Source organism: Magallana gigas, chromosome 1 (assembly GCF_963853765.1).
Source record: "Magallana gigas chromosome 1, xbMagGiga1.1, whole genome shotgun sequence".
NCBI lineage: Eukaryota > Metazoa > Mollusca > Bivalvia > Ostreida > Ostreidae > Magallana > Magallana gigas.
In genome coordinates this window covers 11,662,038-11,722,985 of record NC_088853.1, presented here as the reverse complement: position 1 = coordinate 11,722,985, position 60,948 = coordinate 11,662,038, and the positions used below count along the sequence as shown (strand labels likewise).

Sequence of the window (60,948 nt, the reverse complement as noted above, 5' to 3'; positions counted from 1 at the left end):
TAACTACTAGTATTATTTATTACTAACTCAGGATACACATAGACACGATAAATATTTGAATTTAAATGGGTCATCCATTAAAATATAAACCTGTTATCGTGTAATGCTATGCTATCATGTATTGATTTTACAAAAGCCGTTTTCTTTCCAAGGAGCATTTTTATCTTTTCTACCTTTATAGAGTATTCAACCAAAATATTTCTACCTGGAGCGCCATTTAGATAAGAAATTTCTTTTCACATACTTTAAACAGTTGCATAAATACTGCACATCAAATCGATGTGTCAAAACAGAACAATAGACTGCCTTATATATTTATCATAGTAACGGTTTTATCCAAGGACACATTGACGTGCCAACTTTTATTACCAAAAACTTATATCAGTGTATATAGTTTTTAAATACGGATATTCTTACCTGTACACTGTTACTGTTGGTTCTGACATCTACATCTAAATTGTCGAGATTTGTCACAGTGCCTTAATGAGGATGAATTCGTGAAAAAGATGTTACATAGACCAAATGTCCGGGATATTTGTATTTTTGATATTCACCCAGGGTAAGAAATATGCTTTAACTCATTTCATTAGTTAAAAATAATAATGGTTAAAAACAAGGACTCCTTTTAAAAGAATGTCTGGCTGCAGCATCACTGGTCGGCTTTGTTAATGTGATGCGAAAGCGTAATTTGAATTCAATTTTAGGTTACATGCAATAAACATGATAAATAAGATATACAGCACCGCTTTGTTGGTTTTCGAAATAGCAAGGTATATATAAACTCTACTCTTAGTAAGCAAATTGCACTTCGAATTAATGCTTTTACATATGTAAAGTAAAACGTGACTTGAATCAGGAATGGATTCATCATGCATGTAACTGTGTGAATGTTTTACTCTCAAGGGGGGGGGGGGTGAAAGAGTAAACGGTGTTATCTTACCATGCTTTTTCATAATGGAGTTATATTTCTTTGCTTGTTAATTTTTATTCTACTACAGTTATTGCCGAGATCAAAGAGATGCCGCGGACATTATTCTCCAATATACCACGAACGTCATCAGTAAATTATCAGATCAGAAATACCTATTTGTCTCGCACTGATCTTGAAAGTATAACTTTTAACCGTAATTTTTTTTAAAACCATGTAAATTTCAAGTGTTAGTTCCAGTCAAAACAATGTGTATTGCCTCAAATGTTTATTTTTAAGAGATCAATGCGGCTGTTCCTAGGACCTCCCTACGACATTTTCACTGCGTGTTTTTACATAAAATATATCATGTGTAGTAGTAATAATCGTATTAAATTGCCCTTAAAATATTAGGAACATGGTTCAAAGATATTTTATAAATAAGTGAAGAGTATTAAAAACCAAAAAAAAAATTTCTGTCGTCTGCATGTGATTCCTTTGATCGTTACACATGTAAACATTACTAACAAAACTGTTGGGGTTACACGGAACAGCCGTCAAAATGACCTAGATCGTCTCTCTATAGGAGAAACGATTTGTAGAAATACTGGGCTGTTAGTAGAATAGAAATAAAGTTCTTGTTATCGTGAATGTTGCAGGATAACCTCCTCGGTCTCGAAATGTTGTTTGAAATATAAAAGCCTCGGCTTTTATATTTCAAAATAACATTTCTCTACCTCGGAGGTTATTCTGCAACATTCACGAAAACTCGTACTTTATTTCTCAAGAAATAAGTCATTGAATATAATTTATTTAAGAAGTTGTACGATCAAATTAGTTATGCAAGTATTGTTATCTTGTGAAATAAAAACAGGTTTTGAATTTTTTTCAATAGACTAATATATTTGGTAATGGTAATTAAAATTAGCTACCTAAAGAGACGTTTAAGCAGTATACGCGTAAACTAGTTTTGGTGTTAATGCAAGATATGGTTGCACGTTAAAGAAGAGAAAATATTTAAAAACAGGACCAGGAGAAGCGAGTAACACATTGCAGTTTTTAAAGCTGTTTTTGTTTTTCTTTAAATGCCCTTAGTGAGAGTTTTCTTTATGTCTGCCCCTGATGATAAAGGATGAAAGGTTGTTTTAAATAAAAAATGCATTCTGGATAGTAAACTTGATTTAATGCATTCATAAGACTTCTCGTCAATATTGTGTGTAGCTTTTGGTACTCGGGTTACTGTTAAGTCATATTGGCTACTTGATAATACAATTGTTTACATTCAATTACATGTAGTTGTATATCTTTTTTCACTTTTTTAATATTTGGAATTCCTCTGTACCCAAGAAAAGTTTTGTTTTAACTTCATACATTGTAGCATAACTGGCACAATTTTGTATATAAATTATTATTAAATTACATCAGTATGTTATTTAAGAAAAACCCCAGCAAAATCGTCTTTTATGGGAGCTTTAGTTTCATATCATCATATTTTTTTAGTGCAGTCCGTGATTATTCTTAGGTTGTTATAGGTTTCAATCAATCGACACGCGTGTAGATTTCATTCCTGTAAGTATGACAATACAATCAATATCCGTAAAAAATAGGAGTCATACTTCGTGTATGTAAACATTTATAAATATTTGGATATCCATTGTTCTTTTCCACTTTAACTTTAGCGCGCATCAGGGAATACTGCTTTTAAATTTGTAGTGAATTTGTTATCTTAAAGTTTATGGGGACAATTGCGAATACAGACAGAGCTTTTGCGATTTCAGAAATATAGTTGCAGGTCCTCCGTATGGGCGTACATTGGGAAAGAACGATGGATTTGCAAATATATAAATATATCGAAAAATGGCAAAGAAAAAATAGTATACTTATATAAATCTGGAACATTGGTTATAAAGTTCTGCACAGCTGTGAAAATGATACCATTAATTTTATAATCAAGGTTGTCATTACTTATAGTAAAGTATGCGAATCTATAATACTTAAAGTTTGTATTTGGAATAGTTCATTAAATAAGGTATTTCATGCATTCCAAAATAGTTTACAAACAAATATAAATGAAATATATCTTCTTTCTTCCCACGTATGCAATTTGGAGAATAAACAATATTTCTTCTGTTTCTTGAAAAATAATTTGGAAAAGAAATCTTAGGTGTCATCATTCCGTTTTCTTATTGGGGCCGTGTAACAAAATTTGAGCCATTTCCGAGAAAGTGCGTGCACAAAAATCGTTAGTAAAAGAATGCAGGAAAGGGAAGCTCTTAACAAGAAGGCGGGGAGTGCTGTAAAATTCATGATTACATGTATTTAACTTATCTTGTAACAATATCAGTCATAGGCATTGGATAGCTGCCTGCTTTTGCTTAATTGGCAAATTTGATTTGCTTATGGACTCTATGACCTTTACAATTTCGCTAAGTTAAACGTAAACTTTTTTAAAGAAAATATATATGAGCATGCACATAATACAACAAACAGACATTTTATTAAAAATATATATAAAGTATGTATTAACTTTTCGAGTGTGTCTGGATATGCAAAGCCCATCAGATTTGAAAATGTCCCTAAACTACTAAGTAGTAATTTTAACCATGTGTCCTCTACTCGATCTTCAACTGTCCAAATCCAACAAAAAAAAATTTCTCACCGAATGTACATAAACTTTCTTTTAATCACATATTCTTTTAGAATCGATAACAAAAAATAAAATTTAATTAATGAAAGAAAAAAATCGGCAATATGAGTAAAGTAAGTAAATTATTTATTATAGTGACATGTGCATATTATGTACAACTGTGCCGTATGATACAAATTTTATAACAACTATTTGTACATGAGTATTGGGCACCCGGCCCATTGGACCTATAAGTCATCTTTGTAATATTAACAATTATAGTTCATCACGCTTCATACAAGGTGTATCAATTATTAACTTATATTTGGGTTATGGTACATATTAAATCACAATGTTACATCAAAGTTTATATCCTGGAATGAATGAATTATCTATAAAGAGATTGTCTCCGAATTCGGAATGCTTTTACAACGAATTTTGATAATTGTCTAAATTTATGGCTATGCTAATGAGTATGCTGTTAATGAATCAGGCAACCGTTGAAAAGAGGTTAAACCGATAGTGTGACCCTTATTTTTAAGGCCTGAATGTTAATAAAACGTCAACTTGTTTCAAAATGGTTTGTTTGATCGTGTCCGCAACTCCCGCAAACATGGAACATTGTACAACTTAAGCTGCCATATATCGAACGTTTTTAAAACATATTTCAACTTTAACTTACTATACACCCTGCTTAATCATGCTCTCTCTTTCTTTCTCTCATAACAAATTATAATATTTAGTTAGACAAATGAATTATTACAGATTACAAAAACTTAAGATGTATGTGTTGAAATAATCATGTTGTGAATATCGCCTATATTATTTTGAAATGGGTAGTCCTCAGCAGCAAATTGTCAAAAATAGACACATGTGAATGTATTTACATTTCAAATCGTACGACTGTAATACGTTAAATTATATTTATTGATGGCAATTTTTTTCTTTATTTTACGTACTCTGATTTAAATCAATGGTTTAATGCATCGTTAACCAATATAATTGAAAATGAAAATGATTTATTAAAGAACCAATGAACATTCAAATGTGTGATAAGCATGAGAAGCATGTGTCCCAGTCTACAGCGAATCGGTTGTTCACTTGCGCGACATTTCCTTGGCCCGTGTTATGTAAATGTACTCTCAACATGGTGGGTTTGAAATGTTTACAGTTTGGTATTAGATAACGGTAAACCACTCGCAAGCCTATAGCTAGCTGCGACCTATTTCTGATTTTGCGATCGGATACGTATAATTAAAAATGACACTCAACGTGGTGGGTTTGAAATGTTTACAGTTTGATAACTGAATTTTATTTTCCAACAATAAAGCTATTCTTTGACATGGACAAGATCACAAAGAACGCCTTTTTTAATGACAGTCATTCTATCTACTGTTTTAATTACGAGACCAAAACAACATTCATTCGTAGGTAAAGATATAATCTTTTCTCATTTACTATTCTATGTTTTTGCAGCTACATAAATAAACCTATGTGTGCATAACAGCAAGGCGTAAATCTTGTGTATTGGATAACTGTAGGCCGCTCGCTAGTCCAGCCGCGACCATTTCCTCGGCCGCGGGCAAGGAATCGGATACTTATAATTGTTTACATACACAGCATGGAATCCAGCTAGATTTTAAATGCGACTAAAATGAATTGCATATAAGCAGTTCTTTTACCCATAACGTGTTTTACTAAAAATAATTAAGATCAATTCTATGTAAGAATCAAAATTCGGTGGCCACGCATAGGCACGGATTTTCTTCATACTTGACAATTTGATAGACTTTGGTGAGTAAAAAAGCCTAAGACCATTTGTTTGTTGCTATGTGGCCTCATTGCCATGGTAACCGAGGGTAAAAGTGGCATTTTAAAGATTATTTGAGAACATATTGTGAGTAATGTGCACAACTTGGGGTTTCCAGGTTAAAATATATTATAAAAAATAGTTGTCATTTTTTATAAGAAAGAAAAAAAATCATGGGGAAACGAATATTTTAAGCGCGTTTCCATGGTTACTAAACAGAAATTTTAAAATATGTTATCTTTATTTAATTTGAATAAAAAGTGTAAATCTTGGATTTTTTGGTAAACACTATCATTGTGCTGTCCTGGAGACAGTAGTCTAACCTTTATTATGTGTAAGGTAAAAAGCTAAAAGAATACTAAAAACAGTTACAGCAATGTGACACTAGAGTAGGAAAAAGATTATATATGACAGGAACAGTGTTCCATACTTTTTTAGAACAAATAGGGGTGGTCTGTAATAATTCAATTTTCCTAAAAAATATCTCGCTAAATTACTTATAGATAATAGTGAAATCACTTACAAAAATAGAAGATAGAATTTATGAGTAAAAATTTGAAATTCCTAAATTGCAATAATTAAAAGTTGACTTATCAACCACGTGTAGTACATGTGTATAAAAACATTGAACAGTTATTTTGCAGAAATTAGTCGCTATGCATACAAAAAGTTGAATCAGAAGATAGCCTTTATTCATATATAATCGTTTACACAAAGCATAAGACAAATAAACATTTAAATTACACTGTGGTAGGCCAAAGTTGCCTCATACTAAAAACTCGGATCAGCAAACATGGCTGACAAAAGTACCTAACAAGGGCAAATAACTCCAAACAAAATGAAAAGAAAGATAACTCTTAAAAAACAAAGGCAACACAATTATGATTGTGCAATTAAGAATTTAAATATAAAAATTGAGAACCGTTGCTATGGTAACAATCTTCAAAATAGGAAAAATTATAATATTTATAAGTATCTTTGAATGGATATTTTTCACTTATAATGAATAAATATATAAAATCAAATGGTGAGAAAAAATTTAATATGTCCTTAACTTTAATGACACTTGAACACAATCTGAAATTTTCAAAAAATTACTGCCGTTGCTATGGACTTTTCAAAAAGTAAGAATTTCTGTGTGATTTTTTACGCAACTTATTTTCCAAAGCAACAACACTTCTCTGTTGCATAACAAAGTTTTTTGTGGTATATAATGAAAATTTAAATATATTTTTACAAGTTCCAATTAAAACAATTGCAAAAAACTCTAAAATCGAGAATTAAGAATATCAAAATCATCTTCAATTTCTCAGTTTTTCCAATGTTTGGCCTTGTTGCCATAGCAACGGATTACTAGTATATCCTATATTAAAATATTATAGTACATTCCTGATAATGGCGCCGTTATTTTGAATAAAAATACATGTGTCCACGAACTTTTTGGACAACCCTCGTATATATCAAAACTAATTTAATAATTAATAATTCTGAGAATGATGGGGGCTAGATTTGACAAATATAATAAATATACAGTCCAAAATTGTAACCATGCCCTTTCAGCTTATTTAAACCCCTATTCATTTTTTTTTTGGTTATAAATAACCTTACTTTTAGTATATCATTTTATATGACCTCCCGTTCGGGAGAGAAGTGTAGAACTTGTTAGCTTTCAACTCCCGTAAGTTAACCTTAATTTAAAATGAATAACTAAGTCAGTATTTAACGTTTGACAACCATAATTTATTCAAGTAATTAATAATAAAACAAGTCATTCGACATCTCACAAATAAATCATTGAATAATGAACAGCTACTTGTACTTATGTTTAAAATATCTCTCCATGAATCTTTACAATTGTGCCTTCTTACTTTTTACAGGAATTCCAATCATGCTTCCATCAAAGCCATCTTGTTTTCTATAAAGTTAATGACTAAATTATTTATTCTATATAACTATTACACAATGAGCCTAGGTCACATCAGCCATCCCTAAAGTTAGTGTTCGGGTTTTTATAGTTTTGGTAAGCTTTCCTGAGACCTATTTAGCGTCTTGTTATAAGCGGACGATATGTTGTATATTCAACCTTTCTTGCCCCATGTAGGTTTTAAAACTTGTGCCGAATCTGAATGTAATTGTATTACAATAAAATATTTCATTAAACCCATATAGCACAACCCCGCGCCACTCCCGGAATGAACAAATCTGGAAAAGTACACACGGTGAAATTCAGAATGAAATATAACTTAATATTCATGTAAAATGAAACGATTTCTACCAAATAAGATAAGTACAGGTAGCTTTATATAATATTAGGCTAATATTAAAAGTGACATAAGCATGTTCAAAGACGAAACGTTATAGATGATTACAAACATTTGTGAGAGATCAATTCGTAACCTGACTCTAAAACATGTATTGTTACAATATATTCGTTGAATGCATGTAAACAAATCATATTAGATGTAACATATACACAGGACAATAGCAACAATGCTGAAAGAAGCTTAGTAAGCAGTCTTTCACAATATTTTTGTTTACATTGTTTGCTTTTTATAAGTTGGGCTATATGTATTTTTAAAGTAATTCAGATGTAACGGGTAGTCAATACCATTTGCTTATGATAAAAATCATTGCATTTTCACTTTTTCAACTAAACCTTAGTGTCAGCTGTAGGCGTTGATAAAACCAGGTATGTTACCTTTGGCATCCCAAAATTGAAATTCGATATTCATATCTAATATCTACAGTCACCCCAGTTTTTATTATAGTGTCAACTTAAACCAAGTTTTCGTAATTAGTCACGTAAATTAACAGCTCTATTCAACTCTTCTACAACGCTTAAATGTCCGTTTTTACGTGCAAGCATCACTGTCGATTCTGGTCCTTCTAAATTGATAATCGCCCCCTCTCTTATCAATTCCTTTACTATATTCAAGTGACCCTTTATGCATGCAGTTCCTAAGGGTGTTTTAGTGACATCTGTTTGATTAATATTAGCATTTGCTCTTATTAACTCTTCAACTATACCTAAATGTCCTTCAGAACATGCTGTTCTTAGTGGTGTATTCCATCTATAGTTTTTATTTACATCAGCGTTTGCGTTTATTAACAATTTTACTACACTCAAATGTCCGTATTTGCATGCAGCTGTTAATGGAACATATGATACATCGTGCAGATTAACATCAGCTCCAGATTCTAATAGCAGTTGAACTATGTTTTCATGTCCGTTATAACAAGCAGCTGTTAATGGTGTTTTCTTTTTATCTCGTTTATTGATATCAACAGTTGCCTTGACCAGTTTAGTTTCAGCTTCTAAATTGAGATTCGCCTCTGTTTTTGAAAACTCCCCTACTTCTTGTCGCAAGCATATCCCGGATTTTAATGCATCATAAGCATTTCCTTTACCGGCCTGAACTTTTATTTCAATCAGCATTTGAACAATTCTAAAATTGCCTCGATAGCATGCAGCAGTAAGTGGTGTTTGATTTCCATCACACAAATTCACATCAGCCCCTTTTTTAATCAAAATTGCAACTACACTCAAGTGTCCGTTTTCACAGGCCGCGGTTAAAGGTGTATGGGAGGCATCTTGCAGATCTATATCCGCCCTTGTTTCAACTAAAAGTTGAACTATTTCTGAAAACCCTTTAAAACAGGCCGCTGTTAATGGTGTTCTGTTTTTATCTCTTTTGTTTATATCAACTTTAGCATTTTTCAGTCTCATTTGGTATTTAAACTCTTGAAATGAATCTGAATTTATATTTTCATATTCTACATTTAGATTTTCTCCCTCTTTTGTAATCTCCTCTTTCGTACTTAAACCTTTCAAGCACCTTGCTGCCAAGAATTCATCGCTTTGAACAAAAACTGTTTCTGCTTTTATCAACATTTCAATAATGCTTGTATGACCCATATGGCATGCAACTGTAAGAGGTGTTTGATTTCCGTTGCATAAATTCGGATCCACCCCTTTTATTATCAAAAGTTTCACTAAAGCCGCGTTTCCGTTTTCACACGCAGCAGTTAGAGGTGTTTGATTCCTATAGCAAAGATTTACATCGGCTCCTTCTTTAATCAAAACTTTAGCTACATCCAAATGTCCGTTTTCACATGCAGCAGTTAGTGGTGTATGTGTGACGTCATTCAGGTTCACATTAGCATTAAATTTAATCAGTTCCTTTGCAATTTCGACATATCCTAATTTGCATGCAATAACCAGTGGTTTGAAATTCCAAATCACGTTCTGCTTTTCCCCTGAGATTTCTTGATGTGTCGAATTTTTTACAACATCTTTTTTTACATGTGACAGTATTATTCTAACAGTGTTTAAATTGCCACTGTAACAGCTTAAACAAAGCAGACGGAATTGTTCTTCTGTCACCGGTTTATTACATTTTCGAATGATTGTCCCGTAGTCTTTCAAAAAAGATGGACCAATTGTATAATAATCTGCACCTTTCTGATCACGTTTGCTAGCGCAAACCTGCGCATTGTTTGTTTTACGTCTATTATCTTCGAAATTTATAAAGAGATCATCGACATTCTTTTTCTCTTCCAAAATTCGATCGATAATATATTGTAAAATTTGATGGTGTCCATGGAAAATCACCCAGCTTATTGCTCTAACGCTGTCTTTGTAATGACGTTGTGTTGTTTTTTCACCTAACAGAAGTTTTTGAATGTCAAAAAAATCTTCTCCTTTTACACCAAATTTCGCCTGTTCACAACTTTGTTTTTTGAATGTTTCTTTAAGCTCTAAGAGAAATACAGAAAACAATTTTGCATACGGCATTTCCTTCAATACTCCAATAAAAGCCTGAAGCACAGTAGAGTGTTTTAAAGCTTCATTTCCAAAAACATTGTAGAACTCCCTATCTATAACGTCTCTGAATAGACGCTCAGCGAGCATTTGATAGAGGGACCCTTGCAATGGTATACACAAGTCTATTTTTTCTTTTTCGTCTCTTTGTCTTTTATCTTCACCTTCTCTTTTTCTTTGTTCTTGATCGTGTGGGTCTACTTTGATGTTATTAGCAATGTAATTACCAGACATGTGTTGCAAAAGCAGCTCTGGAAATTGTTGACCAAAATGATATGCTGTTATTTCAAACATAGAGGCGTGCAAAAAAGAAAATTCTCCATCACACTTCTTTGTGTAGGTTCCAATCATTTCCGACAATGCATCGATGAATTTAAAGCTTTCTGTGTTGCGGTTTACTCTACATGCACTGAAAATCTTGCATTTCATATCATTAAAATGTCTTGAAGATTCGTGTTCAAGAATATTTGATGACAATTTGTTTTGGTTAGCCATCAATAAAACTAATGAAGCATATTGAATTTTGTTTTCACTTTTTATGTTGCCTAACATCTTTAAAATACAAGGTATTGGTGCTCTAAAGAATTCAAGGCCATACACGCGGAACTTCTTTTGTGAAAATAGTTTGAACAGAAGTGGAAACATCTTACGATATAATGATGATTTCAGATGTTCTGAGACCAACATATTTTTATCTAATTGATAAACTGCAAGCAGATTTTGCTCATCTTGATCGTTCAGCACATTTTCCCCACTGTTCAACAATATTACATTTTTTTTTCTACTCAAAAAACTACCAGACAATGCTTCATTCCTGAACACTATCTCTCGGCATGTCATGATAATCTTAGTATCAGACATTAGAGGTTTCTTCAGTCTATCCTTATACATGCATAACCTCTTAAATGCATCCTTATCTATTCCGAAAATACCTAGGACATCATCAATAACAAACACTTGTGGGTTTTCAGGGTCACAGTATTTTTCAAGATATTTCAAGGATTTAATTGGTAAGATCTGATATCCTTCTCTTTGTAAAATTAGGGCAATGTGTCGGGCTGTAGCTGTCTTTCCTGACCCAGGAACACCAACAAATGTCACAAAAGAATGGTTTCTAACTTGTTCCAAAATCTCCGGAAAGCTATGTATTTCTATAAATACTTTGTCATCGTCCCTCCATTTGGAAGTATCTTTTTCAATCATTGCTGAAAATGTAAACAAAGGCTTGCTTGATAATGCATCAATATCAAAGTTTAATTACAACTCTAGCAATGATACGTTGTATTTCAATTACCAATTAGATGTCCTTTTATTCCGTCAAGTCGCAAAAAAGTAATCATTTTTTTTTTCATTTAAACATTAGATTTCTTAAGAAATATCCAATAGTATATTAAGTACCTTGTGATTTGGTTTTAATCTTTTTGTATATATGTTTTTATAATAATCTATGGTCAATTCAAAATTCTTTCAAAAAGATTTATCACTGTGGTTTTATCTTAATATGTTAAATCTTATCTATCTACTGTGAAAATTGACCCAAGGACCCGAAAAATGAGACTAAAGAACACCAGCACCCGGTATATTTATACAATATGGTGGATAAAACAAAGCCAGTCTGCAAAGACAGTTTTTTTAACATTTAAATACCACCTTATTTGAACGACATTGTGACGGTTTTGAACAAGTTTTAATCTGTTGTGTAATTGTCTTGATTTTTAAATACTTTGCTTGAATCCCTGGCAGGTTTATAGTTAAACTCTGTGTATAACAACCATGTTCTGGAACGTCAAACTATCAACTTGTTTTTCGGTTTTTAGCTCACCTAAGCCAGTCTGTCCGCCTGTCTGTAAACTTTTAACATTTTCAACACATTCTCCAGAACCACTGAGCTAATTTTAACCAAAATTGGAACAAATCACTCCATGACAAAAAAAACGAAAAAAACAAAACAATCAAAGTTGTGAAATTAAGGACAGCGCCCTATTACACGGCAAAATAATTAAATTTTTTGAACATTTTCATGGAAATTTCAAAAATCTTCATCTCTAGAACCATTTGGCCAAGAGGGGTACACTTTTTTTTTACGTAGGAGTGTATAGAGTAAATCTTTAAAATTCTTCTTCTCAGAACACAATAAGCCAGGGAAGCTGATACTTATGTGCAAGCATCCTCACTAGTGTAGATTCAAGTTTGCTCAAATCATGACGCGGGGGGGGGGGTAGGATTAAGTCACAGGAATACATTGAGTATATCTTTAAAACTAAAAAAAAAACATTTGCTTAGAAAAGCTGTAACTTTAGTGGAAGTAACTTCAGATAGTGTAGATTCAAATTCAATAAAATCAAAATAATGAGGAGTAGAGTGAGGTTACATTGGGGGTCCACTTTTTCAAAGGAAAACATTTTGATTACTGACAAAATATTAAAAATGTACATTGTAATCATATATGGTTTATACTTAGATGAAAGCATTTTGACATGTTGCTGATTCTTTAGAATTGTTTAGACTCTGGCCCCTAGGCGATAATTGGGCCTCTCAAGGGGTTCAGAGATTGATATAGGTTTATAACCCATATAAAAACAATTGTTTAGGATCTTTTTGTTTTAATTGCGATGCTGAACATGTGGCATGGCTATAAAATCATCCTGTTAGAAAAGGGAATTGATATATATATATATACGTGTACAACTTTATATTAAATAATATAAAATATTATTTATACAATATATAAATGAATGATAAAAACATTTTTATTGACCTAAACTACGTCAAATATGTATTTTGATATTAGTCTGAAGCTAACATAAATAAATAAGAATTCATTCTGTTAACTTTTGTCGATTTTGCTATATGATTCAAAAACCGCTAGACTTTTGAAATAATAATTGCATATCAATGGCAGTTTGATTTCATAAAATGAAAACCTAAATTGCAATGAAATACAAGTACATATCAATTGCATAATGATACGATTGAAAATAGAAAAATGGGTCAATTAACCACCTTACAAACATGATTGATGATCGCTCTAACATAAACACACACACACACACACACACACACACACACACACACACACACACACACACACATATATATATATATATATATATATATATATATATATATATATATATATATATATATATATATATATCAATTTACCTTGAACATTCAGGGGAACACATTTGTCCATCCTTTCTAAAAGTCAACAAACCAAAAATTAGAATATTTTCGAATATAACATTAATAATACGAGTTAACATGTGTATTTAGTTTCATATACTCTACAGCTACATTAAATTCATCGTTACATGTACCTGAAAACTCTCTCTGAAAGACTCTTAACTCATTTGTGAATTTTACTTCTTGTTCAGGATCCATGGAACATGTTTTGAGTTTCATTATTGCGTCCTGATAAACACAACCAGTCCCTAAGTATTGCTCCAACTCTTTCACGGTGTCGTAAATAAGTTGCCATTTTGTATTGAAATCTACATCTGAAAGTGATATTTTTGAGTTATGTCCGTGTTCATTTCTCACCAAACGTATCCTCTCAATGTTTGCTGAAACACTTCTATCTCCTGCATTCGGTTCATTTCCCCATTGATTTGTGTGTGGGCTGAATGAACAGATATTGCGTAATAAAGTGTAGAGTAAAGTAATGTCAAATTCTGTGTAGTTCCCGCCCTGAATAAGATTTTCCTGTTCGCTGGTGAATGGAGATTTTTTTCTCTTAAGATTACCAATGAAATTGTTGACGCGGTGCGACAAATCAGACGGATCTATTTTCTTCCTTAGCAAAGCGCACAAAACATCCCTGCAAGGTCCGAAAATAATTCTTTCTAAACGAGCACGGTTTGTTGTTTTCCGAGTGGATTCATAATCTACATCACTGGTTGTTTCAGACATCTTGATTTTGTTCAGTATATGCACCGCTGTTGAAGGAACAACAATGACAAATTATTTTAAATTTCTATATTGGTATTGATTATAGACAACTAAATTCTAATCAAAAGCATTTTTTTCACAGTGTACTCTTAAGCATAACTTGACCTAATAAAAAAGATGCAACTGTAAATACTTAACATAATTGAATCATGACTCCATGAATAATATTAAGGATAATTTAAAAAATGCTGTGATTGATCGAAAAACAACTTTAGTTGCATTGAAATCTTTGAATTTGGACCTCTATTAACATTGTATCTGTACATGTACTATCTTCTTTGTACGGAGACATTTGGGTTATCTTTAAATATTTACATTTTCAACTGTCTCTGTCTGTGATAACTTTACGAATCAATTTTGAATCCTAAAACCCAGTTCATTAATTATAAGTGACACGAAATGGTTGTGTCTTATAGCAGGGAAAAACCGAAAAACGGTATTGGCTGCACCGCGTAGTAATACATAGCATGTGCTGCATAAAAATTGCTAATTTACAAATAACATTTTTTTCCATGAAACTGAAATTTAATTACCTTAGATTTTACGGCGAGCCTGTGTTGACAGAAGTAAAGCTCATGTCATTAAACAAAAACACCAAGTCGCAGTGATATATAAACTCCACACTGCAGAGAGAGAGAGAGAGAGAGAGAGAGAGAGAGAGAGAGAGAGAGAGAGAGAGAGAGAGAGAGAGGGGGGGGGGCTCATTCTGAGGAGCGAACAATGAAAATAAAGTCTGAGTAAATCAGAGTCGTTTTAAGTTTCAGCAATACTTTTTTTTCGATGGCTATATTCAAATAAAACGTATTGGTTTTTCCTGTTTTATTTTTGTTTCTGCATGAATGAATTGGGTGTACTATAAAAACGACCTTTACACAGCCACTTCGTGTATTGTTCATAGAGGCGCAATATTTCTATAACTTGTCTCCGTGCAGACATGTGGACATTTAAATATTATCATGAGTCATCGTCTTTCGTATTCAACGCATCTGCAGATTAAAAAAAATCCCCGACACTCTTGTCCGACATGACGATTGATATATACACACCACAATGCGGGAACAATTTTAATCTGCATTTTCAAATTTTGAAGGATAAGATTTCCAATGCAACGTCTTTGATTTAGCTTGATATTTGAAAGAACATGACTTATACACTGTGTGTGTCCCATTGTTATCAGTAAATAACAAATTGAGACTCCCTGAATAGTTATCTTCCGTAAAGTTTTGAATTGATCTTACTTGAATCTTAACTATCGTAATTAGAAAGCAGAAACCTGTTCTTTTTTTTTCTCATATTATTTCTTCTGCTGCCTAATGTTTTAAAAGAAATATCCTTGTTTACAGCATTGTTACATTCCATTGTAATTTTTCTTAAACGGTTTCTTATTCTAATTTCTCTGCGCAGAGCTTAAAAACCATGCTTTGTCTTTCGGTCTTACAGATATTTCTCTGGGGCACTTTAAAGAAAGTGTAAACGGATTGGTCACATCATCGAAACCCAGATTCAAGGTGTTACTATTAGTATGTGTGATAAGTAATTTAGCTTATCGAGATTTGCACTTTAATAAAGCCGAACTTTATAGCTGCTTGGTCCGATTTTTTTGTAATTACAGTATAATTTTTTTTTTATACAAATCATTTATCTTAGACAGTTATGGACTTTCTCCTACTTACACCAGCAGAATCAGTCTCCTTACTAAGTTAGAAATATTGAAAGTAAATAAAAATAATTTATCTTTGGGCAAACCAAAATGCATCACGGGAATGTTTAGAAAAGGAAAACTCTTGGTTTTGTCCCCCGAATGATTGAGGTTATTCAACCCGCATGCTATGCATCGATTGTAAAGAAAGCAGACTTCAGAAATATTAGCGAACAAAACGTACACATGTTTATTTGAAATTTGTCTGATCATTTCGACCCTTATTTAAAGTGATGTCAAAATCGTAACACAACATTACCTGGCTCGTTGTCAGGGGTGAAATTTAACATGAAGCGAAATAACGAAGTACCTTTTAATGTCGTTTGTTTTGTTAACAATTTTTTTTACGTATTTTTCTTCATTGAAACTTGGCATAATTGACGGGTAAACCTACTGCAATGTCTATTATTATACATATACTAAGCATAGCCATCGTTTAAAAGCGTGCATAAAATTTGATATAAAATCGGACCAAGCAGCTTTAAGGTCTAAGCATAAATTAGATTTAAATTTATGTTTATTTCTAAACATTTTCTGTATAGTTCTTTTTCCATGATTAATTTTACGTATCAATCCTTTTTCTTGGTTATACCTAGTTAGTTCTAGAGAATTGAATTACTAAATGTAAGATCAATAAAAATATATACTCCTACCGCTGTATTAGCATTTTTTCCTCTTGGCAAATAGTAAATAGGGTTCTTCATTTTTTTTAAAAGTAATTATCCGGATGAAAAAGCTGGATTTGAAACCCCTCCCGTAAAAAACACCATTGATTCCCGCGTATTACACCCGCATTAGCATATCAAGGATAATATACTTTTCTTTTTTACAAATATCAATATAAACATTTAAACATCTATCTGTGCTTTATTTTTAATCATACCCCCATCACAAATAAAAAAATCTTCATTACCCTCCAATTGATCAATTCATAGCGTAGTTATAGTTTTGTTAGTATAATATTGGGTGCCCATCCCACCTCCACTTCGATCGAGAGAGAGAGAGAGAGAGAGAGAGAGAGAGAGAGAGAGAGAGAGAGGTCTCATTCTGAAGAAATAGAAAAAGAAAGCGAACTATGAAAATAAAGTCTGAGTAATCAGAGTCGGTTTAAATTTCAGCAATACTTTTTTTTCGATGGCTGTATTATTCAAATAAAACCTATTGGTTTTTCCTGTTTTATTTTTGTTTCTGTATGAATGAATTGGGTGTAGTATAAAAACGACCTTTACACAGCCACTTCGTGTATTGTTCATAGGGGCGCAGTATTTCTATAACTTGTCTCCGTGCATGCATATGGACATTTAAATCTTATTATGAGTCATCGTCTTTCGTATTCATTGCATCTGCAGATTAAAAAAAAACCCAACACTCTTGTACGACATGACGATTTTGTTCATAATGTTGAATATTCTAGACTCTTCGACATTATTGTTTAATGAAAAAAGGACCCCCGTTCCCAAACATACCTTCCAATTTTAACCTGCATGTTTTAAAATTAAATAGAAAGTTGTAAAAAGTAGGAGTTAGTTTTATTTTTCTAACAAACTTTTCTCGACACTCTGGAGTATGTTTCGCCATTGCTTTCATTAATTGGTTTCATTTCAAATTATTATTTCCGCAGCAGTGATGAGATTATTAAACTCGTTCAAATGTTGATTCACCTGTGTAGCGTTGTCGATAAATATCAAAAGATAGCTTACTGACTAATTACATGTTACAGCTATTTTTCATATTGTTGAAAAACAACACAATCAGAATAAACTTACCCTTTCAACAACCTCGGTTACCGTTTTCATTCTGTTAATGTTCTTTTTTCACATTCAATAACGTTTCATCACTAGAGTTCTCAGCGTGCGAGGATGTAATGTCCAATTAAACCCAACAAACAAATCAAATACAAGTCGTCCAATTGATCCATAGCCATAAACTATTTAGCGCATTGACCAGACATACAATCAGACTACAATAGTCACAAGTGTTAATAGATAAAGTAGAATACTTTATCAAACTCTGGGGAGAAAAAGTCTGATCAGCATGCAATAAAGTGCACACAAAAAATCACCGGTCAAATATAAGCGTGGTCTCTCCTCATGATCATTAGCTCAAAATTACTCATGACAGAAACAACACATCCGATTGGTTAAATTCCACAAATACGACACGAATTGAAACAAGATCATGCATGCTCGGTTAAATCAAATAACATTTGACTAATTGCTACGTAATGGATAAATAACGAGATAGTGTTGAATAGTTTAGAGAAAACATTCTCTCCGAGGGCCGAAGGCTCGAGGAGGGGATGTTTTCTCTTAACTATTCAACACTATCGAGTTATTTACCTTACTTAAAAAATCCCCCCACTGGACCTCAAAGAAGCAATGATCCATTCATATATCCAACTGTGCTGTAATACAGAAGCACCTAGCTCATTTATAAATCCAACAGTACTATACACAATAGTCTTACGAAACACACCTTTTATTTATGGACGAGTGAACGTGTGCTCATGTTAGAGAAAACCATTCCGCTGTACTGAGCAGACATAGATTTAGTTGATGAATTTTTTAACACAAAGTATAGAAGTCCATAGTTCCGGGAAAGGCACGGATACTGTTTGAATGATATTTTAGACTTCCAAGGAGAAAGGAAAAATCAGAATTTTGGCGTAAATTAACAGACGATGATGTGTGAAAAAATTTGGTAGGAGTCTTACGAAGTCATAGTGCGACAATATTCCTTTTATTGTTAAAACTAATGAAAAGGAGTTATGGTTCAAGGCTCAACGAGGAAGTCAAAAAGTGTTTATGGAAGTGATTTAATATGTGATCCCAAGTCTATTAAAATTAAGAAAAGGAAATACATGTATTTCTGCTGAAATTTCATTCGTGGTTTATCGGATGAACAAATATGGATGACTAGATTCTGTGTTATAAATTTCGATTTATGTTGAGATACACGTTTTCAACATTTTGTCATTTTTGTTTGTTTTATGCACTGTTGGATATTTGAATATCCAACTGATGGGCGGTTGGATATTAAAAATATCCAACTGCCCATCAGTTGGATATTTATTTATCCAACAACTGCTGATTGAATAGTAAAAATAAACGTTGACTAAATACAATGGGTGACGTCATAGAAGTTTTTTAAAACCGTCCCCTACACGTTTTTGCAGACAATAAGCACTGATTATTGCCTTGAATGACACTCTCTGATCTTTTATGTGCGAAGTGATCATTGTTAATCCAAAAGCCAATATTCTGCATAAAAATATATATTTGAGAGTATTCATTGTGCTTAATCGTTTTAACCGGTTACGGCTATGGATCAATGGGACGACTTGTATTTGAATTGTTGAGTGTGTTTAATTGGACATCACTTCCTCGCACGTTCAGAACTCAAAAAAATATTCATAACTAGAGCAAAGCTCGTTGCAGATCAACGACTGGGTCTTCCTCTACAAGTTTCTTTAGAAAGCAGAGTTCTTCAACCATTTAACATAAGTTACTAAAACACAAAAAGAAAAAATTAATTAATCTTGGTACGAGTTAACAAATCTGATTGATTCTTAGTACGAATTACAAAAACCTTTTCAGTTTCAAGAACAACTTAGCAAATACGAATCTGAATGTGTTTAAGTAGGACTAAACAATTTTTGAATTATTTTATGTACGAGTTTATTTGAGCTTCGAGGCCTTTTGCATTTTTTCATTTGGAAGAATGAAGAGACATCTACTAACATTCATCTACAATCAATAAAAATTTTAAGCTTCGATCTTTATTAGAAGATGCGTGAACCAAATGACCCTTCAAAATTTACAAAACTGAGAGGGACGCCATCATTTTAACATTTTATAATTGATAGAGACAATGCTGCTCTTTAAATCCAAAACATTTGGTGCATATCAGTCGAAAAGTTTCTAAGAAATAACGCTTCAAAAATATCAGAAAAAGAAAAAAAAAACATATAAACTAGAGTATAGCTCGTTGCCAAAGAACGAATAGGTCTTCCGTTAATGTCCAATGGAAAGCTGGAAGAACCTCTAAGAAGCAGAGTTCTTAAAGTAATACCATGACTAACTAAAAAAACATAAAAAAGGAAAAAAAATCGAATAATTCTTGGTACGAGTAACACAATCCGAAAAATTTTAGTATAAAATAACAAACATCTTGTTGATTTCAAGAATGACTTAGTAAGTAAAAATGTGTTTAAGTACGATTTAACGCTCCAAAAAGTAAAAAAAGTAATAATAAGAACTAAAGCAAAGCATGTTGCAGAGAAACGAATGGGTCTTCCGATACTGTCGAAAGTAAAGCTACAAGTTCCTCTAAAAAGCAGAGCTCTTAACCAATAAACATAAGTTACAAAAAAAGATCGAATTATTTTTGGTACGAGTTAACAAAATCCAAATAATTTTGAGTACGAATCAACAAAATTATTGCCGATTTCAAGAACGACTAACCAATAACAAATCAAAATGTGTTTAAGTCCTAAAAACTTCGTGCAAATCGGTTGAATAGTTTTTGAGAAATAACGCTCCAAAAAAGTCAGAAAAAAATAATAACTAGATCGTTCTCGTTGCAAGCAACGAGTGGGTCTTCCGTCCAATTTTAGAAGTTTAAGTTTAAGCAAAATATGACGTCATACTCATATCCCGTATTAATTGCTTGAAAAAAATGTCAATTTTTTACCCGCATGATAAGCTTTTTTCCCTTTGTATTGCCTACAATGCAAATGAAACATTATTGAAAATAATTTTATCACAATTTAATTTCTCGACAGTTAATCTTATCTTTTAAACTTTTATTTATCTTTTTAAAGCGGGTGGGTGTCCTTTTTATGTCTCATATTAATCAAAATTGATAACTTTGCAATTCAGTTATTCAATTGACTAGCTGGTCGACCCCGTGTAACTTTTCGCTGGGAATTTTTGTCCCAACATTGTGGAAGCGATAAGGATGATTATGCTTTACGGGATTTTTTATTCAGCTGAGCTCTATACTTGAACAATTTGTTGTATGTACTCAAAAAAATGCGTGTATATCTATACACAATCTTGAATTTTGCAACAAGTGTTATATATTTAATCTCGATTTCTTCAAAGCACAGCAGAGTAGTTCATGGCAATTCATGCGTATTGTATGTGTCCAAAATGCAAAGTCTTGTTTAAAATTATTATTAATAAGAAACTAAAAGAGATTGACTATTCTCTCGAAATTATAAAAAAAAATGCCAACACTTTTGACAAAACGTGGCTCTTCGTGTAACTATTTTGTATAGCGGAAGCTTTAACTTTTAAGCTTTTTGGTTTTTTGTTTACTTTGGAAGGTGTACTATTTATAGTATTATTGGCGATTTGCCTTGCCTACAGCCAGGACTCTGCTTTCAGCAGAGCCCGGCTAAAAAACATTATGTCAAAAATGGAATAGAAATACAACAATTATTATTACTTAACGGATGGTATACACACACGCACTGTGAATATCTCAATCGTAAATGAGTCATTCTCTAAAAATGTATTACCTGTTCTGTTATCGAACATCGCCTACATGTATTGATTTAAAACATGTCGTCCCATGCGTATTGGACACACATATCTTTTATATCTTATATGGGGCCATAATTTGATAAGAGAACTTTAAATAACTGCAACTCAAAAATAATGGTTCAGTATAGAACAATTATCTTCAAGCTGGTATATCTTGTATGTCTGTTGTAGTCACAACTTTATAAGAGAAAATAGCAACTTGTCTAGATAAAAAAAGGTGATAATAAATTTAAATTCGGGTATTCTTATCTTTACACTGTTCGTGTGTTGTTCTCAAATTCATATCATCGAGACACTTCAAACTATTTTTAATAGGTACATTACATTTTTGAACGTATCAGAGATTAATTGGTGACAATAATGTAACATCAACCAAATGTCGAGGATACTTGGACTCTTGTTATTAATACAAGGTAAGAACTGTGCTTTATATCATTTAATTAAGTTTAAGAAAACTTGATAAGTCTTGTCTTTTGATTGATCATTAAACTAGAAACATTTCTTTGTGTTACAGAGCTTGAAATTCTTCGCTATGTAAACATAGCGTTTGTTTACATTTTGAATGTTAAAGTAAAATCCAATTTTAGATCTAAAATGAATGTGTTAAACGTTAGAAACTGTTTAATTAACTTAAAATAAATAAAATGATAAATGTTTACTAACAGTTTGAATGCTTTATACATGTATTTTTTCTGGGATACTGTTTTTTATTCCATGTTATTTTCTCCTTTAAATGTAGAGAGAGAGAGAGAGAGAGAGAGAGAGAGAGAGAGAGAGAGAGAATATATATATAGAGAGAGAGTCAAAATAGTTTCCAGTATACATGTATGCAAAAATTGCATACAAATGTTTATGCTTGTACTATTTTGTCTGTTTAAATTGAAAATTTTCCTGACTATGAATGTAGATTTGTCTTTGCTGCATATATTACATGTAATGGATATATGATATTAATAAAACGCCTTCCCTGCCATGATATATCAAATAATGTTTTACAAAAAAAACGAACCCAAATAGTTACATTTTTAGCTCACCTGAGTTGAAAGCTCAATGTTAGCTTTTCTGATCAAAATTTGTCCGTTGTCTGTTGTCATAGCGTTGGTGTTGGCGTTGTTGTAAACTTTTCTTCTCCGGAACTACTGGGACGATTTCAACCAAACTTAACACAAAGCATCACTGGTTGAAGGGGATGCAAGTTTGTTTAAATAAAGGGTAACTCCCTCTTTGAAGAAGAGATAAACTACAGTAAACTGAAGAGATAAGAATTATAAAAAAATTGTTCGTATATTTCAAAAATCTTTTCAAAAAATATAAGGATAGAAAAGCAATTACTTGTATGGAAGCATCTTCAGCTAGTGTAGATTCAAGTTTGTTCAAGTCATGGCTTCCGGGAGAAGGGTGGGGCCGTAATTTGGGGATGGAATTTTACATTGGGATACATGGAGAAAATCTTTAAAAAATTTCTTCTTAAAAGCTATTAGGCCAAAAAGCTTAAACTTGTGTTGAAGCTTTCTCAGGTTGTGTAGACTCAAGTTTGTTCAAATCACAGTCGCCTGGGGTAGGGTGGAGCCACAATGGGGGGTGGGGGTCGAATATTAACATTTGAATAAATAGCGAAAATCTTTAAAAGTCTTCTTTTAAAAAAATATTCGTTTAAACTTAAACTTGTGTGGAAACATCCTCAGATAGTGTAGATTAAAGAATCTGGGGGAATAAGCCGAGGCAAAAAACCACAGGTTCATTAAAAAAAAATATTTTATTTCTAGCAAATTTCACTTTCGTTACATTTATCAAACATATGTGATCATATACATTCAGTGTTGCCATAACCCACAAAAAGTAATTTCACATTTAATTGATATTAAGACAACAAAATAGTTATATGCTAATTTGGCAACAAAATATATGATATAGAAATCGGATGTTCAAATAATATTTTTTAATAGAGTGGGTCATCGTTCCATTTTTTAAAGAACGAATATTGTTAAGACATATTAACGTATATCTTTTTCAATTTACCAAAAAATGGTACGAAAACCCACTCTATGGTAAAAAGTATTTTTTCTTCTTTTAATTTTTAAGATTGGTCTTTAAATGACTAAGTCCAGTCGTTTGCGTAAAACTGATAACAATAGAATCAGCTATATCATAGCATATAAACAAGCGAATTGGTGGTGTAGTGGTAAGCGAGGAGTTCTTTAAACAATTGTAACTGTAAAAGAGGGTGTTCGAATCGTAGGCTTTATGGTGTTTTTTTTTTGTTAATCTTTTTGTTTACATTGTTAGAATGTAATTTCTTTTTTTACTTAATAATATACATTGTTAAAATGTAATTTTCCTTTTTTTTTCTTAATAATAAAAATTTGCTTATTATAATTTGAAATTATTTGATATGCGTTTTCTACTACTTTTATAAAATATACAATGTTTGCTATTTTCTTTGAGATTGCACAATTTCGTATTGTAAACAAAAGGTTGTTGTGCATGCAAGAAACAATTTAATGGAAAGATAAAACGTTCCATCTTTTAATCTTTGAGAGTCTTGTTCACACAACAAGGACATACGCTGAACAAAAGCATGTAATTGTACACAAAATGCAGAACACAAGCTAAGTCAAATGTACAGTATGCGCCTAAAGAAAATTCAACGATTAACTAGGCATGTATTTCACTTCCAATTGTATTGGCAGGAAAATCACGTTACAAATGCGTTTTTTGTTGTGAAAGAAAAAGCATAGTAGTTCTACCAAAAGACATAAAGACCACGAGGACCAATGACCAACACAAAGTTTGACCAGTGACCTATACATGTCCCCTTGCTATACATTACTGGTTTGACTATCGCTGTTTTCCGTGTGGTATATATCAACCGGGAAGGGGGGGGGGGGGCTTAGCCCCCCCCCCCCCCCCCCAACTTTTTTGCAAATTTATACATAGCAAAGACCTTTTTTTTTTGCTTGTCAAGATTTTTTATAAGTCTACCCCCCCCCCCCTTTCAATTTGCTTCCGATGCCAGTGTATATTTTTTTTGAAAATACTTGTTTTGAATGCCTACAAAAGGAGTTAACTAAATTCTTTCTGTCTCCGAAACGGAAAAATCAACTCCCCCATACTCTTTGTCGACTCCCCTCCGTTAGGGGTTGTATACGATGTCTGAGGTAAATTAGTAAATTAAATATTGTTAGAAAGTTATCAAAATTATTGTATTTTAACTCTTTAAATGAGTATGTCATTGTCATTCTAAATTTGCCAGTTTAAAGTATATGTAAATACTACCAAATTTAAGCGCATTTACGCCTTTCAAATGTCGATTGCCCCTTTCTCGCATTTTTGGACATTTTCATTTGGACAATACTGCCCACCGTTTAAATGCCCAGCTAACTCGTACGTTAATTACTTCTACAAGACGTTTGAGAGGGTCATGGGCATTTGCAACGGCTTATTCCCCCAGATTCGTTTGTTTTAATAATGATCCTCGGGGTTAAAGCGGGACCAGAATTGGGGGACGAATTTTTACATAGGAATATATAACGAAAGTGTATGGAAGCATTCTCATATAGTGTAGAATCAGATTTCTTTAAATAAAGTCCCGGGGGTAGGGTGGGGCCACAATGAGGGGAGGGAGGTCGACATTTTTACAAAAACCATTTAACCAGATTTCCTGACCTTGTGAAAGCTTCCCCAGGCAGTGTATATTCAATTTTTGTTTCAAGTCATGATCCTGGGAGTAGGTGGGGGGGGGGGGGGCGTCAAATTTTTACGTAGAAAGGTACAGAGAATAATCCTCGTGAAAAGTATTCATTCCAAAAAGCAAAAACAGTAACTTTTGTGAAAGCACAGGTTGTGCAGATTAAAGTTTGATTAAACCATGATTCCCTAGAACAAGTGGGGCCACAAAGTGTGTGTGTGTGTGTGGGGGGGGGGTGTTATATAGGAATAATTTGCTAAACTTCTTACAGATAAACAACATAACGGGCTTGATCTTTACTATAAAAAATATGTGGATAAAAATCAGCAGATTATATAGATTTTTTAAGCAAGATCTACTGTACTTAATTGTCGAGATATTTTAATTTTGATACTGTAATACTGATTTGATCAGAGTTAAGAGTAATGTTGCTTAGGTGAACGATGTGGCCCCAACGCATCTTGTTTTTCGAATGTTACATTTAAGATATGGACACTATCCACAAATTGGCCAAAACATACCAAAAAGGTAACATCTGTTGAAGTTTATTGAAGAGTGATGGTCTGGCGTCAGTCTTAGGATAGGTGGCATCATCTCTTATACAGTGTAGTCTGTCCCAAGATATTTTGGCCGCATATTTTCTTAAACTATTCGATATTTCCTGTGATTTTTAACGAGGGGAAAATGATAATGATTATGTATGAATGAAGTTATCTTGGATATTTTCCCTTTCATCGATTTCAATTGCACTTCTTTCACAGGTATGTGTATTTTTATTAGCAACTGTCTAAATGTGCAGCCAAAATATCTTGGGCCAGACTATAGGAAACTATTCACTGCAAATTAACACAGAATAACGAGCATTGTAACAATGTTAACACTATACATTTTCATTAACTAAAATGACGTTGTCATTGATTTATTTTACGAACGGAATTCAATCTAAAAATGCGTTTGATAGCGAATTATAAAATTACAACAAATAAATATTTATACGCGGACAAATCGTATTGGGTTGCCTTTTTTTAATAAAATATTTTTTTTTATTATTTTGAAGAAAAAAATATGCACTGAAATATCAAAAATGTCTGTTATAACCATACAAAAACTTTGGAACGCCTCAACTGTTTATGATCTTCATGACATGATGACACTACAACTTAAAATGATGATACGTCAAAAAATACTTGATGATATTTTAGGAATACGTGATAATACTCTAACACGATATGCTGATACTTCTTCATTTCATGCTTATTCTTATTCATAATATGACAGTACTTTACCGTTCTGTAGTTCTAAAAAAAAGGAAGCGTCGCCTCTAGATCAGAATACACTGAACATTAGAACACGTAGCCTATTGGCGCTCCACATCAGCGAATGAATATCAGGGGGTACGAAAGGTCTCCCGGGGGGGGGGGGGGGGGGTTCGGTCGAAAAAATTGCATCTGAACCCAATTTTTGGCGCTTGGCCACAGTGGTTACAGTGGGCCGCTAAAAGTATTAATAGCATCTAGACAAAGACTTCTGTCATTCAGTTTAGATTGGATTTCTGTGAATTGATGGGCTCTTCCTGGAGTTATGGAATATAAGCGCTGATTTTTTTTTAACACTACAGTTTTTTAAAGGTCAGATTCAACAGTACACTACGCTATTGTAACAAATACATTGTCCTTTGCTTGAATTGAGCCGTGATTTTATAAGAAGCATGTGTGCTTTTCATATGCCTTATTACACCCAAAAATATCGTATGTTTCAATGCTATTTTTGATTCAGTAGAGATCACTAGTTATGAGTTGTACTGTGTACTTATTTGATGCCAGCAGTTTTTATATTTACATAAATGTTAGCAGATGCAGCAGATTCGCCAAATGAGTGAAACTAGGCAATATAGGCATTGCAAATGCTTCATATAGCCAAAATCGTTTTACTAACTCCCATTTTTAAAAACTCACTTTTTGTGGAAACATACATTTTTCGCTTCATCAAATTGGGGGAAAAGTTTTTACGAACTGACCTTTTTGACCTATTATAAGGTAAAAACATGAATGTATGGACATAAATATGTAGATCAAAAATCAAATATTTTAAGATACAGGGGCAACTGCCCCTCTTTCCCCTCCCTCTCTCCTCATATTTTTAAAATGTTTCTCTTGTCAAGATTTTAGGGGAAAGGTCTGCCCCCTCCTCCAATTAAAGATACACTTGCTTGTGCTGGCATCCACTTGATGATTTCATGTTCCCTGATGTCCTTAAAAGGGACAGAAAAGCATATTCTTTAATGGGATAGAAGCACCAAAACCAATAGTTGTTTAAAAAAAATTGCCATTTGAAGGCGCCCGCTTGCAGGATCAAATAGAATCAACAAATGACAAAACGATACCTGTAGAATTGAAATAAAATTCCAAGGCGCCTAAACAAGGATGAGCAATAAGCAGGGGATATGGGAGTCGTTTGGCATAGCGAGATCCAACAATGTAATGAAGGTGACCGGATCACATTCCTTCCTGATTCCAGTTTGACCTGAATTGCAGAAGCCCTAGTTTTGGCAACATAGATTTTTATATGTTATTTGTAAAAGGTTCGAAAATTTCCATTTTTTATACGATAAAGTATCATTTAATATATAATAAGAAGCAGCAGTATATAATGATGAAGCATCAGTACATAATGAAGAACTATCAGCATGAAATGTTGAAGTATCTGCCTGTAATGTTAAATTATTATCATATAATGTTAAAGTAGCAGCATATAATGTGAAATATTAGCATATAATTTTAAGGTAACAGCATAGATAAACAAAGTATCAGCATGTAATGTTAGATGTTTAAGGATCTTCATATAATGAAGACCATCCACATAAGGTAGTTGAAACAGTGCACAGAAAACAACAGTGAAAAGTAATCCACGTTCTGAAAAGTTAAGCATAATCCCCCATCCCCCACCCCCAGAAAAAGGAGAAAATCAATTATTTTTCGAACATTTTTGTAAAATCACCATCGTACATACTATACTCGATATTATCATTTATATGGTAATAAAGAGCAATACCCGTACATGTGATGTGTAAATTTAAATAGACAATTTCTTATCTTTTTATGTGTATAGACTTGTTATTTTAGACTGACTTTAAGACAGGACATATTGGTAATCCATTCTAATATATTAGGACGATAAATTAGTAAAATTAAGCGTATCATGTATACCAAGATAAAAAAGGCTTGGAAATTTGTTCTACTTGGACAAGGTAATGCTTTTCATTTAGTAGTCTCATTTTTTAGGTCAACGTTTGTTTTAAAAAATCATCTTTATGTACTTTCGCTTTCATTACACCTTTCTTCATGTATATAAGAAAATTTACATTTTAGAAATTTCTTTATTTTAATTAAGGGCAATCACAGTCATATCTTGTACATGTAATTATATTATTTGTAAATCGGGTTTGCTTGTGAAAGAAAACGTAACTATCTGTTTTCATTCATAAGGTTATATAGTTTTCTTTTGTAAATTATTTGTAGTGCTATATGTATTTCATAAATTAATAGGATATTTCTGCTTTTATATTTCATATTGCTGGTTTCTGACATCAAAAAAACATTTAACACAGTAAATTTCAATACCCTCCCCCCACCAAAAAAAAGTAAAAATAATAACAAGACGCTCGTTGCGAACAACAAGAGGTCTTCCGTTCGAAAACACCTTTAAAAGGCTATCGGGGCAGTTTTTTTTTTCATTTCTTAACACTCTCTACTTTCTCTGAAAATTTGAAAGTCCTATCTCAACATTTTCTTAAATCCCAGTAAGCCCCTCTAAGGATTTCAACAAACATATCTTCATACTAGGAAAAGGCGATGTTACTGTGATTTTTGATAAAATTCAAACAAAAATAATTAAAATCCATCATTTCAGAGACAATATTGTGAATTGAAGCACAATAAAAGGAAGGAAAAAGAGAGGATTGAGCTCATGCCACCTGGACAAAAGTCTACGTCTGTAATGTGGATCGAATTTTGAACAAAAATACATATTCTGCATTCATTAAAGCGTCTGCATCGTAACATATAATTTCTTATAACTAATATGTTAATTTTTGTAAACTGGCGGTCATAAGTATATAAAAATACATCTCCCTTACCAGCAAGGATACAAAATTAAGACCGCAGAACATGAACTGACAAGATTGGAAATATACAGCTAACATCACCAGTTACAGTCAAAACCTTTGAAATGGGCGGGAACAAACTGACGCGGACGTCTGAGAAAACACTGGATTGAAAATTCTGTTATAAAAAATGTGCGTAAATCAAATACATATAAAAAACCACTTGCCATGCAAAATAACATTATCATTGATTCTAAATTAAATAATAATCGATAAAATCAACTCCCATAAGTACTTTGATTTTTCTTTTTGTCTCAAGTTTATCTTTGCCGACTAACATTGGGTGATCAAAAACTCTGCTAAGTTGGAAAATAAAATAACATACATCTTACAAATGTAGCATGGTTAATTCTCCCCCCTTTTCCTGAGTCCACTCGATACCCCATTGTTATGTCTAAACGATCAGTTAATCAATCGGGTAATAAGAAAGGATGAATTTTGACCCCGATGCTTAATCACTAATCCCGCTTTTGGGCAAATATGTACATTTGTGTAGACCTTTGTACATAATTATAAACTTTATAAAACTCCTATTAAATGATTATAATCCCGATTCACCCTGCCGTAATATTTTTTTTTATCAAAAGTGAATAATCAGACTCTTTGTTTTAACAGTGTATCCCCACGATCGGTGTTTACATCTACATGTATATCTCAGACCCGCCGTTCTCTCTTTGTCACAATTGAGCATGTTATGATCGAGGTAAATTTAAAAAAAAAAAAACTAGCACTTTTTTTGTTATGCATAGCAAGAACGATTTTTTTTTCTTGAACTATAAAATGTTAAAAGCATAAAGAGAAACATTATTGATTAAATTGTACGCATACATATTAATATAACTAGTGAAAAACCTTCATTTTGCATTTGATGTCATTGTACTGTAATATATAAAATGTATTTTGTCTGCAGAAAATTCGAGACATAGAGGAGTGATTCTGGATTTAATATTCTTTGCAAAATCCTAAAATGCAAAATATAATGTATGTTTTGATTTATTAGATATGATATGCATACACTGCACATGAAACAAGAACCACTTTAATCTTGATTGAATTTTTTTGTTTACATGGTTCATACAGTTTGCGTCCAAATAGAAAAAAGCGATTTTTGATTTTGTCTCTGAAAGATTTACTTGTCGATTCCAGGAGTATTCAGTGGCAGTTTCTATCCATGATCGCCTGTCATTCTATTTGGCAAAAAATACCAAAAGGAAATGTCACAAAACGGCGGTTTAATGGAGCCCTAGATCTAGAGTTTTGTTTTATTTTGCTGAACGTACCCATTTGCTTAGTGTTCACTAATTTATTACCCTGAGGTCCACGCAGAAAATATATAAGCGAGGTTAAACCGGATGCTATGGGGAAAATTCAGCCTGCGCATGAGCTAGCCTGGTTCCTGTGCGTAGCTCAGGGAACCAGGGTAGCACAGGTTTATCTGAATCGGGATCGGGATTCCATGCCATATGCACATGAAAGTTCAAAGGCGCTGTGATTATAAAGTTGTCGGTAAACATTACAGAAACAAAGTATTCCTTTTAAAGAAATAATCGGCATGTGATATAAACTGTCAGTATTATGAAATAAGGTAATGTTATGCCGAAACTACAACATGCATCCTATAGCATAATTTGCAATGTTTTAATTGTTGTTTTCCGAATACACATGTAGCTTAACTTTATTTTTACAGAAGGCGAGGCTAGAGTACGATTGAAATTTTTTTCATTTAAGCATTTACGTATGATTGAATAATTATGTGAATGTATATAATATATGATTGACTAATTATGTCACTGTATAAAAGTTTAAATCTCAAGAAAAATGCATCAAAATATGAAATTGATTTACAAAAGCTGTCACTGCATAGTTAACAAAGTATGAAATTGATTTACACAAAGCTCTCACTGCATAGTCAACAAAGTAGTGCGAAGCTTAATGTGTGTGCACATAGTAGAATTTGCCGAATGCCTGATACTATACATGCAATCTTCATTAATATAGATCATAATTATTTTAGAAGTATGAACCCTTTAAATTCTGAGATTAGAAGTCAACTATACATATACGTATTACAACGTACAAATTTAGTGGTTAAAAGCGGGGGGTCTAGAGTCGGTGGAATCTGTGATGATTTTAAGGCTTTCACATTTTTGTTGGAAACACATGCAAATGGTCCACCTATTGGAGTCTTTTTTTAAAGGACAGCAACTTGTTTTTTTATATGTACGCGATGCCGTATCCCAAGCTGCGCTCGGATTATTTCCCCTAATACAAACACTTCTTGAAAGCTTACATTATTGAAACTTCCCAAATGTTTTAAAAGCCGTGTCGTAAATTCTTTGAAATATGTCCATAATTATACAATGTCCTACACACATAATTACAAACCAAATACATTGAATAAATTGCCAAAAAATCTTATGATCTCTTAACATGATATTTTAACACATTTTGTATTTACCAGGTGTGCTCCAAAAAGTTTTTGCGACACTATTTTTACAAATCTTGAAAAACAAGCATTCTGAGAGTATTGCATTAGCAATACACGTCCCCTACCGGTTTGTATTATTCTATGAAAGCTTCGAATCATACAACTATTTCAAAACTATTATAAACGAGATGGTATGCTTTCATCAGAGATTAAGAACAGTGGAAATTTAAACTACATAGTTGATCTAGAAATTAAATAAAAAATGGGTAAAATAATAATCTTAAGTTTATCTCCGGTATTTTTGCCAAGTCCAATAAGTATTTGCTAGTAGAAATTTGTGACATCAATGCACTGGTAAGCAGAATACCACTTTTTCCGTCTGCTGCACCCTGAATCAACAGACCAACCCGATAACGAACCCGATTGTAAAAATACAAAGATTAAATTTACAACACAATTCTTGACACTATTTTACGGAACCTAATTGTTTGATAGAAACAATAAAAAGGAATGATACATGTACAAGTAAATCACGATATTATTACTGACTACATACTTTCCTCGTTTATTCAATACACATCGAACCCGATAAGAAACCCGAACGGTGAAACCGGTAGGGGGCTAAAAAACGGAGTGCTTGAATATTGAATGGTTAAGCTAATTTAATTTTAAAGCAAAATGAACGGTATAACATTTAAAAAAAAGAATAAACCAACTGGTTGTTTTTTTTCTTTATGAAGATAATGATTCTATTATTGTTTCTTTTCCTTTTTTTTTCTAGTCGCCGCAATCATATTTCACAACAAAGAAGATATTGACAAGGGGTTCTGCCATCTTCAAAAAGTGAAAATACAAGTGCTTCTTGATTGTAGATTGAGTTACACCTCTGTTGTTACAATAGCTTTAGCGAAAAACGAAAGTGACACTTCAGGAAATTATATCTTACAATGTGTTTGGATCAATGGAAAATCAACGAATTGTTCAGGAGATAGTGACGAAACAGGATATTACAATGGTTCTACTGACAATCTGGACATTAAATTCATATTCAATGACAACAAACACGCTGGGCTTTATCTAAGGATCACGACACATTGTAATTCAGGCTCCATCGCATTGACACCTTGCCGTAAGTTTTTACTTATACTATGTTTAGATTTGGTTATAAAACATATACTTACCAACATTTAAAACAGAAATGAGCTTTTTCTGGTCAAAAATGAAAAAAAGGAATGTTTACATAGGTACTTTTGATATAAAGGACGCATTGTACAATTTTTTTTAAAATGAAATGGACCGTTTTTGAAGCTCAAAAATATATTGGAACTCCCTGGTCTCATATAGGTCTAATTTGTACATATGTTTTAAAAGATTTCAACGTTGTATTAGAATGATATTTCTTACAAAAGGATATTCTGAAGATGGCAAGATATGTTAAATATAAGGTTTAGAACATCTGCAGGTTTGTAGCTTCAATACTATAAACACTTAGATGGACTGCCGTGGACCTACAGTTCCGTATGTGTTAAAAAGTTCCAACGACGAAAAAAAGCACCACTTTAAGAATTACTTCATTATATTAAAGTGTGTTATACCTCATTACTTTGTAATTTATACTAATAAATTAAGGCATTGTGCAATTAAACTACATAATGCCTGCACCAGAGTACTTGCGTACACCTTTGGTATTTCAACACATGTTCGATGATGTCGGTAAGGTACAGGCACGTAGCATCGTTTTTGAAAGTGGGGGAGGGGGCCAGACTAATCCCAAAAATCTTGACAAGTCAAAAAAAAAAGAAAAAGAAAATTTAAACTTTAAACTTTTCCAAAATCTTCAAAATCCTAATCGGGGGGAGGGGGGGGGCGTACTATATAACTATAATTTCACTCCTCATTTCCTTATTTGCATATCAATTTTTTCCATACTCCAAAAAAAGTGGGGGGGGGGGGGGGGCAACTCCATGATAATTCAATTTTTTATATGTAAATTTAAAAAAAATTGTTGCTGCTAGAAAAACGGGGGGGGCATGGCCCCCCTGATGCTACGTGCCTGAGGTATAATTGTATTTTAACAATGAGTTATTATTGTAAAATTAATCAAAAACCTACTTTCATTTTCGATAAACACGCCCGAAATAGCAAAAATAAGATGTAAGGTGATGGACACGCTTTGGCGGATCCAAGTCAGGGATAGTCTCAATCAAAACATATACTTGCAATAAAATGATATTAAATGGTTCCGTATAGAGTGAATACACATTCTGTGAGCCTATTTAGAGAATATACAAAAGTTAAGATTTGACAAATGTTGAATAAATGAAATAGGTCGATTCGTTTCTTTAGTGGGCGATTTTAGTTTTAAGACTCATTCGCTTGCGAAGCATGATATCTGGTGAGAAAATGGGATAGAACTTTCTAGAACGGGGTAACCAAGAACACGGATTGACTAATTAACTACATGTGTAGGACGAGTTCATCATACATTGCAGGCAGATACCTTGGATCGGACTTCGATTATTACAAAAAGTTAATGAATAAAATGCGAATTTAGTATTAATGGAAAAAACTTTCCAGAACGGGGTGCCCAGAAACGGTTTATTAATTGGCATCATGGCGAAAGTTTAGGGCGAGTTAACCATCGTGCAGATACTTTGAATCTGACAACTTTGGTTTAAATAATGCATGCAAAATTGAAATGGATAATAGAACATAACCTAGCGTGTTTTAATTTTATAATTTTGTATACATGTACCACGACAGATTGGTTGTAAACCTTAGACATTAATTTGTAAACAATAATGATTAATGAACAGATCATTGTATTCTACGTCTATATGGACAAATGATGTATGCATAACATGGGGAAGTTTCATGGGAATGCCCCTTCCCCTCCAGATTGTTTTTTCAAAACAGTATTTTATCTGAAATAATAGAAATTATATTGAAAATTGACCTAAAGAACCAAATTAGATGTAGATGTAAATATTTATCCATTTCAGTTTAGATTGTTCATCCCTGCCCGCTCCTCGTAATATCCAACAATGCAGTTTATTTTTTATTTCAATTTTAAAGAATAAGATAAGGGAAAAATCAGACAAAGTATATACAAAATGAACAAAAAAAATTGTGCAACATATTAAGCAATGTGTAAAGTGTTGAGTCCCCTGATTGCGCGGGCTATTACCTAGTTTTTTTTTAAAAAGATCTAGTGTTTTATATATGAAACTGGAGGATAAAGGTATGGATAAAAAAATCGTTTCCTCTTGGTCTTAGGCAATCATTTATTGATATACTCAAAAAGGGTAGTTTGTATATACATGTAATTTACATGTATTAAAGCTGAACGCCGCTCGTAAATAGGCACCGTCACACAGGTATCTGGTATATGAACCCTTCGATTTCGTTTCACCCAATTGCACACCTGAAACTTGCTGCCGACGTGAAATATTCCTTTCGTAGTCTTTGGATTTTATGCATTTTATTTCTTACTCTATGTGCACATTTTGTTTGTAAATAATGCATTGGCCAATTTATTAGATGTTAGCATTCTCTTGGCTTGATAAAAGTGAGAAAAACTTGATAACTTCATCGCGACCAAGTAACACGGCGAGGCAAGATGTACGTTCACACAGGTAAGGCCTCTACAGCGAAGTGTTTTGACCTGTTTAGAGGTCTGCGCTTTATATAGGGGTTGTAGAGACAACAAAGGTAAAAGAGAAATACGGTGGACAGTGTCCATTTCCGAGCGGTGTTCAGCTTTAATATCAAGTCCTAACTTAATAATCAGATATGAAATACATAGTCATTCCGCTGGCAGCAAAACAAAAATGGCTATCCATCGAACATATTAATTACAATTTTACTTTTGTTCAAACTATACACTTTAATTGTTTTTCATAATATTCTGTTTTACTATTTTCAGGATTTACTACAAATGTGGACGTTTACAACAGCTCAACAATCAACGTTACTTGTCAGAATCCGACATTTGTCAATTCTACATATCCGATGATAATACAGACTTACGATGGAAACCATTATGGAAGCTGTTTACCACAGACGTGTTGGAATAGCACCTGCAAAAGTTAGATTGTTATCTAATAAATCTTTTAAAGTTTAACAGTGGGACCCAAACAATTTGTTAAATAGATACATTAAGAGTAGTTATGACGCAATAACGGACAATGGTATTAATATATTTAAAAATATAATCTTAAATGTTTTAAACAATAGGTTATATCATGTTCAAGCTGAGATAAAAAGTAAAAAAATTACTTGAATTTTATTTAAACATGTACTAAGTCTAAAATGGCCAAAACATGTACTTCTTTGGTTTTACTTTGCTGAATTGTGAACCTTTACAGATTTACCAGACGGCATACAATGTCTGTTGCCATATTATCCTGATGAAATGCTGCAATGTGGATTATATGGGGCTGTAGTCAATATAACAACACCGTCATCAGAAGATACCACAACAATTTCACCAGGAAATCCATCAACGCCAAAAAATACTGAAACAACTGAGTCTTTAGAAAGTTCATCGACTTCACAAAGTATTGCTGCAACGTCAGCTGAAAGTTCCACGTCGGAAAAAGACAAAACAACGCGATTGGCGTCACCAGAAAGGACAGATGGATTCACTGATATGACAACAAGCCAAACAAATGGTGCGATATTTCTTAAAATATAATATAGCGTAATGGTTTTATAGGCGTCTTCCTTTGTATTTTTTTTTATGTGTCCTTTACGTTAATTCGCAGTTTTAAAGGTCTCTTACATGATACCTTTCTACAAACGATATTCACATATTGCAAATGAAGAAGTGTTTTTGTTTGTTGAATGTATTACAATTAACCAGCAAAACTACATTTTAATGAACAAATTGATAATGAAAATTATCCATGATTATTTTCTTTATAAAATCAGGACGAATAAACATGTCATTCTGTCTTTGCCTCGTGAAAAAGTTACTACCTCGAGAGACACTAAACTTTTTTTCGTCCTCATAGCCAGTAACTATGTATATAGTATCACTATCTATAATGCATTCAATTATTAAACGGTTATTAGTACTGGGCCATAATTTTACTAGAGACATGGCCCATAGTTACATGTTCAAGATGAAGATGGAAAACTATTTTTTTTTCATTACAAGATAATCTGTCTTCTAAGATTTGGATGTTTTGTCTCTGATTTACAGTCCAGCAATCACAACTGTCAAGCAAATCTCCTGACTGGGTAAAACCTGTTATGATTAGTTTGGGTTCAATCCTGCCCGTCGTTTTAATCATTGCTTTCATCATTTGGTAAGTTTCGTTTAAAAAGTATAAATAATGTGTAATCATGTGATCTTTGAAATGCATAGATATATAAATTATCATTGTTTTCTTTTTTCTTTTATATGCAGTGGTTGAATGAGATTCAGAAATGGAAGTGCAGAAAATAATTTTAAAAATGCCGTAATGGGAGGAAAATGACGATTTTCAGTAACCCATAATTTTATTACTGAGCAACATTTAAACGACACGTTTATTCAAACATTTAGTTTTTAAATCATTAATATAATTTCCTTATGTTATAATGTGAACATATTACATCAAGATGTATTGCTTATCATTCTTTTTACTGTATATGGATGAATTCCCGAATTTATCATTTTGTGATTTCAGTTATATTAAGATGATAGTCTTAATAGTTTTTGTATTTATTGGCTTGTTTCCCGGAAACCTTAAACCGCCTCCGAGTGCGGTTTCGGGGGTTTTAAATCCTTTCAAGATGGCGGAAAGAGAGGTGTTCGAAAGAGTTATTGATACTCAAGTGTGGCACGTGTGTCCAAGACTGAACTCAGCTAAACATGTGGGTATCGTCCTAACATTAAACACATGTGTCTCAAAGGATCTATGATAGAACATAGTAATGACCAAAGTAAAAATGTGTAGAAGAGTGATTCCATTAAGACTAAAACTGAGAATTACCCTTTGCAATTTACAACAGGCAAAGGAAAAACTTTCGAGTGGTTAAAGAAAAAAAGGAATTCATTGAAAGATTTGCTCATAACATCTTATTTTAGTACACATTGTAATGCATGTAATAAGTTCGCCTTTCTATTTCATCTCTGGCCACTCAATCACAGCTCTTTGAAATGAACAAGATGTGTCTAGCTATTGAGCTAAGACAACGTAATCGGTGCGTACTAGTATTACACTTGAAACCAGTGTCATTGTTAACTTGTGTGGCGCAAAAAATGATGGTGACATTCTACCGAAAGTCCAAAGTTTTGTTAAAATGGCACGGAGTCTATAATTTCTTTCATATCAAGCACATCAATAAATTTTAAACGCCCGAATTTCCCTTGAGTTCACTAAATGATCTCTATTGATAAACGTGTAGAAAAATGAATATTAATAGCTTTCATAGCCGTATACCCTTTCCATAATATTTATATGGTGTTAAGAGTAATTTTTGCAATGGGTTCGCAGAATATCCTAATATATATATGGATATTTCCAGGAAAAAATATCTGCACTGTTTACTAGAGAATAAAGACTTTCATGCAAATGCAGATGAGTCAAAAAATAATCTTCCTTTAGATTCAAAGAAATAATCCAGTAGGTATGCGACTGCTATTACAGCCTTTTTTCTAAACTAGCTGTCCATGTAGTGCTAGACACTCAAACTATCCAACTGGATTCAAACAGAAATTAAACTATTATCAATTCATAAACCTAAACTCGAACTAGTTTTTGATCAATAAATTGCTTATCATACAGAATTATCTACAGTCACCCCTCAGACGATAATAGATAATGTAGGGCTTTTTTAAAACATGAACAAGGGAAAACGAAAAGAAAAATACCAATGTTCATATCTTGACACTGTTACCTTAATAACTGTGGTTCATTGACTCAATAGTGACTATTATTAATAAAGAATATAGATTTGTAAAAAAAAGTTATTTCCAAATGCTTAACGTCAAATATTCTTTATACTTGGAATTGTTTTATTCAAGCAAGGTAAATTTTAACTTTTTGTCTAATGATTTTAAATCAGTTTTATTCTGCTTGATTTTAAATCAGTTTTGTTCTACTTAAAAAAGATACCTGTACTATCTGATTCAATTTGAGATTTATTTGAAAAGTGAAAAGAAAATAAATGATCTTACATTTATTAGATCTGAGATATACTTTCTTTTCATAATATTTGATTGCATAGCAATAAGAACTTTGAGGGCGCCTGTAAAGTGCGAAACGAAATCGAAACGAAACGAAACCAATCGAAACGAAACCAAAATTCGAAACGAAACGAAACGGAATTTAAACAAAAGTAATGTCAATTTTGACTGCATAAAAGTGAAAATAAATTCATTGAAATAAATTTTTGAGCCATAAAATATAAGTACATGTATGTTTCAGATTACTGCTGAAAATGTTTGAGTCGATTATCCGAAATTTGCAAAAATTATATAATTATGAAAATAACGGATGTACATTCCTATACCTTTTAATGTTTCTAATTTGTTTCATTAGATAATATTCAGACATTTAGAGAGAGAGAAAGAGAGAGAGATGCCTTAAAACTTATCAGCGACATTATATAGCAAAATATATACGCAAGTTTAATTGGGAGAGAGAGATATGATGATGATATGATGATGATACTGAAGGGGACATTCTTTATTTAGGGTGTACAATATTTGGCGGAATATAATTTTTCAACAAGTTAGCATGGATTTGATTTAGCGCATTTCTGAATTTACCTGTTTATCTCTTATATATTTAACATTTGGCAATGTACTTGATTTTGTGGACGCCGTTTTCCGCCAAAAACGCAAAATAGAATACACAGCCAAAGGACTAAAGACAGTTTTTTAATATGTTTACAGAATAATCATCATTATATTGCAAGTTAGTTTTGTCAACTTACGACGTCCAAATTCATGCCATACATATTAAAACAATCTTATTATATGTTAGAAACTGGAAACCAACCAGTATATTCATACTCTAAATCACATTGTATTCGATCGTTTTATTTTTACAATATCTCAAATCGATAGAGAGAAAATTGTTGTTAGAATGCCCCCTTCAGTATCATCATCATCATCATCATATCTCTATCTCTCTCTTTTCTTTCTCTCTCTCCCAAACTTGCCTATATACTTTGCTATGTGATGTCGCTGATAAGTTTTAAGGCATCTCTCTCTCTCTCTCTCTCTCTCTCTCTATCTCTCTTTCTCTTAACGTTTGAATATCATTTAATGAAACAAATTAGAAACATTAAAAGATATAGGAATGTACATCAGTTATTTACATAATTATATAATTTTTGCAAATTTCGGATAATCGGCTCAAAAATTTACAGCGGCAATCTGAAACATACATGTAGTCATATTTTATGGTTCAAAAATTTATTTCAATGATTTTATTTTCATTTTTATGCAGTCAAAATTGATATTAGTTTTGTTTAAATTCCGTTTCGTTTCGTTTCGATTTTTGGTTTTGTTTCATTTGGTTTCGTTTCGTTTCGATTGGTTTCGTTTCGTTTCGATTGGTTTCGTTTCGTTTTGTTCGATTTCGTTTTGCACTTTACAGGAGTCCGAAATTTTATGCTACCCAAAGTTAGACCAAAACAAAAAAATCGAATCGAAAATTTATTTAAGAAATTTGATGTGAATAGATGATTTTGTTGGGGGGGGGGGTACCTCTCTTCCTCTCCGATTGGGAACAAGTCTGGCACACTATGAATTTTTTAAAGTGCGTTAAAATTTGAAAGAATTCAAAGTTCCATGTTTTGCGGGGGTTTTCCCAAAATGCGTTGATATGGTTGATATTACATAATTATATTCGGAAAAGTTATGTACATGTTCATATTGATATTGGTAAGAGAACAAAAATATGATAGATAATTGTTTTAATCAAGTTTAGCTCCATACTACAAGGACACTGGAACAAAAAATGCATTAAACTATCATGAGAAGCAATTTTGTAATAAAATGAATTGTCGATAAAAATCATATGGTGTAGCAATTTACATATGAACAAAAGCAGTTCAACAATTTGTTGAGATGGGTAGAAAAATAACGGTATCACTTTATTTCCACAAATTACGGTCTTATCTTTTCTTTAAATCTTCTTGTAAATTAGTCATTTAAGAGCTGAGAAAAAAGAATAATCAGTTTATATGACAAAACTGACTAATTACGAAATCTGTTAAGAAAGTAGTCCATTTCTGAATTATTTTTTTTTCAATGTGCGTTTACTGTTTTGGTGATCAAACAATGAAGTGCAGTAACAAAGCATTTTAATTTTGTTTCTAAAAGTGCGATAACTTACTAGGTTAATAAAGCACATTTATGAATGTTACCCAAGTTCGATACTTTTGTACCAGATTTAAACTGATAAACTCTCAAAGTGCTTATGTTTTAAAAATCCGTTGCCACAGTTCTCCGGCTAGAATATATTTTTGTGATTTGTAACTAGATTTCATACCGATGTGTTGACTCAAACACAGAATCTAACCAATGCTTATTTCCTAATATATACAGTAATAATGTATATCAATATTTTGTTTTCAGTTAAGTAGTTTATTCGTTTGTTATACAAAAACACAGCTTATTAAACTATTGTATATACCTGTCGGATTTTACATGAACTAATCAGGACTCCTGGTCCTAAAATTGGATCTAAAAAGTTTGCATTATTACAGATCATATATCAGTGCTTGTAATTACACCTAAAATGTTAAACCAATACTTTCATTGGGGCTCAATGTAGAATAAGTGAAGTTCAGAGTAGTTGTAAATTAGGAGTCCTTTATTTTAAAAGAATGTGATATTACATGTAATAAACGAACACCCTGAAATACATTTATAATGTATATATTGCGTTTGTAAATTATAATGAACTGTATTGATTGAAGTTTATACATCAATTTTATGGGTTGTTTTCTTTCACACAAATATCATTTCTTCTAATTTTGATACATATATATCAGTTCTTCTAATTTTTATATATTTACGAAGTAATTATCTAAAAGGAGTAGGGTAGTGTCACTTAATGGGGGCCCCCATAAATTATAGATTCGAACTAAATTAAATTCCAATAACATTACTTACCACCCTCTCCCTCAGAAAAGAAATTCAAGTGCGCTTTTTTTCTATAAAGTAATTATTTACCAATTAATTTGGGTATATTTATTATGATATTGTCTAAAAGGGTTAAAGGACGGGGTCTGAATGGCACCCACTCCTTTAAAATAATGCGAACTCAGTAAAATGTTTGATAAAAATTATCATTCCCCCTCGCACGGAAAAACAATTGAATACGTGCATGTGTTTTCTACGAATAAATTATTCAACAATTAATTTCGGTATATTTACCATTCAAAGATCTAAAAGGGATTAGAAGGTGGTCAACAATTCAACAACTGTTCGGAAAACTAATCTTTGATGTTGTTCTACAAGTATTATGATAGTGAAATAATCATATTATTTTTTTATTTGCATTTAAGTATTAATTACATTAAAAGACAACAAATACTTCAACACAGTATAATGTGTCTCATGATGCTATTTATATAAGGTACCTAAGTAAACGTTGAATAGAATTTTACTGAATTAATCCTCGTCTGCTAGAAACCCTACACTATTTTTTTTTTTATTTACCACTCCCGATATCTTTCTTTTTCAATACAACTACCTTAATGACATATATTTTAAATTAACATAACCTACAGGTTCATTGTATTAATTCTATCTACTTGCATCTTAACATTTAGTGCCTTTGATTTTACCAAATATCGTTGGTTCCATCTTATTACAGTCACGTATTTTGTAACCATGTATCTGTTAACATAATGCTGCCAACATATTAACACAGTACACCATTATGTTTGGCTGACGTATCTCACACTTTTTAAAATCCCTCCATTAAAAATTGATGATCAAAACTAAGCAATAAATTTCTTATCTGGAACATTCTTATAAATAATCTACAGCCATCGGTTTTATTAACAGTAATTCACGTAACATACCTTATTTCATTTTAAACACGCACACGGGTAGCGCTAAGGGACACACACATATCTAGGTTTTTATCTTGACACAACTACTGGGTTGTTTCGATAGCTGTTTGTTACGAGTAAGTGTATCTAATGGCAGGTATTCTGAATGTAAGGAAAAAAGATTTATTGAAAATGAAGAATTCCTGATGCCAGATGTTCTGTCTATTTGGAATCGTTTTTTTCACACAAGGTAATAATAATGTTTCCATGTTTTCGTATGTTTTTGAATGAATTGTGTCGAATAATAAATGACTGACTTTTTTACTTTCGGTTTCAAATCAAAAGATTCATTTCTTTAAAAAAGAAGAAATTATTTACGATTACCATTTTGAGAATTGACATCTATTTATTTTGATGGGGCTTGATCGTTTATTTTGGATCATAAACTATTCACGAATGAATTGGAGGACTCATATGATTGATAGGCCTGGTTATCTGTTCCTCTTTGTACGTGTAGATCCTCTAGAGTTGAGACTCCTAGCATTGGTATAAACTTGTGGACATAAATATCAAACATAATAAATAAATAAATAAATAAAATAACAATATAAACACGAACAAAAAATGTCAACGATGTGCATGAACAAAAAATTCAAACAGAAAAGAAATAAACAACGTAACAACGTAGTGACAATGTGCGTAAACATTGACCTGTTTGTAAAATTGGCAACCTTCTGTGAAGAAAATTATCCTTCCCCAATCTTATAATACAAAATAAAAGCACAGTAAATGTTATATTTGCGATTAATATGTATCCATATTTCTTTTGTTTCAGTTGCATCCATCCTCATAATTACCAATCAAGATGCGGTTAATCAAGGGTTCTGTTATCTTGAGGACGTTAAACTTTATTTGGATTTTAAATGTGTACCAAATGTCGATATATCGGTTAGATTCTCCGTAGAACCAAGTAAAAATATGACTGAGCTTCTAAGTTGCATAAGACCAAAAAAGAGAACATGGTTATGTCATGATACTAAATTTATGAGAGGAATCATAAATACATGGAATAATTCCTTAGGAATTAATTTTAGATTTAACAATTCAATGTATGGAGGTCGACTTTTGAGGATCAAGACCACGTGTAATAAAAAAATGGTGCCGGAATATATTCCTTTGAAAGCATGTGGTATGATTTTTTTATTTATACATTTAATTGCAAGTAGTACATACGCATGTAAATTTAGGTAAAGTACATGTCTTTCAGATACTTTCTTTCTCACGATTTGTTTTATTCAATCTATCACCACTGACAACTTTATTTATAATAAAAATACCCTTATACAATATAAAACTTTATTTAATATGTAAACAAAGAAATAATTGTTTTTGAATAATGCGAAATTTAAATGTCATATGCCCTACATGAAAACTGATGAGATCACAATTTGTTTACAAAATTACACTTAAAATTTTAAATATCAACATAATATAGACACACATTTTAAAGATTTTGGTTTTTTTTATAGTTTTTAATCACAAGGCAAAAAGACAGATTACAAGATTTGACTTATTTCCTACACAGGTAGTATCCTGTTGAAAAGGAATAAAAATAACTCGGATATTATATATCTTTTAGTCAAGTGTGGCTCATGCATTTTAATTTTTTTTATTCAAATGACAAATAAAACCTACACAATTGCTAATGAGTGGCCTTGTTTTGCATCATTTATTTTAAAATCTTGTTCTGTTTGTAATCTTGTTTGATAATGATTCACCTTTTAGCCACATAAAATGTTAGCATTTGTCGTTCACACTCTTTGTCATTGAATGTCGACTTCTATTTTTAGTGTCTGGATTTTCTTCATACACGACTTTATACAACGACTCCTACGTCATATATATTGTAAACACTCTTCGTATAACTATTCGTTCTCTCCAATAAGGATTAAATTAAAGGGAACAGAGGAAGAATATGAATCTTGTTATCGAGATTGATGCTCGGAAAAGAGATGCAATAGTATGTGAAAAAAAGAAAGCTTGTTTACGTTATATCAAAGTAAACTTACATGTAAGAGGTGTGACGCTATATAAATAATGTTATTAACATCGTAGAAAAGAAGATAATTTTGTATGGTTAAAAAAGGAAAATATTCAAATTTTAAAAATTAAAAACCATTTAATTTCTTTTCTACATACCAGTTTAAGAGAAGGAAAATCTAGTAACTGATACATAATTTTTTCATTATCCAGCTTCATTTTTAGACAATCTTTAAAGAGTATTGTAGTAGTTTTTCGTTCAAATTATAAAAAAATATTTATAATTTAAGCATTGTTTATTATTTTGGTTCGATGATACAGAATTACCAAATGGCATTCAATGCACTCTACCCTATACACGTGAAAACATATACCAGTGTATCTTGGATGGTGCACTGTTAAATATAGATGAACCAACAATGCCAGAAATTATGTCTTCAAAAAGTTCAAGTGTACCTCAAACTATAGCAACAACGCCACCAAAAGGCTCTTTAACGACAGGAAGCATCACAACAACACCCAAAGGAAGCTTAACAACTCTTAGCTGTCAATATAACACATTGACGACCCAAGAAAGTCCAACATCAAAAAGCACGATGGTGTCACCGCAAAAATGAACCACAGACAGGGCAACACATTTACCGGAAATTGATGCAACATCAGAAGTTCCAGGAAAATCAACAGATAAAGGTAACATAATGTTTTATAAAGTTAAGATGTTCAATACTCTGTGTTCCCTTTACACAGAAGTTTGTGTTTGACAATCGCAATTGTGGTTTATTATGTAATTTATTGAAATAAAAAGGACATGTACAATAGAAATTATTACCAAAAATTACTAGGATAAATTGTATTTTTATGATGAATCGAAATATACGGGAAGTAATCACTTACTTTTTTCTTGTATACTCATCAAGCTACATGTAATATATGATTTAACACCATATGGTACATTTTTGAAAATTTATTTCAATTAATATTTTAATCTTAAAAAATATGTTTTCATGTCAGATAAAATTAACAATGAACCTTGCATCAACTGTGGGTTTTTTTTTATTGAAACAGTTATTTTGAAATTATAACTATCAGTCTTTAATTTTTTATTTTATCCTTTTTGACATATTGCATATATGTCAAGAAAAATACTATCAAATTATAAATGAGATATGCATTATCATTTCAGACGCCAGTGGTATACAGAGATCACTAATGAAGGCAAACACGTTCCTTATTATTTCGGTGCTCTTCCTTATACACGTTTTCTATTATTTGCTTCTTTAAAGTAAATGTAATAATATGCTTTTGCAAACATAATGGTTCGTTATTTCTCATCAGGAAACAAGGATTCTTTCTTTCATCATATACAATAAGCATTTGCGTGGCAAATTCAGTATTTTATTATGAAAAAATGGGAAAAAATCGACATTTTCAAGACAAAATATTTTATTATTGATGCCATTTGAAGTAATGTCCCATTTATAGATAAATATATCATTAACGATTGTCTCATTTGTAGATCTGTACTCTACATTTAGTCTGCCATATGTATATGCCAACTTGTTTAATGTAATCCAATGACGTGTTATGAAAACTGTACGTTTTGTCATGGTGATGCTATGCTAAAAGAAGTATTACGAGAGAAAAGCCGTCGATATGAAAGTCAACCGTTAATTGTGTCAACAGCATCAATCATCACTTTTTTAACCCTGAATTGATGATCACTACCTATACAGAAAAATGTGGTGTTCTACATGTAATACTTGTGCTAAAAAAAGAAGTTAAACAGCTAGTACTTCTTTTAAATCACACATCAGGTATCTGTACAAATTTCTTATCTTGAGGACTGCAGAAGGAGTTATTCGTAGAATATGGGTACAATATATGCATACGCTATATGCAATATTTCACCAAGAAATGACTTTAAGTTTAAAATCTAGTGTAATTCTTAGAAATCATTAGAAATTAAATTCTTGCGCAATATGCACATTTCTAATCTATGTGCAATTGATCTGTAAAAGAACAACTTCCTATCTCAAAAAATGTAGCAGGGGGTAAACATACAATAAGGTCCCCTTAGCTAATTAGCTTCCTTTAGGAAACCCGGTTTATAAAATGATAAGTAACATAACGATTTGCTGTGATTCAGTGTTTATTTTGAGTATACACGGGGCGATCTTTGCAGGCGGTAAGATAAAAACAGATATGTTTTAAACGCATTGCGTCAAACGGACAACAAGAAGTAACCCCGAGTGAACCTAAAGCAGACGCTGAACAAGTGTTACTCAAACTCTATATATTAGTAGTTCTTTCGATAGATTATTGTCAAATTTTAATTCATAATTCATTGTTAAAAAGTAAGAAACTCAGAGTAAATCATTGAAATGTAAAAAAGGTCGTTGAAAGGCATATTTATGCCATTTTGTCATCTAACTTTTTGATTCATTGAATTAACCAAAAAAAAAATGGTCTAAGTTTTAATACACAGTTTTGTCTAAAAGTTACAGGATGAATATTCTGCTGATATATTTGTGTCAAATACATATTTGGAAACCTTGCTTTGAATTGTTACTAATTATTACACTTTGTATGCATTGTTCACATCGATTATGCTGTCTTCTTTCATCCATATAGGTTTATAAATTTGCCACTCTCAAATTCTCCATCGTTGTAAATAAAAAAAAGGAATTTTAAGTTTTGATTTGCTTAATTTTCTGGAATAGACAGAATAAATATAGTGCCTGTGCATTGTGTCGAATTTCTAATTTCTAATGATATTTTGATTTACTTTTTATTTGTTACACTGTTTCTTGCAAGTTGTATATGTTGTGTCTTTTTTCTTTTCTTCCGTTATGACCGTTTACGTTATTACATTTTTCACCGTTATCTTTATCACCCTTCATGTGATCGCCGTTGACGCCATCACTTTTTGTCCACAAACTTGTTTTTGTAATTTCCACCAAATTTATTGATTTCTTTCTTTACTAAAACAAAAGAAAAATACTCATCATTAAAAAATACATTTCTTTGCAAATTAGAATAATTAGTCATGCTTTCTATACATTTGAACAATAAAACATTTTGATGACAACCAGGTGTTTATTTTGTTGTGGGTTTTTTTTTTACAAGAAAAATATGTTACACTTTAAAAAACAAATTGATGTGATTTATGAAGAACATCAACGGCATATAATTTTATGAAAATGATAAAAGTTCGACGACAAGTAATACAACCCAACATTTCAAAATCAGTGTTTGGCGTTGTAACCTGACGCTGTGCCATTCAGGGCTAAAGTCTATTGGACGAGGCAGACAACAAGAATTACGATGATCAGCTCAATGATGATGTTCGTCAGATGATCAAATTAAAAACTATTAGACAAAAGATAAGGTGGTATTTAGGGATTGGCTTCATTTGCATATCTTTTTATGAAGAAATAAATGCATAACAGAGCTAGAAATGAGATTAACGGTGAAACTAAGTGATGGAATGTCAACAGTGTGAAGACGATAACAAACCTGAGAAAACCATGTGTGGATGTGATTTTTTACGACATAAAAAAAATGTCATGTATCACCAACGGGAGAATGCTTATGCAAATCTTTTTTTGTTCAGAATGAAAACATGCTGAAATCATTTCCTTTTAATCATTGACATTTTTCCGTTTTTATCTGAATTGAAATGCCTATCTAAGAATGATATTGTTTGTATCTGTGCAACTATTAAAACAGGTTTTTAAATTTAACCAAAGTGAAAATTGGGACAACTTAGGGGGGGATAAATTATGGAAGAGTATTAACAAAACAACAATTTCGACAACCATTCCTCTTGCAAATTTATTTATATATGCCATTGTTGAAAAATATGCGTTTTTAAACAATGATTAGTGTTAAGTCTAATTAACATCAATCATAACTGTCGGTGGTTATATAATTCTTAACTAAGGAAATCAGGTCACACTTATTGCGGTTACACATACATTCCATTGCCGCTAGATAGCATACTACCATTATGATGTAATTTTTAGAGAGAGAGAGAGAGAGAGAGAGAGAGAAAGAGAGAGAGAGAATTGTGCATGTAAATATTTTTGGGACATATCCAGTAGGGTTAATTATAAGTTGGCTTTTTTATCAATATAAGTTATGACATTTCATGTTTTGATTTTGTTTGGGTTTTTTTTCAGACAGCTGCACGATAGTTGAAATAAGACTAATGACTGGCTGTGATTTCATTGGAAATTAAAAAAAATGTATTAAAACATTCAGACATTAAAACAAATATTTATGAACTTTTCGTTGCAATATCATACTGTTCAATTATAGCGACATAACGTGTATATACACTTTTAAGATATACTTGCTTGTTGATATCCAGACAATTCCGTTTTCATTTTTTCCAAAACGTACTAGATTTTATCATTAATAAAACCAAGGGTTTTTTGCGTCGACATACAACATGTGTATGTGTATTGTGTTGTGCAATTCTCGGGTCAGTAATTCTACATACGAAATACACACGAACCTCTTAAAATTAAAAAGCGAAAAGGTGGATGCAGCGTGCTACCTTTTTTTTTTTTTTTTTTTTTTACAGATTCTTGATCTTAATGAAGCTACACTAATCCCTAGTTCTGGAATGATTTAGACTTTATTGTTTTAAATAATTCCTTGAACACTTCCGTCTTCATCTTTACGAAATTAATACTGAATTTCTTGTGAATAAGTACTTCAAAATAAATGAAGTTCATAAAATTTAATATCAACTATGTTTAATCTTGGCGTTTATGCACGTCTATCATCTGTGAAAGTCACACGACTGACAGCTGCATTTATTTATATAACACACTCATAACGGAATTTGGGTTTATAGTGTAAAATGAAAGAACATCTGAATGCCGTTAGGATATTTTTCGGTGTTGTGTGTAGATATCTTTTAGTAAAAAAACAAAAAATGATAGTAAAAAAACCCTAAAACATATGAAACTAGTGTGTCGAGTTTGAAAATCGTTTATCAACTCATTACCTCAATTAAGACAATGTCAAATAATTGTTACCCCAAACCTAATGTGAATTGATAAAAAAAGGCATATAAACTGTTATAATAAGATCTTGTTATAGATATGCAGTGTATGGTTCATTTTAAGCTTTTCATTATGTTGTGGTCCTAAAAAAATAAAGTGATCTTATAGAAAGGAGAAAATGACTCATCATTTAAAATGGTTATTAAGACATTTTCAAAAAGGTCAGATAGCTCTGTATTATGGGAACCGACCAGATTCATGCAGTGAAAACTCTCTCTTGATTTTAAGTCAGTGTCAATGTGATCTTATCTCAGGGTTGTCTTCTTTAATTCTACACTCTTGAATGATTATTTGGCTTAAACGCTTTTTCAAAAACGCTTCATTTTCTTTTTAGCTTTTTAAAGGGGGTTTGAATTGATAGAAATATGTTGGTAAGTGTATAGATCCACGTTTCCTTTAAAAAAATTTAAAATTGCTTAAAAGGTACTTAACAGACGTTAGATCAATGCTGGTCCAATATCATTGTATCAACGTTGGTGGAAATTGTACAACTAACTTTGATACTTAAGTAAATTGTGTCAACTTCAAATTGGTACATTGCTGGCCGATTGTTCGGCAAACGCCAATCTTACATCAAAGTCTTGCTTTATGGGTATACCAAATGAAAAATATAGTTTAACTTCTATAACACAGAAAACTTCAATAACAAGATCTTATTATAACAGTTTTTAGGCCGTTTTTATCATTTCACATTAGGTTTGGGGTAATAATAATGATAAACTGAACACTTGCTAACAGTTGTATAAATACAAGTACAAGTTATCAAGAATCATTTTTAGAATATTATCCTATAGGGTGAAAATTATGGTTGGTACTAAGTTTAGTTGAGTCGTGATCAAATCTATCAAAAACCATCCTCAGGCTGGTTTTATTTAATATAATTCATTTAAATTAAGACCATAAAACATTTTCGACTAAAACAGTGCCCGATTTCTACTACAAATCATTTCAACTGATACCAACATTTCAAGGAATTGAAATAAATATGCATAATTGATTTACATTACAGATGTACAATCTGTTAATCTTTTGTTTTTATTCCATGGGTTTCTACCAAGTAACTTCTGTAGTTAAGAGTCTAGCATATGGGAATCCTATTTGTTTACCAGACCAAAGTTACATATTTGACAAATAACCATTTCAAATGATAGCATTTTCCATCCCTTTTTGGTTTTATTTCGTTAGTGTTTGTTTGTTTGTTTTTGTTTTGCTTTGTTTAATTCAATGTAAATCTTTTTTTTAGTTTCAGGATTTTCTGCAAATACGACTCTATACAACGACGTTGTCATCATTATATATTGTCAACATAATTCATTTAACTCTTCTGTCTCTCCAATGAGGAAAAAATTGATGGGCAAAGAAGAATATGGACATTGTTTTCCAAATTCATGCCCCGATAAGAAATGCAATAGTATGTCAGTTACATGGTTCATACATTCGATGCTACAAGTAATTTTATAACGGAAAATAACGGAATTGCGCGGTTTTTTTAAAATTGAGATGTGAACATAATAGCCATTCTATGCAAGGAAATAATAATTCTTGATCAAATTTTGTATGCTTTATCTTTAAACCTAATATTAATGATTAATTTGACAGCAATACCAAATGGAGTGAAATGCACTTTACCATATATATATCGGGATATGTATCAGTTTATCTTGGATGGAGCATTTTACAACATTAGTAAACCAACAATACCAGAAATTACACAGACGTCTTCAGAGAGCTCAAGTGTACCGCAAACTACGGCGACGACGCCAGTGAAAGGCTCCTTATCAATAATGAGTATCACGGCATCTAAAGAAACCTTACCAACTTCAAGCTATCACGATATCACAAGGACGACTCAGTCTAGTTCAACATCAAAAAGTCCAATAGTATCTCCAGAGGATATGTCACCGTCACACGAAAACATAGAGAGTGCAACATCATTGTCATCATCATCAGAAATCGATGCAACATCAACAAATCCAAATAGCGGTAATATGAGTTTTCAGGAGGTGACATTTAGACAGCACTTTGGGTTCTTTTTACAAAAAATTCAAATTTTGACAAGGGTTGTTTGGTTGCTGAATGCAAATCATCAAAATTAGAGAAACACATATTTATAATATGAATAACAGTATACCTGAATCAGAGGGAAAAAAATGATCACAATGTCAGAAACAAGAAATAAGGATTTTACGAATACTATACAATTAAACATGCATCGAACTTGAATTTGAAAATGGAGCTTCCTTTTTGCAAATAATATATTTATCAGTCTCGGCTTTCACTTTTTTCTTTAAGATCTTTAATTTATTTTTATATGACTGATATTTTATTATTTTAGAAACCAGTGGCAAACAGACACCATTACGGAAGTCAAGGACGGTCTCTATTATTGCTGCACTTTGCCTTCTACAAATATATATATACTACTTCATTTTCTCTTGAAGTCAGTGTAAAGAAAACCCTACAAATACTTTTGGTTCGTTTTTTCACCTAACGAGAAATTGGTATTTTCTTTCATTCCGTGTGGTTGTTATTTCAGTAAAACAAAATATATAATGCTGTAGAATAACTCGTATATAACTCCAAGTGTATACTTTTGCCGAATAACCTTTTAATGTTCATAGAAAATTATGTCATTAAAAATGACTAATTTATAGATCTTTACATTAATATTTGTCTTCTATATGCCCATTTTTTTAAAAATGTAATTTAATGATGTTATAAAAATTATACGTTTTTTCATGATGACAGCATGCTATGTTAAAACAAGTTTAATAAGAGAAATGCTGTCAATGTCACAGCGAACCGGGGTTTTGTTTTGTGTAAGCAGTATCCATTATTTCTTTTGTAAACCTGAATTGATAAACATTACCTATACAAAAAAATGTGGTTCTCTATATGCAATACTTTTGCTAAAAATAAATGTTCAAAAGCTAGTATTTTCTAAAATAAATAATCAGACGATCACACCTTGAATATAAGCAGAAGAGCCAAATCCTCTCTTTAAGACTGTAGAAGGAGTTATTCCACAATAGAGCACAATATACGCCTACTCTATATGCAATATTTCGTAAAAAATGACTAATCTTAAACGCTATTGTTACTCTTATAAATCATTAGAAATTAAATTAATAGCAATATGCATATATTTAATCTATGTGCAATTGATCTGTAAAAGAACAACTTCCTATCTTGAAAAATGTAGGAGGGGTTATACGTTCAATAAGGTCCCCTTAGCTAATTGTCTGCCTGTCCGTCGCCATTTTCACAATTTCAATAACCGGATAGATCTTTTAGGAAACTCGGTTCATAAAATGATAAGTAACACAACGATTTGCTATGATTCAGTGTTTATATTGGGTATACAAGGAGCGATCTTTACAGGCGGTAAGAAGAAAAACGCATTGCGTCAAACGGACAGCAAGAAGTAACCCCGAGTGAACCTAAAGCAGACGCTCAACACATGTAACTCAAACTATATATATATATATATATATATGAGTAGTTCTTTCGGTAGACTTTTTGTCGAATTTTAATTCATAACTCATTGTTTTATAGTAAGAAACTCAGAGTAAATCAGTAAACTAAATAGTGATAAGTTTTAATACGCAGTTTTGTATAAAAATTATAATATCTAATGTTATTTTGAATTACTTTTTATTTATTTCTTTCACGTTGTATATGTTGCGTCTTTTTTCCTGGGTTGTATTTTCTTCCTTTATGACCGTTTACGTTATCACATTTTTCACCGTTATCTTAATCACCCTTCATGTGATCGCTGTTGACGCCATCACATTTTGTCCACGAACTTGTTTTTGTAAATACCACCAACTTTATTGATTTCCTTCTTTACTAAAATAAAAGAGAAATACTCATCATTAAAAATACATTTCTTTGCAAATTAGAATAATTAGTCATGCTGTCTATACATTTGAACAATAAAACATTTTGATGACAACCAGGTGTTTATTTTGTTGTGGGAGGTTTTTTTCCAAGAAAAATATGTTACACTTTAAAAAACAAATTGATGTGATTTATGAAGAACATCAACGGCATATAATTTTATGAAAATGATAAAAGTTCGACGACAAGTAATACAACCCAACATTTCAAAATCAGTGTTTGGCGTTGTAACCTGACGCTGTGCCATTCAGGGCTAAAGTCTATTGGACGAGGCAGACAACAAGAATTACGATGATCAGCTCAATGATGATGTTCGTCAGATGATCAAATTAAAAACTATTAGACAAAAGATAAGGTGGTATTTAGGGATTGGCTTCATTTGCATATCTTTTTATGAAGAAATAAATGCATAACAGAGCTAGAAATGAGATTAACGGTGAAACTAAGTGATGGAATGTCAAAAGTGTGAAGACGATAACAAACCTGAGAAAACCATGTGTGGATGTGATTTTTTACGACATAAAAAAAATGTCATGTATCACCAACGGGAGAATGCTTATGCAAATCTTTTTTTGTTCAGAATGAAAACATGCTGAAATAATTTCCTTTTTGTCATTGACATTTTTTCCGTTTTTATCTGAATTAAAATGCCAATCTAAGAATGATATTGTTTGTATCTGTGCAACTTTTAAACTGAACGAAAGTGAAAATTGTGACAACTTAGGGGGATAAATTATGGAAGAGTATTAACAAAACAACAATTTCGACAACCATTCCTCGTGCAAATTTATTTATATATGTCATTGTTAAAAAATTGGCGTTATTAAACATGGATTAGTGTTTAGTCTAATTAACATCAATCATAACTGTCGGTGGTTATATAATTCTTAACTAAGGAAACCAGGTCACACTTATTGCGGTTACACATACATTCCTTTGCCGCTAGATAGCGTACTACCATTATGATGTAATTTTTAGAGAGAGAGAGAAAGAGAGAGAGAGAGAGAGAGAGAGAGAGAGAGAATTGTGCATGTTAATATTTTTGGGACATATCTAGTAGCGTTAATAATAAGTTGGCTTTTTTCATCAATATAAGTTATGACATTTCATGTTTTGATTGTGTTTGTTTTTTCAGACAGCTGCACGATAGTTAAAATAAGACTAATGACTGGCTGTGATTTAAATGGAAATTATAAAAAAAATGTATTGAGATAAAAACATTCAGACATTAAAACAAATATTTATGAACTTTTCGTTGCAATATCATACTGTTCATATATTGCAACATAACGTGTATATACACTTTTAAGATATACTTGCTTGTTGATATCCAGACAATTCCGTTTTCATTTTTTCAAAAACGTACTAGATTTTTATCTTTAATAAATCCAAGGGTTTTTTGCGTCGACATACATGTGTATTGTGTTGTGCAATTCTCAGGTCAGTAATTCTACATACGAAATACACACGAACCTCTTCTAAAAATTATAAAGCGGAAAGGTGGATACTGCGTGCTACCCAGTTTTATAGATTTGTGATCTTAATAGTTCCTTGAACTCTTCCGTCTTCATCTTTAAGAAATGAATACTGACTTTCTTATGTATAAGTACTTTAAAATAAATGAAGATAATAAAATGTATAGCAGCTATGTTTAATCTTGGCGTTTATACACATGTCTTCAACCAACACATATCATTTAAGGATCAACTGTGAAAGTCACACGAATGACAGCTGTATTTTTTTATATAACACACTCATAACTGAATTTAGGTTTATAGTGTAAAATAAAGAAACATCTGATTACTGTTGGGATTCGGTGTTGTGTGTAGATATCTTTAAAAAGACACTGGTAATAAAAAAAAAAAGCAACTAGTGTATTGAGCTTGACAATCGTTTAGCGTAATGTGGACAGATTTACAGTTAAAGCGGCAAGTCCAGGAGGAATAAATCGAATCATTAATACAGCTTTAAGTTAAGATTTAAACATACAGTCCATGTTCTACTTTTCTACATGAACAGTGATTTCAATTTAATGCATTACAATTTGGTCAAGAGTTAAAATTTATTAATGAAAAAAATAATCATTCATATTAATGAACTGAAAACGTGATTTATATCCTATATTCAAATTTTTGATGATTGATTTTAAAAATAAATGCTTTTGTTGGTGGTTCATGTCGGATTTAAAGGTGACAATATTTCAGAAAAATACTTTGCCAGCGTTATGTATTTTTTCTGCAATGATTGCTACTTTCATAGACTGCATGAATCATTAGAACAATTAACTGTTTATATTTACATCCTTCTTTTAATATATTTTATTTTGTCAGCCATTTTTTGATAAAAATGCAGAAATTTGTTTTAAACATAGCCACACATTTGTTATATATTGCAATAAAAGGGTTGATTGAATATGCTTTCTTGAATTTACAGTATTGGTTTTTCAATTTCTTTGTTTAACTCAAAATTAATTGTTTGCCATATACTGGATGGTACCCGTTTGTTGATGCATTCATATGGCTATCAATGAATGTACAAAAACAAGAATGTACGAAACATTTCAAAAGCTCATATGTCGTATGGTTAAAAATGTACGTCCTATGACATGCCAAATTAATAATATTGTGTTTAATATTTTACTCAAACATAATTGATCCGTAGTTATATATGGAGTATCATTTTGTGCTAATCCTGAATGGCCCTCAGCCATTTAAAAATTCTGATGATACAGCTGATTTCAAGGATAGCGTGTGAAGAGGATTATATTACTCTGAAATGAGTCAGGATCCTGGATCAAAGGAGATCCTAAATGAACAGTTGAATTTGAAACACGCTGATTAGGATCTAGACTGCGACTCGTTCAAGGTCCGAACATGTGAGTTCGTTTGTCGGGATCAGTTATGCGTGAAAGTCAGTTACCAACTATCATGGGGAGCAATTATATGAATAAGAAATAGACATGTATTAATTAAAATTGACTTTGAAAATGTGATGAATCTAGGTAGGACATATTAACGGCTTACAATGGCTCAGGATCTCAAGATCATTCCGGATCATTCCGGATTCGCACGAAAAACTAGTCCCTATTTTTCTTTCAGTTAACACTTTTCTCTAACGGAATTATGTATGAATTCAAATAACAACTACCGCATAAATGGGTACATCTGTGCAGTTAATCTCATCATATCAATTAATTTCGGTAGATTTTGTTGATGATATTTGAACCATAAAGCATTTATCTAAGGTACGCGACCGACATTTATTCAGTTAACTTTAAAATGACTGAAATGCATATGAAAGTTTGCTGAGTGGCAACTTTATGTACTTTTAACATCTTTTTCTTAGCTTACATGCACTTAACTGTACTAAATAGTTTTGTTGAGTCCGTGAATAAAAGATTTAAAAACAACACAATCCTCAAAATTTTATTTCAATTTTTGTCTCGAAATTACAGGAAGAGATAATTCGAATGCATTTAATTGTATCAAATATAAAAATTGTTGTTGTTTTAATTTATCCCTAAATATGTTACACCGTTAACATTTCGTTCACTTTGTACATGATGTGCACTGTGACCAAAAGGTAGCCGTCCCAAGATTTATTAAAACTCTGCAAACGTATCTCAATAATTCTGCGAGGTCGGGAATCGGTGGTAAGAGCATTTTGACCGTTGCTCTGAAATATGACCAACAGTTACATATTGATAGCAAAACACAGTTTCAACAAAAGAGAATATAATTGTAAATATAAAGATCAACTTCCATGAACGGTTCACTTAGTTAAGCTGAGAGTCTATTAAGAGTGTTCGGATTAAAGTCACTAAAAGTTACTGACAGGGAAAAAAGGTGTTATGTCTTAGGAGAACATTTCACACGGTGGTAGTGTACGGATTAAAGTCACTAAATGCTAGCGACAGGGGTAGAGGTGTCTGAGGGGAACATTTCCACACGGTGATACTTCTATCTTAGTGTCTGTTGTCGCCATGTCTGTTACTCCCGTGCTTGTTATCGCCATAATACCCTCCATCTTTGTTACTGCCATGTTTGTTGTCTCCATGTTTGTTACTGCCATGTTTGTTGTCTCCATGTTTGTTATTGCTGTGTTTGTTACTGCCGTGCTTGTTATCGCCATAGCTTTCTTCCCCTATAGTTAAAAAAAGATACTTGTATCAAAAAGATCTATTCCTATGCAAATTTGAATATAAACAGTGCGCGCAATGTTATTTTTGTTACAATATTTTCCTATCTTATTGTTTTGCAATCCTATCGTATAATGCCTCTATACTGTTCTATCGTGCTTATATCCTGCCCAAGTGTGCATTGTTCCTAATTCTGTTCCATTCTAACAGTTTTTCTGTTTATCATTTTCGTGTTAATCGTTTCGTGGAATTTACTTACTTCGTTTACAGAACCTAAAGGATTCGTTATCAATTTTCTATTCATTTTGGACAAGAGCTGCATTTGTATTGAGCCAGCTTTTTTTGTGTGATTTGATCTCGGGCTATAAAATGTTTGCGGTGATCGATTTGGTTGTTAGGTAATAAAAGCATTATTATAAATAAATATAATTTATTGATCATTTAGGCTCAAAATGTATTTTTAAAAACTCTCTCTGGTCATTCTTTTATATATTCTTAAATGATACAGCAAAGTTTAACTTTTGTTTATAACAAACTATTTTGCGTATATCTTGATTTTTAAGTATTCTCTATCAAATTTGGTCATTGTTCGGTCCATCGTGAAGATCGTTAAAGCGATGATAGGTTTATCACAAACATCTTTTTTCCTTTCATATCGTGTATAAATCATATCGTTTCGTGCTTATATATTGCTCTATCATACGTTAATCCTATCACATCGTGCTTGAATCCTATGATATCGTTTATTTTGTGACAAAATACGTCGCAGGTATTGTAGTCATGTTTTTCTTTATGATTTTGAAAATATATCATTTTAATATTTTTCATTTTTTTTTTTTAATGAAAATTATATTATTATATTGTATAAATAAAGTGTGATAATGAAATTTGTCAATAAAATCATAAACATCAATTAAAATTACAAATAAAAGTTCAACACGGTTACACATGGTAACATTTCAAAATAAGAGTTTGATTTTCTTACCATTCGTGGCCTCTAGGATAAGGCAGGCAACAATAAATACGATGATCAGCTTCATGGTGAAGTTTCGTCGTAGATCAAACTGAAAAGTACTAGAGAAGACGAAACAAGAAGTAAAGCAACCAAGTCTTAATTGTATTTGAACCAAAGCATACCTTAAAAAAAAATCCCTGGTAAACAAAGCTTTAAAAAAACCCAAAACAACAGTTTTTATAGAAAACAAGTCATGTTAAGGAACATAATCAAACGAACTCAAACATGATGATATCAAACTTAAAAAAAAGATTATAAGGTTTTAATTTAGCTTTTTAATCTTTTATGGACTTACTCACCAGTACAACTACAGTTTTCGAAATCCTCTTTCTCTTTCACTGTATCCTTTAAGAAAAGTTGCGTTTTATAAGCAGCAGAAGACCCACTTAATATTGACTTCATATTGCATAACAAACCATATTTCGGAATGAGGTTACGATGATATTAAAACGTTGGAATCATTCCTGAACAATGGACGATAACAAACCCGAGAAAATATACATCTGGATGTGGTTTATTACAACTCAGTACAGAAAAGTCGGTTGTCATCAAGGAGAGTTAGGGTATGCTAATATTTAAAGTGCTTCATGATGAAGGGGGTGGTACATGTAACCCCCCTCCCCCCCCCCCCACACACACACACACATACACACACGGAGCATTTTGAAAATATACACGCCAATTCCTGCATTCTGGCTATATTTTTCAGCAAAATTGTCGCTTATTAAAAAGTAAAATTTAAATTTTTTTTCTTTGTGAAAAATATAAATCTTATATAGGAAAGTAATTTGTACTATAAAAAAGTACACGAACTATTGATGGAACTTTCTTTACTTTTTCTTGCGTTCACGGTGCGCTCAAAGTGCGTTCATCGTGCATTCACTCGTGCTTTCCGCTTCGCTTCATTCCCGCTCATCGTTCACAAAGCGCTCATTGTGCACTCACCGTGCGTTCACAAGAAGTGCAGCTTGCGCTCACCGTTTGTTCAACGTTCACTTATCCTTAAGTTAGATAACATTAAATGTAGGCACTCCGAATAAATCGTTTTCCTTCCGTTAACATAACGCTCACCGTACGTTCAGTGTTAACTTATCGTTCAGTTAGATAAAATCATATTTAGGCGCTTCAAAAAAAATTGTTTATCTTGCGTTAACATAACGTTCACATATCGTTCACCGTACGCTCGCTCACCGTTACCGTTGATAAGCATTCACGAAATTCCGTTCAGCGTGCACACACCATTTGTTCAGAGTGCGTTTATCGTTCGCTCAGCGTACGTTCACCGTTCACATACCGCTCATATGGGAAAGTAGAATGTTTCAAAATTTCAATAATACGAATCTATCTATTATTTCTGATTCTGATATCTATTGTATAGAGAAGAACCGATAATGATGTCTCTATTGACATTAGGTTATGTTAAAATCGATAGAACCATCAGTGATATCCTTGACCGGCACTCAATTGTCTATTCCAGTGCACCATTTGTTTTCTGATTTTTCATCGGGGTTTTAACACTTTGATAATCAAGATTTTTTTTTCTCCGGACCAAACACAGCGCAGAGCAATAACAATGAAGAGAGACCAAGTTATCTCACACCGACGATTCGAAATCTCGGTAGCCAATATTTAGAATTTCTATATATATTACAAAGATATTTACACATTGCATTGAGTGATACAGTCAGTTCAAGCATATCTTTTACAACATACACCATAGCATAGCATAGAATTAAAATATCATAGCATAGCATTGAAATCTCATACCATAGCATTGGAATCTCATATCATAGCATACAATGTCATAGAATGTCATTCGTCATATCATAGCATACCATAGCATAGCATACAATATGATTTTAACTTGGTTTTAAATAATTTTATTTGAAAGAATAAATGCTCACATTGCAGATTAGTGGTTAACTCTGGCTATTTATCATTTTACTTCCAAATGTGTGGAACTCTTCAGCGCATGGAGGCATTTTTGTTCAAATCTCATAGCATAGCATAGCATACAATATCATTAGGCCCTCCATTTCAATTTCTCATAGCATAGCATACAAATTTCATAGCATTGCAATGAAATCTCATAGCATATCATTAAAATCGCATACCATAGCATAGCATTAAA

The 60,948-nt window shown here is 32.1% G+C and overlaps 2 protein-coding genes and 3 long non-coding RNA genes across 8 annotated transcripts; 3 read left to right on the top strand and 2 right to left on the bottom strand.

Annotated features, from left to right (window-relative positions):
• The first annotated feature begins 251 nt into the window (after positions 1–251).
• On the top strand, positions 252–38,641 carry LOC105340645 (uncharacterized). Of its 4 annotated transcripts, none has more exons than XM_066082996.1 (7): positions 252–559; positions 21,680–21,777; positions 32,424–32,771; positions 35,568–35,729; positions 36,010–36,315; positions 36,849–36,954; positions 37,056–38,639. In XM_066082996.1, exons 2-7 carry the CDS (start codon positions 21,741–21,743, stop codon positions 37,060–37,062), a joined length of 966 nt encoding a protein of 321 aa, XP_065939068.1. In that variant the 5' UTR covers positions 252–559; positions 21,680–21,740; the 3' UTR covers positions 37,063–38,639. The 4 variants fall into 4 exon arrangements, with proteins under 4 accessions (XP_065939068.1, XP_065939076.1, XP_065939065.1 ...); XM_066083004.1 differs by lacking the exon at positions 252–559 and adding an exon at positions 21,487–21,581; XM_066082993.1 differs by lacking the exon at positions 252–559 and having other exon boundaries at positions 21,598–21,777.
• On the bottom strand, positions 7,062–18,133 carry LOC136274938 (uncharacterized). The gene is made up of 4 exons (XM_066082965.1): positions 17,582–18,133; positions 13,486–14,103; positions 13,331–13,366; positions 7,062–11,370 (listed from the first exon to the last, which is right to left on the bottom strand). Exons 2-4 carry the CDS (start codon positions 14,075–14,077, stop codon positions 8,138–8,140), a joined length of 3,861 nt encoding a protein of 1,286 aa, XP_065939037.1. The 5' UTR covers positions 14,078–14,103; positions 17,582–18,133; the 3' UTR covers positions 7,062–8,137.
• A 4,077-nt stretch (positions 38,642–42,718) lies between the features above and the next one.
• On the top strand, positions 42,719–44,663 carry LOC136274952 (uncharacterized). The gene is made up of 3 exons (XR_010713408.1): positions 42,719–42,899; positions 43,485–43,838; positions 44,500–44,663. It is a non-coding gene; the product is annotated as an uncharacterized lncRNA (long non-coding RNA).
• Positions 44,664–51,241: 6,578 nt separating this feature from the next.
• LOC105333115 (uncharacterized) lies at positions 51,242–53,719 on the top strand. The gene is made up of 2 exons (XR_010713405.1): positions 51,242–51,747; positions 52,100–53,719. It is a non-coding gene; the product is annotated as an uncharacterized lncRNA (long non-coding RNA).
• Positions 53,720–57,084: 3,365 nt separating this feature from the next.
• Positions 57,085–59,346, bottom strand: LOC105323561 (uncharacterized). The gene is made up of 3 exons (XR_899336.4): positions 59,117–59,346; positions 58,788–58,876; positions 57,085–57,807 (listed from the first exon to the last, which is right to left on the bottom strand). It is a non-coding gene; the product is annotated as an uncharacterized lncRNA (long non-coding RNA).
• Positions 59,347–60,948: the final 1,602 nt, after the last annotated feature.

What these genes read in the sequence shown, in the direction of transcription:
- LOC136274938 (XM_066082965.1), bottom strand. Translation starts at nt 14,077, where the DNA reads ATGTCTGAAACAACCAGTGATGTAGATTATGAATCCACTCGGAAAACA. An exon ending in CTTTCAGAGAGAGTTTTCAG is followed by an intron (nt 13,367 to 13,485) that starts GTACATGTAACG and finishes GTTGACTTTTAG; the next exon opens with AAAGGATGGACAAATGTGTT. An exon ending in TGTTCCCCTGAATGTTCAAG is followed by an intron (nt 11,371 to 13,330) that starts GTAAATTGATAT and finishes TTACATTTTCAG; the next exon opens with CAATGATTGAAAAAGATACT.
- LOC105340645 (XM_066082989.1), top strand. Translation starts at nt 28,251, where the DNA reads ATGTATACCAAGATAAAAAAGGCTTGGAAATTTGTTCTACTTGGACAA. An exon ending in TTGGAATAGCACCTGCAAAA is followed by an intron (nt 35,730 to 36,009) that starts GTTAGATTGTTA and finishes GAACCTTTACAG; the next exon opens with ATTTACCAGACGGCATACAA. An exon ending in GACAACAAGCCAAACAAATG is followed by an intron (nt 36,316 to 36,848) that starts GTGCGATATTTC and finishes TCTGATTTACAG; the next exon opens with TCCAGCAATCACAACTGTCA.